Source organism: Pipistrellus kuhlii, unplaced genomic scaffold, assembly GCF_014108245.1.
Source record: "Pipistrellus kuhlii isolate mPipKuh1 unplaced genomic scaffold, mPipKuh1.p scaffold_m20_p_108, whole genome shotgun sequence".
NCBI lineage: Eukaryota > Metazoa > Chordata > Mammalia > Chiroptera > Vespertilionidae > Pipistrellus > Pipistrellus kuhlii.
In genome coordinates this window covers 509237-578484 of record NW_023425414.1, presented here as the reverse complement: position 1 = coordinate 578484, position 69248 = coordinate 509237, and the positions used below count along the sequence as shown (strand labels likewise).

Here is a 69248-nt window from a genome sequence, read left to right as displayed (position 1 = left end):
GGAGTCTTTACTCTGGATCCTGCAGTCTTTTTACAAATAATATATTTTATTGATTTTCCACAGAGAGAAAGAGAGAAGGATAGAGAGTTAGAAACATCGATGAGAGAGAAACATGGATCAGCTGCCTTCTGCACACTCCCCACTGGGTATATGCCTGCAACCAAGGCACATGCCCCTGACCGGAATCGAACCTGGGACCCTTGAGTCCCCAGGCCAACACTCTATCCACTGAGCCAAACAGGCCAGGGCATGGATCCTGCAGTCTTGATGCTGGTTCTGAGGCTTGAAATCTGGATTCTGCTCTCCGGAGGCTCGGAGATCATCCCTAAGATGACATTCCTCCCAATTTACATTCCTCCTGGAGGCCCCTTCCCATGCCTCAGGCCTCAAGAGGGCCCTGGGCCGTGGCTGGGTCTCTCCTGCCTTGTGTGAGGCACAGAGCGCCGAGGGAGGCCTGACCCCAGAGCACACCCTGACATTACAAGCACGGCCCCTCCCCGAGTCTGGAAAGCCACCCCCTTTATGGGAAGGGGATGCAATCCATCTGGGGGCTGGGTGTGTAGGAGGTCAGTGGCCAGTGTCTAGGGGGCCCTGACCCTCGACTTCCCCGCAGACCATATGGGAGATGGATGGCAGCTGGACCCCCATAAGCAGAGTCCAATGGCTGGCTCGCCGGGAGGGCACTCTGCCTGGCTCCCAGCATGGTGACGTCTGCATCCCCCCTCCCTCCCATCCTGGCCGGTCAGACCTGGGTGATGGGTGGCATTTACCCACATGTCCTTCACCTTAACCGCAGCCCGCGTCTCGCCCTGTACCCTGCTCCTCCTCCTCCTCGCCGGAGTCTCTCATCAACTCGTGGTTCAACCCCCAGCCACACAGGTCTCCTCCGTTTGACCCTGAATGCCTGCCCTGGGCGGCCACCTGGTCCTGGTTCTCTTTCCCCAAACCGGCCTCCTCCCACGCTCCCCATCTTAGGGGCAGCCCCACCGTCCCCCTAGCCAGGTGGTGATCTCTGCTCCCGTCCTTCCAGCCCAGATGTCCCCGGTCTGGCTCCTCCCTGTCCCTGCCTCTCTCTGCCTCCTTCTCTCCCCTCTGTCCCCCTGGGCTTGGCTGCAGCTCAAGGGTCCCCCTATGCTAAGGCGACCAGATTTTAACATTGGTAAAGCGGGACACCATTGATTAAAAATTTGGTCTCTATGGAGCAACAAAAATTTTCATAGAACACAAAAATGGTATTGTAATATATATATTTTTAAAAAATTTCAACATAAGTACAATTTACAAATATAATAGAAAAAAAAATTTACGTAGAGTCGTAAGTGTCACTTTCAAGGCCTGCACTAGACTTTATGCCGCCGCTATAAAATATAAATAATACGGGTACCGTCTACTAAATTCAAGAAAATTTACGTATTTATGAAATAAATAAATAAATTACCTAAATTATCTGAATAGCTGATTTGTAATGACATCACTTGTTTAACTAGCTCACTAGCACGCAGTACGACGTGTATTGTCTGAGAGACAGCTACACAATGTTTTCATCCTTGCCAACCTCCAAAGATGCCACTGTTCATTACGTCCAAACAATGGTGGCCGGATTCTAACACCTGATCAACAATGCGAACTTTGATAAGCAGTTCTCGGCAATCAGTTCTCAACAATGATTTGTTGTTATTCAAGTTTAACATTATAAAATTAACACAAACAATATAAAACTCATATCCTGGCTAAATAGCCACATGGCCGCCGAAAATCGTATATTCCCTTCCCATTCTCCCGCCGTTCCCTCGTGCATTCTTTCCAAAAATGGGGACTTTTTTTTTTTTTTTTAATGCCCTGGGACGGGGGACAAATTGTTAAAAATCAGCGGGATGTCTGGTCACCTTACCCAATGCCCTTGAACCCCCACCGCAGCCTCCTCCCGACCTCCCACCTTCCAGTGCATTCCCTCCCTCCGTCACCAGGTGGCCCCAGAGGGCTGTCTGCACCCAGACCTGCCCGGTCCCTCACCTGCTCACAGCCCCTCGGACTCCTCCCTGCATCGGACAGGTCATTTGAGGTCAGCCTGGCCTTTGAGGTCCTCTGAGGTCCCCCCCTGGAGGGGCCTGGGGGCCCGGACTCCCCGGGCAGGCAGAGGGAGGAGCGGTGAGGAACCTCTCCTGCCTGCTTCCCAGGCTGCTCTGGGGTCCCACCGCCTCTCTGAGGTGGGGACCTGGGACGCCTGCCCAGCACCGCGTGTGTCAGAACCGAGTTCCTAAAGAGCAAAGACCAAGGTTGCTGATGCTTGCTGTTTGCAGGCTGAGCTGAAGCAGCGCAGGGGGCTGAGCGGCCTGCTCGCGGGCTCCCTCTGGCGTCCGTGCGGCGCAGCTGCAGAGGCGAGGGGAGGCAGTGGGCTCCATCCGGGAGCCAGTCCATGGCAATGACCAGGTTGGTAGCAGGGAGGCAGGGAGAGGGGTCTCCTTCTCATTCCTTTGAAGTGAGCCAGCAGAGCCTGCTGACCCAGCACAGGCAGCAGCGAGGCGCCAAGGACAATCCTGTTTTGACCTGAGTAGCTGAGTAGTTACACTCTGCTCCCCAGCCTACCCCATCGCACTCATAGGGGTGACCCCCTCCCACCCATTCCCGCCAAGGCCACCGGAGCCGAGGATGTTCTCTGACCTGTTCCTCTTTCACCCCGGGGCTCCCTGTCCTCCAGTCCCTCAGCCTCCCTCCCTCTGCTGTCCCCAGTATAAACATCTGTATTAATTTCCCATGGCTGCTTTGTGAAAGGACCACACACCTACCAGCTTAAAAACAGCTCCTATCTATTCTCTCCTGGAAGCCAAAGTCCGAAGTGAGTCTCAAAAACAAAAAAGAAGTCAGTCTCGCTGGGCCTAGGCAATGTGGCTCCGCAGTTGAGTGTCGACCGGTGAACCAAGAGGTGACAAGCCCGGGTTTGCAGGCTCAGTCCTCGGTGGTGGGGGTGGGGGTGGGGGGTGTACAGGAAGTAGCAGGGATCGATGCTGATGTTTCTCCCTCATTGATATTTCTATCTCCCTCTCCCTCTCCCTCTATAAAAAACAAACAAAAAATAAATAAAAAAATCAATAAACACATCTTGGTTACTTAATGGAGTAGGTCCCAACACCTTGCTATTAAAAAAAAAAAAGTTACTTGTCCTAACCGGTTTGGCTCAGTGGATAGAGCGTCGGTCCTCAGACTGAAGGGTCCCAGGTTCGATTCCTGTCAAGGGCATGTACGTTGGTTGTGGGCACATCCCCAGTGGGGGGTGTGCAGGAGGCAGCTGATCGATGTTTCTCTCTCACTCACGTTTTAGCTCTCTATCCCTCTCCCCACCTCTCTGTAAAAAAAATAATAAAATATATTAAGAAAAGAAAAGCTAGTCTCACTGGGCTGTCCATCGGGAAGCTCTAGGGAGAATCCATTCTCTGAACGCACAATAATCCGGCCACTCAGTGTATGTCCTACATAATAAAAGGCTAATATGCAAATTGTCTCCTCGACCAGGAGTTTGACTAACAGGCGGGCTGGCCAACTGCCCATGTCCCCTCCCCCTGGCCAGGCTGGCCAGACCCCACCCATGCACAAATTAATGCACCAGGCCTCTAAAATACATATCTATATCTATATCTATATCTATATCTATATCCACATCCACATCCATATCTATATCTATATCTATATCTATATCTATATCTATATCTATATCTATATCTATATCTATATCTATAATATCTATATCTATATCTATATCTATATCTATATCTATATCTATATCTATCTATATCTATATCTATAATATATCTATATCTATATCTATATCTATATATCTATATCTACATCTACATCTACATCTATATCTATATCTATATCTATATCTATATCTATATCTATATCATATCTATATCTATATCTATATCTATAATATATCTATATCTATATCTATATATCTATATCTATATCTATATCTACATCTATATCTATATCTATATCTATATCTATATCTATAATATATCTATATCTATATCTATATCTATAATATATCTATATCTATATCTATAATATATCTATAATATATCTATATCTATATCTATATCTATATCTATATCTATATCTATATCTATAATATATCTATATCTATATATATATCTATAATATATCTATATCTATATCTATATCTATATATCTATATCTATATCTATATCTACATCTATATCTATATCTATATCTATATCTATATCTATATCTATATCTATAATATATCTATATCTATATATATATCTATAATATATCTATATCTATATCTATATCTACATCTACATCTACATCTATATCTATATCTATATCTACATCTATATCTATATCTACATCTATATCTATATCTATATCTATATCTATATCTATATCTATATCTATATCTATATCTATCTATATCTATATCTACACACACACACACACTGAGTGGCCAGATTATTAGGCGTTCAGAGATCACAATAATCTGGCCACTCGTGTATGTAAGTAAGGTCACACCTGTCTGTAACAGTAACTCACTCGGAGCCCTTTGTAATCCCTGCAAACAAAGAGGCTCCAGAAGTATAAATACGAGACGCTTCCTCTATTTTGGGGCTCAGAGACTTCGAAGAGACACCCCCTTCTGGGCCTCGCACAACCAGCGGCTCCCGATTCATCGGCTCACGAAGGCGCCTTGTATCTCCTTCGAAGATTTACGATACAACAGTTTCAGGAGCTGTTGTGCGTTCCTCACGAATGCCAGCTTGCTTCACCTCCTCAGTGTCTGACGAAACAGAAACTGCTGTCCCTCCCACGTTACAGACGAAAGACGGAGGCACAGAGAGGCCACGGCCGTTCCCAAGGCCTCACAGCGAGGCTTGCATGAGCGTCTGTGGGCATTACATCAATCCTAGTTAATTAAAAAGTGTTAGAGCTTTTATTTATTGATTTTAGAGAGAGTGAGGGAGAGAGAGAGAGAGAGAGAGTTAGAGAGAGAGAGAGAGAGAGCGAGAGCGAGGGGAAGGGAGAGAAACATCCATTTTGTTTATTTAAAAAAATATATATATTTAAAAAATATATATTTAAATATATTTTATTGATTTTTTACAGAGAGGAAGGGAGAGATAGAGAGTTAGAAACATCAATGAGAGAGAGTCATCGATCAGCTGCCTCTTGCACACCCCCTACTGGGGATATGCCTGCAACCAAGGTACATGCCCTTGACCGGACTTGAACCCCAGGGCCCTTCAGTCCCCAAGCTGACACTCTATCCATTGAGCCAAACCGGTCCCGGCTTTTAAAATATATTTTATTGATTTTTTACAGAGAGGAAGAGAGAGAGATAGTTAGAAACATCGATGAGAGAGAATCATCGATCAGCTGCCTCCGGCATATACCCTCTGGGGATGTGCCTGCAACCAAGGTACATGCCCTTGACCGGAATCGAACCTGGGACCCTTGAGTCCACAGGCCGATGCTCTGTCCACTGAGCCAAACCAGTTAGGGTTCTAGTTTAATTTTTTGAATGGGTATTATTTCCACATGGTCCAAAAATAGGACATGTCACCCTGGCTGGTGTGGCTCAGCGGTTAGAGCGTCGGCCTGCACACGATAGGGTCGAGGGATTGATTCCAGGTCAAGGTCACAGAACTGGGTTGTAGGTCCCCCCCCCCCCAACCCCTGGGATGGAGTCCCTGGTTGGGGTTCATGCAGGAGGCAACCAATCCATGTGTCTCTCTCCTCCACTTTCTGGAAAACCAATGGGAAAACATATTTCTGGGTGAGGATTAACACACACAAATAGAATATGTGTGTGTGTGTGTGTGTGTGTGTGTGTGTGTGTGTGTCTGTGTGTCGGTGGTAAGACTCCGTTGTGACCTGGTCAGTTCTGTCGTTATCTCTTCTTAAAAGTATAGCAGCCGGCCGAAACCAGTGTGGCTCAGTGGATAGAGCGTCGGCCTGTGGACTGAAAGGTCCCGGGTTCGATCCTGGTCAAGGGCATGTACCTTGGTTGCGGCACATCCCCAGAAGGGGGTGTGCAGGAGGCAGCTGATTGATGTTTCTCTCTCATCGATGTTTCTAACTCTCTAACCCTCTCCCTTCCTCTCTGTAGAAAACCAATAAAATATATTAAAAAAAAATATAACAACTTGACTATGCGTCTCGGTCATCCGCAAGGGTTTTGTTGGATTAAAAAGCAGCTGCTGGGGTTCAGAACGCTAGGTTAACTCTCTAAGATCCTCTCTCCTGCGATAAGCACCGGAGGCCTGCAGTGCTGGCCCTTCCCGGTGTGAGAAACACGCTGGGATGATGACACACGTTATCAAACAATGGTTGGCGTGAACGGGACCGATGATTCATCTGGATGTTGATGGCTGCAAAGCTTGCTTCTGGGAAGTCTTTCAATCCGGGAGCACTCCGTGGGAGGATCCCCCACCTCCCCCAAACCCTGTCCCCAAACCCTGCCAGGGGGCATGTTACTCGTGCTGAGCTGGGGTTTGAACCCAGGCGGCCTGACTCCAGGGGAGAGGAGAGGAGAGGAGAGGGAGAGAAGAGGAGAGGAGGGGAGGGGAGGGGAGGGGAGAGGAGAGGATGGGGAGGGGAGGAGAGAAAGAGAAGGAGAGAGAGGAGAGGGAGGGAGGAGAGAGCGAGAGAAAGGGAGGGGGAAAGAAAGAGAGGGAGGGAGAGAAAGAGAGTGAGAGAGGGGGGAGAGAGAGAGAAGAGAGAGAAAGGGGAGGAGAAAGAGAAAGAGAGAGAAAGAGAGAGGGAAAGAGAGAGAGGGAGGGTGGGGGAGAGAAAGAGAGAAGAGACGAAAGAGAGCAAGGAGAAGAGGAAGAGAGAGAGGGGGAGAGGGAGGAGGGAGAGAGAGAAAGAGATGAGATGGAGGGGGAGGAGCGAAAAAGAGGGGGGGGCGGGAGAGGAGAGAGAGAGAAAGAGAGAGAGGAGGAGGATAGAGACGCGAGAGAGAGACAGCGGAGAGAGGAGAGAGAGAGAGAGAGAGAGAGAGAGAGAGGAGACCACACTTGGTACAATGAAACTTGGTGGCTTATTTCCCTTTTATGTATTTAAAGACCCCTGAGCCCCCTTCGGACGGACATGCATTGGGAGGGAGTGGGAGCGGGCTGGGGAGGGCTGTGTGCCCGCCGGCGGGCGGCCCTGCCAGTTACAGGGCCCGCGTCCCCCGTGGTGAGAGAGCCGGGCAGTGGGCGGGCAGGGTGGGTGCGTGTCTGGCCTCAGGAGGGAGGAGCTCTCTCCCGGCCCAGGTGAGGCCGGGCCTGGAAGGAAGGCAGCCCCGAAGGGCAGGTGCCCTGTGCGTCCCCCCGGGTGGTGCCCAGAGGTCAGATCGCCCTGGCCAGGCTTGTCCGTCCGTCCAGTGCACCCAGAGTGCCCGGTTCGATCCCCGAATGGGCATGTGTGGGAGGCAACCGATGGATGTTTCTCTCTCACACTGGTTTCCTCTCTCTCTCTGTCTCTCTCTGTCTCTCTGTCTCTCTCTCTGTCTCTCTCTCTCTCTCTGTCTCTCTCTCTCTCTCTCCCTCTCCCTCTCTCCACCATCTCTCTTTCCCCCCCTTTCTCTCTATAAAATCAATAAAAACAAAAGTTAGAAGGACGGTTGCCCGAGCCTGGGGGAGGGGAACAGGGATTTCATATTTTACAAGAACAAGAGGAGCAGAAACCGGTGTGGCTCAGTGGATAGAGCGTCCGCCTGGGGACTCAAGGGTCCCGGGTTCGATTCCTGTCAAGGGCACGTACCTGGGTTGCGGGGACATCCCCAGTAGGGGGTGTGCGGGAGGCAGCTGATCGATGTCTCTCTCTCATCGATGTTTCTAACTCTCTATCCCTCTCCCTTCCTCTCTGTAAAAAATCAATATAATATATTTAAAAAAAAAGAAAAAAAAGAGGAGAAAGTTCTGGGGTCCCACTGCAGAGCAGTGTGAGCATAGGTAATGCCACGGAACTGCACATTCCCAGGCAGATAGAAGACAACGTTGGTATCATATACAAACCAGAGGCCCCGTGCACCAAATCGCACCCTGGCAGGGTCCCCAGCGGCTGGCCAGGGCCTCCCTCCCTCCTCCCTCCCTCCTCCCTCCCTCCTCCCTCCCTCCTCCCTCCCTCCTCCTTCCCTCCCCCTGGCCAGCCCCGCCCTCTGGTCGAACTCCCGGAGGAACTGGCATTCGAGGAGACAATTTGCATCCTGTGCCTTTATTTTACAGGCCGTACACTGAGTGGCCAGATGATGATGATCTCTGAACGCCTAATCATCTGGCCACTCAGTGTCTATCCTATATAATAAAAGGCTCATATGCACATGGTCCCCTCAAACAGGAGTGCGACCAGCAGGCAGGCCGGCCGACCGCCCATGTCCCCTCACCCTGGCCAGGCTGGCCAGACCCTATACATGCACGAATTCATGCACTGGGCCTCTAAATACATACATACACACACCCACACACACACACCCACACAGAGTGGCTAGATCATTATGCGTTCAGAGATCATCATAATCTGGCCACTTGGTGTGTATACAGACAGTCCTCAGGTTGGTTACATTGTTTTGTGGTTACCTCACCATCTCCCATTTACTATATATTGTATATATTTTTGCGGGCACATCCCCAATAGGGGGCGCGCAGGAAGCAGCGGACGAGTGTTTCTCTCTCATCGATGTTTCTAACTCTTTATCCTTCTCTCTTCCTCTCTGTAAAAAAATCAATAAAATATACAGAGTTAAAAAAAAAAATACACACAAAAAAACAGATTCAGGATTAGAGAAGCATCGATCAGACCATCGATCAGCCTCAGAGGGAATGGGGTGACGGGGAGAGATCAACCAAAGGCCTTGTGTGCATGCATAGAAGCCTGACAATGGACACCGGCAACAGGGGGTGAGGGCATGAGTGTGGGGTAGGGTGTGGGGGGGATAATGAGGGAATAAGGACACCCAGGTAGCACCTTAATCAATCAATCAATCAAATAATAATAATAATAAAAAAGTAAAATGTTAAGAAGAAGGCTCCCTGGTGCTCGAGCTGTTGACACAGTTGGCGAAACACCCTTCGGTCCAGTTGTGTAAGCCGTGAAACAGTGACTAAGTGTGAAAACTGGCCGACGGCTGTCTCAATTATTATCGGCCGAGGCGGGAGACGGGACGCAGCCCCGAAGCTTTCTCTGGCTGACGGCCTGAGGAGCGTGTGTTAAAACCCTGCAAACACTCAGCACAAAGGAATCCTTGTGAAGGTGTGCGCGCGGTTTCAGTCTTCTGGGCCGGAGGTCCGGGCCTGGTGCTTGGGCAGAGTGGTTGTCTGAAACCCAAGTCCAGACACAGAGCTCCACTGGATGTGAGATGTCACCAGAGGCCCGGTGCACGGCATTCATGCACTGAGGGGGCGGCTGCACCCTCTAGCAGTCAGGGACCCCCAGGGGGATGTCCGCCTGCTGGCTTAGGCCCCATCCCAGTGGATATTCCCAGAGGGGTCCTTAGTGCTGCCTGGGAGCGGGGAGAGGCTTCTGCACTCGCCAGCCAGCCAGCCAGCCAGCTGAGCAGTGCTCCCCTGTGGGATCGCACTGACCACCATGGGGGGCGGCTTCTGTGCTGAGGGTCTGCCCCCTGGTGGCCAGTGTGCATCATAGCGAGTGGTCGACTTCCTGGTCAAGGGGACAATTTGCATATTAGGCTTTTATTATATAGGATATTGATTTCAGGTGTACAGTATAGTGGCCAGACAATCATATGCTTTATTACCCAGTGTCTCCTTCCCCCTCATCCCTCCCCTCCCCAGGCCCCACATTGCCAGCACCCACCGGTTGAAGATGGTACGCGCGTTTTGGACGCCGCTGGCGCCAAATGCCATCCGATGATTCTCTCCTCTCTGCCTTCCTGACTCAGGTGACATGCAGGGTCCCCGCCTCAGCCCCCTCCCACAATCCCCTGTCCTCCTCGCCCCTGCTGGGTTAGTGTGTGATCTGAGGACCTGCAGGAGTGTGAGAACATACGTGAGCCTGTGTGTGCGTGTGCGTGTGTGTGTGCGTGTGTGTGTGTGTGTGTGTGTGTGCGTGCATTGAAAAACCCACCTTCGCCCTGGCTGGTTTGGCTCAGTGGATAGTGCCTCGGCCTGCAGACGGAAGGATCCCGGGTTCGATTCCAGTCAAGGGCACCTGCCCAGGGTTGCAGGCTCGATCCCCAGGCGGGGGCGTGCAGCCGATCTATGATTCTCTCACCATTGATGTTTCTATTTTTCTCTCTCTCCCTCTCCCTTCCTCTCTGAAGTCAATAAAAGTACGTTAAAAAAACACACACACAAAAAACAAACAAACACACCCACTTTGTGGAAACCGGTTTGGCTCAGTGGATAGAGCGTCGGCCTGCGGACTGAAGGGTTCTGGGTTCGAATCTGGTCAAGGGCATGTGCCTTGGTTGTGGGCACATCCCCATTATGGGGTGTGCAAGAGGCAGCTGATGGATGTTTTTCTCTCATCGATGTTTTCTAACTATCTCTCTCTCTCTCTCTGTAAAAAAAAAAAAAAAAAATCAATAAAATATATATATTAAACCTCCCCCCCAAGCCCTCCCCCCACTCACACACACTTTCAGCAACATGGTCAGAGACCAATCCCAGCCTGGACAGTGAGCGGCCTCCGGTCCAGCACGAAGCCGCTCCTGCCACTCCCTCCTCTAAACGGACTAGTGGACTCAAACGCCCTGAAAGCATTTCTGAGAATAACGTGCCCCACCCGGATTGCACAGACTCCGGGCAGAGGCGCGGCCCCACACCCTCCCCCCCTGCGGGGCTGGGGACTCAGGCCCCGCCCACCTCCACCCACAGCCCTGTCCCTCCGTCCTCCAGTCCTCCCTTTCCTGGGACCCCCCACAGCTGCCGGGTGTGAAGTTCCCAACAAGAGTTAAAGCTCTGGCCGGTTTGGCTCAGTGGATAGGGCGTCGGCCTGCGGACTGGAGGGCTCCGGATTCGATTCCAGCCAAGGGCACAGGCCTGGGTTGTGGGCTCAGTTCCCAGTGGGGGGCGTGCAGGAGGCAGCGGATCAGTGATTCTCATCACTGATGTTTCTATCTCTCCCTCTCCCTTCCTCTCTGAAATCAGTAAATATATTATAAAAAAGTTAATGAAGGCATTAAAAAATACTATATATATATTTATTTTTATTTTTAAATATACTTTATTGATTTTTTTACGGAGAGGAAGGGAGAGGAATAGAGAGTTAGAAACATCGATGAGAGAGAAACATCCATCAGCCGCCTCCTACACACCCCCTACTGGGGATGTGCCTGCAACCAAGGTACATGCCCCTGACCGGAATCGAACCCAGGACCTTTCAGTCTGCAGGCCGACGCTCTATTCACTGAGCCAAACCGGTTAGGACAATATATATATTGCTGGTTGCAGGCACATCCCCAGTAGGGGGTGTGCAGGAGGCAGCTGATCGATGTTTCTCTCTCATCCATGTTTGTGGCTCTCTATCCCTCTCTCTTCCTCTCTGTAAGAAATCAATAAAACATATATTAAAAAAAATAAAAAACCCATCAGTCATGTTGGATTCAGGCCCCACCTTCCTCTCCAGTGTGACCTCTTTGTACCTGATTCCATCTGCAAGGACCCCATTCCAAGTAAGGTCCCACTCTGAGGTCCTATACCTTTTTGGGGGACACAGCCAGCCCCCTACATGATGCCCAGGCTCCTCCTGAAGGTGGTGGGACGCCTCTCAGCACCCACCGGGGACAGGTGCGGGGCGGGAGGTAGAGTCGGCCAGGCAGCTCGGCCCCAAGCGAGGTTGGGAGCCCCGCTGGGCCACTCCCCAAGGCTTTCCTTGCGCAATTCTTCCCCTGGCCACACGGGGGCGCCAGAGGAGCAGATGCTGGGTGTCAGTGCCTGGCTGTTAACATTGCTTCTGCCCCAGAGCGCATTGCAGTCAACGCTGAAGGTGCACAGGATCACACACACACACACACACACACACACACACACACACACACACAGAAAGTACACACACAAAGTGCACAGGAACCACAGGCGCCTCTTGTTAAAAATGCACCTCCTCACTCAGTGGGTCTGAGGAGGAGCCGAGAGTGCCGCTTTTATTTATGTACTTATTTATTTTATTGATTAAGGTATTACATATGTGTCCATATCTCCCCATCACCCCTCCACCCCACTCCTATACATGCCCTCACCCCCCCCCTGCTATCTCTGTACATTGATTATGCTTATATGCATGCATACAAGTTTTATGGTTGATCTCGATTTTTAGTTTTTTTTAAAGAAATTTTATTAATTTTTTACAGAGAGGAAGGGAGAGGGATAGAGAGTTAGAAACATCGATGAGAGAGAGACATCGACCAACTGCCTCCTGCACACCCCCTACTGGGGATGTGCCCACAACCAGCGTACGTGCCCTTGACCGGGATCGAACCTGGGACCCTCCAGTCGGCAGGCCAACGCTCTCTATCCACTGAGCCAAGCCGGTCAGGGCATCACTTCCTCTTTTTAAAGCGCCCCAGAGTGCAAGCTCTCTCTATCTCTCTCCTTTTAAATCCGAGTCTGCCTTCAAATCACTCCTAGTCTCTCTTTAAGGCTCTCAGTCTCTCTCTTCCCTCCTCCACCCCCCCATCCCTGCCCCCTCCCAGTCCTCCCTCCCTCCCTCCCACCAGCTCCCACCGCCCTCTCTCCATTCACCATAGGTCCCCGTTCTTCTGCTGGCTCCAGGGCATGGTGGTGCCCGGCGTAGGCTCAGACGCCTACTCATGTTTTTAAAAAAATATGTTTTTATTGATGTTTAGAGAGAGTGGAAGGGAGGGGGAGAAATAGAACCATCAATGAGAGAGAATCATTGATCTTCTCCCTCCTGCTCAGCCCCCATAGGGGGTCGAGCCCACAACCTGGGCTTGTACCGTGATCGGGAATCGAACCCGTGACCTACTGGTGCTTGGGACGCTGCTCAACCACTGAACAACACCGGCTGGGCAGGACTCCTCCTCTCTCTCTCTTTTCAAAAAATATATTTTTATGTATTTCAGAGAGAAAGGGAGGGAGGGAGAGAGAGAGAGAGATTAATGATGAGAGAGAACCATTGATGGGCTGCCTCCTGCACGCCCCCCACTGGGGATGGAGCCTACAGCCCGGGCATGTGCCCTGACCGGGAATCAAACTGTGACCTCCTGGTTCATAGGCTGACGCTCAACCACTGAAGGACACCAGCCAGACAGGACTTCTGCTCACTGGGTTCCCATCCCGGCTCTGCCCGGTGCTAGCTTTCATGCAGACATGGAGCCACATGCACCCCACCTGGCTGCCCCCCAGCCCCCCGGCCGGCTCAGAGACCCCCGGTTGAGAGCCGGAGGCTGGGGCAGGGCCGTGTGAGCTGCCCGGGCCTCGGTCACATGCTGTCCTCACTGTCATCGTGATTGCCAATAGCAGGCGGCCCGGAGCCCCTCCCCACAGCCAACAATGAGATGCTTATCTGGCGGGTGGAATGCACATGGGAATCTCGCCCACACGCAGAGCCGGCCGGCCCCTCCCTGACCTGGGTTTCTGGCCGAGCACCCCGGCCGCGAGGACACTGGGCGGAGGACACCCAGTTTTCTGAGTCACACCCCAGGCACGACACTCATCGCCCGCCCTCAGCGGCGGCCTCTCTCCGATCGGAGCCGACTCTGTGCCTTTCAGGGCGGCGGAGTGTGTGTGTGTGTGTGTGTGTGTGTGTGTGTGAGAGAGAGAGAGAGAGAGAGAGAGAGAGAGAGAAGGTTGGGGAGTGGGGTTTGAAATCAAGGGAGAACCTGCCACAGCTGGGTTAAAGGAAGTATTCATTTCATAAGACAGGGGTATAAAATGGTGTCAGAAGGTGGCAAGGCCCAGCACACACACGCGTGTGCACACGCATACACACACACACACACACACACACACGCACGCACGCACGCACAGCAGCTTCCCTAACGCTGCATGGGGGCCCGGCCCCAGGACACAACCCTTGCAAAGTGTGGCTTGACAATTTTACAATCTTATAGATTTTTTACAGAGAGGAAGGGAGAAGGAAAGAATGTTAGAAACATCCATCAGCTGCCTCCTGTACACCTCCAACCGGGGATGTGCCTGCAACCAAGATGCATGCCCTTGACCGGAATCGAACCCGGGACCTTCAGTTCCAAGGCTTATGCTCTATCCACGGAGCCAAACCAGTCAGAGCTTCAGAGCTGGATTTAAAAAAAAATATTTTGTATTGATTTTAGAGAGGGAGGAAGGGAGAGAGGGAGAGAGCCAGATGTGAGAGATACATCGAATGGTTACCTCCTGCCTGCACCGACTGGGAATAGAACCCAGACCCAGCTATGTGCTCTGACCAGGAAGTGAACCCACGACCTTCTGGGGCACGGGAGGACGCTCCAGCCGCCTGAACCACACTGGCCAGGGCGACAAGCTTATGTTTTCTCTCCCTTTAGACTTAGGAGCAGAGCCTGCACATCAAATGGATCATTATCATTACTGGCTTGTGTTGAAGCTTTCTTTCCTCCCTCCCTCATTCCCTCCCTCCCTTCCTCCTTCTTTCCTTCTTCAAACCCTCCCTCAGCCTCACAGAATGCGTACTGTGGTTCTTATAGGCCTGTAATTTTAATCGGAATTAGATTATACCAGTGGCCGGCAAACCTCGGATGGCAAGCCACACACGGCTCTTTGGCCCCTTGAGTGTGGCTCTACCACAAAATACCACGGCCTGAGCGTGTCTGTGTTGAAGAAGTGACGTTAGAAGAAGTTTACGCTAAAAAAAATCTGGTTCTGTAAAGAAACTTCAATCATTGTCCTGTTGGTATTTGGCTCTGTGGACTCATGAGTTTGCCGACCACTGGATTACACTAATCTCTTATTCTATTTTCTTTTTTTTAAAATCCATAATCTTTTTCTTTTTTTCAATATATTTCTATTGATTTTTTACAGAGAGGAAGAGAGAGGGGCAGAGAGTTAGAAACACTGATGAGAGAGAAACCTCGATCATCTGCCTCCTGCTCACCCCCTACTGGGAATGTGCCCACAACCAAGGTACATGCCTTTGACCAGAATCGAACCCGGGACCTTTAAGTCCACAGGCCGACGCTCTATCCACTGAGCCAAACCGGTTTCTGCCTATTTTCTTTCTTTCTTTTTTTTTTTTTTAAAATATATTTTTATTGATTTCAGAGAGGTAGGAAGAGGGAGACAGAGATAGGAACCTCATTGCTCGGCTGCCTCCTGCACACCCGCTACTGGGGACTGAGCCTGCAACAAGAGCTCAGATCCTTGACCTGGGAATCGAACCCGGGACCCTTCAGTCTGAAGGCTGATGCTCTATCCACTGAGCCATACCATCAGGGACTAAGTCTCTTCCCACACAGTGCTGTGTGTTGAAGACCCATCCACGTTGCTATGACCATGCACCTGCCCCCGGCACCGAACCCCACAAGGACGCCCACACACGTACCCAGCATTCCCCGCGGGACGGAGCGGATGGGCCACCAGCTCCCAGCCTCCACCAAGCACCGGGCCAGGCACCTCCTCCAGCGTGCTTCCCGGTGGGTGTGGAGGACATTCCCTGGGATGGGGAGCCGGGAGAGAGACTGCTGAGTCACAGGGTGTGAGTCACGCTGATGAAATGGAGCCAGATCCTTCCTCAGAATGGGTGGCAGCACAGAAACATTCTTTAAAAAAAAAAAAAAAATTTTATTGATATTTTACAGAGAGGAAGGGAGAGGATAGAGAGCTAGAAACATCAATGAGAGAGAAACATCCACCAGTTGCCTCCTGCACACCCCCCACCGGGGACGTGCCTGCAACCAAGGCACATGCCCTTGACTGGAATCCAACCTGGGACCTTTCAGTCCGCAGACCAACGCTCTACCACTGAGCCAAACCGGTTTCGGTGGCAGAAACATTCTTAAACACTAGAGGCCTGCTGAATTCAGTGGGGTCCCTCGGCCTGGCCTGTGGGATCAGGCCGAAACTGGCTCTCCAACATCCCCCGAGGGGGGTCCCAGATTGCAAGAGGGTGCAGGCCAGGCCGAGGGACCCCACTGGTGCATGATTGGTGCTGGGGAGGGATGTGGGAGATTGGCCAGCGGGGAGGGACTGTGGGAGGGTTCCAGGGCCTGTCTGGGCCTAAATGGGCCGTCAGACATCCCTCTCACAATCCAGGACTGATCACCCCCTAACCACTCCACTGCCAGCCTGATTGATGCCTAACTGCTCCCCTGCCAGCCTGTTTGCCCCTAACTGCCCTCCCCTGCAGGCTGAGTCCCCCCAACTTCCCTCATCTGCCAGCCTGGTCACCCCTAACTGCCCTCCCTTGCAGGCCTGGTCCCTCTCACCTGCCCTCCCCTGCTGGCCATCTGGTGGTGGCCATCTTGTGTCCACATGGGGGCAGCCATCTTGTGTGTTGGAGTGACGATCAATTTGCATATTACTCTTTTATTAGACAGGATAAGTTAGTTTCAGGTGTACAGTATAGTAGTTGGGTATTTATATAATTTACAAAATGTTCACCCCCCACACCTAAGTTTAATCTCCGCCTGGAACCATACGTAACTAGAGGCCCAATGCATGGAATCCTTGCAAAAGTAGGCCTTTGCAGCCGCTGCTGCTTGATCCCTCCCTCACAGCCCTGGGCGGCCGCTTGATCCCTCCCTCACAGCCCTGGGCGGCCGCTCGATCTCTCCCTCACAGCCCTGGGCGGCCGCCTGGACCCCTTCGTCCCAGGAAGGACATCTGGAAGGTCATCTGGAAGGACATATGGTCTGATGAGCTTATTACGCTTTTATTATTATAGATTATTACAATATTATCGACTCTATTTCCCAGGCCTATTTTTCTTTACACCGTGAGCCAGCTTTCCCTAAATCATTTGCTAAGCCTATGGTCTCGACTCCATTGTTCACAGCAGCACAATTTACAACCGCTAAATTTAAATATGCTATTCTATCTATTTTATGTGTGTTGTATAATAGTATATTGAGTTCTCATGGGTCTCTTTCTGAGCTCCTTTTTTTAGAAAAAGAAAAAAAAATCCTCCTCAGAGGATGTGTTTTTATGGACTTTTAGAGAGAGAGAAAGAGAGAGAGAGACACATCGATCGGATGCCTCCCATATGCTCCCTAACAGGGGTCGAACCCGCAACCGGAGTAGGTGTCCTGACCGGGGAATCGAACCTGCCACCCTTTTTCCGGTGCACACACAGGATGATGCTCCAACCAGTGGCACCACACGGCCAGGGCCTGCTCCCCTTTGTATCACCGATCCAGCTGTCCACCCTTTTATTTTTTTAGATCCGTGAGTCGTGCTCTGTAGCACGTCTTCCTATCTCATGAGCAAGAAGCTCCTGTCTTGCACCACCGCAGCCCTGTGTTCTACCAGCTGCCTCGCCCGTGCAGGAAACGCACAGATCTTCTCCGCCCTTCACAGACTCTGTTCCCAGGCCCCCGTCCCCGCTGGCACCCGGGGCCGGCCTCCATCCCGGAGAGACACACACACACAGGAGGAGGAAGTCAAGCCTCCCCGGAAACGCTCTGCACGGGGCCTCCGCTCCGCGTGTCCTCCCGAGAGACTCAGTTTACCCGCCGCCTTCTCCTTCTACAACCAGCGGCCGTAGCCAGATCCCGTGTCCAGCCAGAGGCTGGCAGCCCAAGCCGAGAGCAGGCGCTGAAAGCTGTCGTATCGTAAGCGGGCGAGATACAAGACGCCTTCATGAGCCAATTAATCAGGAGGCGTTTGCTGGGCGTAGCCCCGAAATAGAGGAAGTGTCTCATATTTAGACTTCTCGAGTCTCTTTGTTTGCAGGGATTACAAAGGGCTCGGTGTGAGTTATTGCTGCAGACAGGAGCGACCTTGAGTACGTAATGAGTTAGTGCTTGGCGTAAGAATATGGGGATTATTATCAGTATTGGCTCATATTAGTCTATTACATTGGGTGGTGAGCTTGGAAAGTCAGACAGTTAAGTTTATCTTTCTTTTTAAAAAAAAAATAGATTTTATTGATTTTTTTTTTTTTTTTTTTTTTTTTTTTTTTTTTTTTTTTACAGAGAGAAAGAGAGAGGGATAGAGAGTTAGAAACATCGATGAGAGAAAATCATCAATCAGCTGCCTCTTAAACACCCCCCACTGGGGATGTGCCCACAACCAAGGTATCGATACATGCCCTTGACCAGAATCGAACCTGGGACCTTTCACTCTGTTCACTGAGCCAAACTGGTTTCGGCTATCTTTTTTCTTTTTCTTTTCTTTTTTTAAATATATATTTTATAGATTTTTTTTTTTTACAGAGAGGAAGGGAAAGGGATAGAGAGTTAGAAATATCAGAGAGAGAAACATCCATCAGCTGCCTCCTGCACACCCCCTAATGGGGATGTGCCCACAACCAAGGTACATGCCCTTGACTGGAATTGAACCTGGGACCCTTAATTTCGCTGGCCGACACTCTATTCACTGATCCAAACCGATCTTGGCTTAAGTTTATCTTTTTCTATTTTTTGAACTAAAAACAAAGTCATCCTATATAATAAAAGCCTCATATGCTAAGTCCAGTTTGTCCGGTCATCTGTTCAACCAATCAGAGCGTAATATGCTAATGATATGCGAAGGCCACTCAGCTGCTTGCTATGGCATGCCCTGACCACCGGGAGCAGACACTCAGACAGGTAGATTGGCTTGCTGCTGGGGTCCAGCCGATAGGGACTGAGTGAGATGGGCTGGACCCGCCTTGGAGCCCTTCCGTGGTCTCTCCCCGGCTGGCCAACCTCCCACATCCCTCCCCAGTCCCGAAGGTGCCCTGGTGGGGTCCCTTGGCCTGGCCTGTGCTCTCTCAAAACCCGTGACCCCTAGAGGGATGTCAGAGAGCCAGTTTCGGCCCAATCCTACAGGCCAGGCCGAGGGACCCCACTGGGGCATGGATTCGTGTAGACCCTCCCGCTTCTCAGCAAAACAAAAACTTCCCAGGAAAACCCAGCCACCAGGTTCCAGCTTATAGCTTGCGGCTGAGAACCAGATCATGTGACAGCCCAGGTATATATGTGTGTGTGTGTGTGTGTGTGTGTGTTTGTGTGTGTCTTTAGCTGGGTCATAGGCCCCCTGGAGGGTCATTGGCCTCAGAGGGTAATGCATGAGGAACAGAATGACAACTGCAACTCAAATTTTTAAAAAAATTTCTTTATTGATTATGGCAGGCGTCTTCAAACTACGGCCCGCGGGCCACATGCGGCCCGCAGAGGAGTCTGATCCGGCCTGCCAGGTTTTTTGGGCAGTGAGCGCAGCCGAGGTGTTACAGTAGGAATTAGTAGTTCATATAGTCTGGCCCTCCAGCTCTCTGAGGGACCGTGATCTGGCCCCCACTTTAAAAAGTTTGAAGATGCCTGGATTATGGTATCACATAATTATTGTCCTCACCCCCTCCCCCCCCAATCATTCCCATCCCAAACCCCTCCCCACGCATGCCCATGTTGTCCATGACCACTGGTTAGGCTCATCTGCATGCACACAAGTCCTTTGGTTGATCTCTCCCCCTTGCCCCCTACCTTCCCTCTGGGGTTTGGCGGTCTGATTGCTGCTTCTCTGTCTCCGGGTCTGTTTCTGTTCATCAATGTACGTATGTTGTTCGCCATTTCCCCTAAGATGCGCGAGGTCACGTGACCCAAGGAATTCCCTTATTCTTACAGCGGGCCAGCGCAGCGCAGCGCAGTGGTGGTGGGGGGAGCCCAAGGGCTCCCAGACTGCGAGAGGGTGCAGGCGGGGCTGAGGGACCCTGCCCCCACCCAGTGCACGGATTTTGTGCACCAGGCCTCTAATCTAATATAGACAGCCTCCCTCTCCTTTCTTGTGCCCCATTCTCATTTGATTGGGGTCATCCACACGTTTGCAATTAATACTGAATGTGTTTGTCCGTCTCCTTATGCTCTGTCTTCTCTGCCTGGCGCGTGAGCTCCAAGGGGCAGGAATATTTGCTGTGCTTTGCCCGCTGAGGTGCCCCCAGCCCTTGGGACAGTTCCCGGCACCTGACAGTCAGACACTCGCTCCACATTGGGACAAACGTGGGCAGCAGCCGGAGAGGACCTGGGTCTTGCCTTGGAAATAGCCTCCCAGAGCCAGCCCCGCAGCAGGGAGCGGCTGCCCTGCCCGGGGTCCAGGGAGTTGTGAGAGGCGGGGAGGGTGTGCGGTGGGGGGAAGAAGACCACACACAGAGTCCACTTCTCCTTGGACGCTTTATTTCTGGCCTTTGCAGGCCCCCCCCTGGGAGCCAGCTGCAGAGCTGGGGTCAGTCCCTGGTTGGGGAAGGGAGGCCCTGGAGACTTGGGGGGCTGGAGGTCACATCCTCTACGTCCTCGGGGAAGGATGGGGGAGGGGTTGGGGGGTCTGGAAGGAGCGTGAGGTCGTGCCGGGGGCCTGGGCGGCCTCAGGAGTTGGCGCGGATGGTGTCCCGGATCCACTTGGTGAACATGCAGAGGTTGGTGTAGACGCCGGGCTTGTCGGGCTGCGCGCAGGGGAAGTCGCCCCAGGACACCAGGCCCTGCAGGGTGCCGTTGCAGACCACGGGGCCCCCGGAGTCACCCTGCGGGAGAAGCGCGGAGAAAAGGGGGTGCAGAGAGAAGCAGAGACGTGGGGAGGTGGAGAGAGGGAGACGTAGGCAGAAGGGACAGAGAGAGACAGGGAGGGACAGAGAGGGAGGATGTTAACAGTCCACCCTGCACCCATCTTCTGTCCCTTCCCCCCTCCCCCCCACGGTCTGTCTCTCTCCCATGCATCTCTCGCTGTTTCTCTCACACTCTCCTCCTGCCGCAGAGTACCGTGTTTCTCCCTCTGGACACGCCTTTCTCTCTCCCTTCCTCGCTCCTTACCCTCCCCCGACAGCAATTCTGCTCTTACTGAGGCCTCCTCACTTTATTTATTTATTTTTTAAAATACATTTTTTTTTTTTTTTTTTTTTTTTTTTACAGAGAGGAAGGGAGAGGGAATAGAGAGTTAGAAACATTGATGAGAAAGAAACATGGATCAGCTGCCTCCTGTACATCCTCCCCCCGCCCCCCACACACACCCTGGGGATGTGCCCGTAACCAAGGTACATGCCCTTGACCGGAACCGAACCCTGGACCTTTCAGTCCGCAGGCTGACACCCTTTCCACTGAGCCAAAGGGGTTTCAGCGAGACCTCCTCACTTTTGCCGAGAGGCAGATCTCAGTCCCTGAAAGAGACAGTCTCAGCTTGTTGGCATTGGGGCCGGGCAATTCCTCGCAAGGGGAGGCTGTTCTGTGTGCTGTCAGAGGTCCAGCAGCCCTAGCCGGTTTGGCTCGGTGGATAGAGCATCAGCCTGCGGACTGAAAGGTCCCAGGTTGGATTCCTTCCGGTCAAGGGCATGTACCTTGGTTGCAGGCACATCCCCAGGAGGGGGCGTGCAGGAGGCAGCTGATGTATATTTCTCTCTCATCGATGTTTCTAACTCTCTATCCCTACCCCTTCCTCTCTGTAAAAAAATCAATAAAAAGATATAAAAATAAATAAATAGAAAAGTCCTCATCGAGTGGGTTGTTGCAGGACGTCATATCCTATGGGACCGGTTTCACCTCGGCCTTGAGCCAGCCCCCGTCCATGGGTTTTGTGCTTCTAGAATAACAACAACCTGAACTATCCCAGGAGCTCCTCTCCAAGGCTGCAGGATAAATGCCTGGATACCGGGAGGAGGGGACCCCAACATTCCTCACTGTTACCTTTCCCCCACAGAGCTGGGTAACCATGCATTTTCCCGGTTAACGATCCCGCATCCACATGCAAAAGAAAGATACATCTCCCCATGTTACTCCATATCCAATCCCAGAGAGCCTCACCCCACCCCGATTTCTCCCACCTCCTTCACCCACCACCCATGGGTATCATGCAACCTTCCCTATCTCTTCTGCAATGATGCTAATCTCTCTATATAAAAGCCTAATATGCTAATTGTCCCTCTGACCATTCGACCGGTTGCTATAACGTGCACTGATCACTAGGGGGCAGATGCTCCAACCGATAGGATCGGGACTGGGCGAGACGGGCCAGACACACTCTGGAGCCCTCCCACGGTCCCTTCCTGGCCCCAATCGTGCACTGGTGGGGTCCCTCGGCCTGGCCTGCGCCCTCTTGCAATCCGGGACCCCTCAGGGGATGTCAGAGAGCCAGTTTTGGCCTGATCCCTGCCGGCCAGGCCAAGGGACCCCACGGGTGCACGAATCTGTGTACTGGGCCTCTAGTCATAAAATAACCCCCCAGCCTGCCATCCCCTGGACCATGGTCTCCGTCTTTTGAGATTTTGCTTTGGGTCGGGCTGCTGAGGCTGGATTCTCCATCGCTCCCCGTAATTACCCTCCTATCGTGATACTCGCCACTCTTTCCTGCCTCTCCTTATTTATGTCTTTACGAGTTACGAATGACTTCACGGGGCCTGGCGTCCGTGAAGAGGAAGCCGAAGGCCTGGCCTCTTTCCCTACCAGCTGACACCGTTTCCGGGCAAAGGGCCTTCGCTCCCCACGCCTCTCCATGTCACCTCTCCTGTGGGCTAATTTGTCTCATTTGGCTTTTGGTTTAATATCTCCTGTAGGGTTTCTTTGGATAAATGTGCTGAGCCGTGGCTCCTGGCCTGTTAGGCAGAGCCAGTAACAACAACCCTCCAAGGAGCGAATGGGCTGACTGAGCTAACCACTTCAGCAATTAGCCGCTCTCATTACTGCATTACTCACATTAATAGTGTTGCTATTATTTCTTGCTTTTGGTGGCCAAGCCCACACACACTGGTATGAAAAACAGACTTGTAGTCTGCCAAAACCCCAACAAAACAACCAAACCAAACTATGCAACCCCCCCCCCCCCAAACAAAACAACGAACAGAAGGTGCCAAGCTAAATGGGTTAAAAGGCGGGCATTCAAACCAGATGGGTTTTTCTCTGATACCCACCCCCACCCCCACCCTCTATCCAGGTGTGCTCCTACGGTTCAGGGGGAACAGCACTGAAGCGGGGAGACCCGGGAAGCCGTTGCCATGGTGAGGTTTGTAAAATTTGAGGGAGAGGAGGGGCGGTGAAGAGTTTGATCATGTACATCCTGCTAGGGCCCTGCGTACAGGGAAGGATTCCTGATCGCGGTGTCAGCTACATTTTAGTTTCTGTCACCCTCCATAGACGTAGCTTCCATGAGAACGCAGAGAAACTCTGTTGAGGATCAAGAAATATGGTTGAGCCGAAACCGGTTTGGCTCAATGGATAGAGCATCGGCTTGGGGACTGAAAGGTTCCGGGTTCGGTTCTGGTCAAGGGCATGTACCTTGGTTGCGGGCATATCCCCGGTAGGAGGTGTGCAAGAGGCAGCTGATCGATGACTCTCTCTCATCGATGTTTCTAACTCTCTATCTCTTTCCCTTCCTCTCTGTACAAAATCAATAAAATATATTAAAAAAAAAAGAAAAAAAGAAATATGGTTGAACACTGACCCCACCCACCTCTCCAGCCTCAACTCCTACGGGTCCCCAAACCTCTCCCCCAGACACTGTCCCCAAACACACTGGCTTCTTTCTGTTCTCTGAGTCAGCTGAACTCCTCGCTGCCTCAGGACCTTCGCCCTTTAACCTTCACCAGGCTGGCTCTCCTTTGTGTCACTCAGTCCCTGCTCCTATGCCACCTCTTCCAGGAGGCCCTCCCAAGCCCCCAAGCCCCCCATCCCTTGCTATCATAGAACCATGTTTTATTTTCTGCACAGGCCTTATCAGCCTCTGAAATGACTCTATTTATGCGGTTTCTTGGCCATTTAAAAAAATTTGTTTTTTCTCCTCTAGACCTTTCAACAACTTTGGTATCAATCTTATAAATGATATATAATGTTATATTATATATAATATATATCTTATATACAATATATAACCTTATATATAATATATAACATATATCTTATATATCATATATATTAAACATTCTTTTTTAAAAAAGATTTTTACTGCTGAAACCAGTTTGGCTCAGTGGACAGAGCGTCGGCCTGCGGACTGAAAGGTCCCAGATTCGATTCCGGTCAAGGGCATGTACCTTGGTTGTGAGCACATCCCCAGTAGGGTGTGTGCAAGAGGCAGATGATGGATGTCTCTCTCTCATCGATGTTTCTAACTCTCTATCCCTCTTTCCTTCCTCTCTGTAAAAAATCAATGAAATATATTAAAAAAGATTTTTACTGACTTTTTTCTTTTTTTAGAGAGAGGATGAGAGAAGGAAAGAGAGATGGGGCCGGACATGCCCTGAACCAACCTCCCTCGGTCCCTCCCCGGAGTATTCAGCGTGAGCGGGGTCCCTCCAGCAGGTAGGGTGCCCCAGCCTGGCCTGCAGGGACCGGGTCAAAACCGGCTCTCCGACATCCCCTGAGGGGTCCTGGAGTGGAGAGGGCACTCTGCAAAGTTACTGTCGTACAGAGTGTGAACTGCAAACGCAAGTGTGCAGTACACCAGACGCAGGGCCCACACTGCCCCAGCAACAACATAACCCATGGCCGAAGGTGGAGTCGGGCTCCCTCCTCTCTGGTTTCCGGGGGTGGCACCCAAGAACCGTCGCTTCCAAGTCACTGCAGCTCGGCAGCCCCTGCGCTGAGCGTCTGCCCCCTGGTGGTCAGTGCGCATCATAGTGGCCCGTCGGACAGTCAGACACTGAACCTAGTAGCCTTTTATATCTATAGATGGACAGCGCGGCCCACGGCATGGGCATGGTGGGAGCCGGGGTCCTGGCGGGTTTGGCTGTGGTCGGTTCTCAGCGCTGAGCCAGGCCCCGGGTCTCACAGGCAGCGGCACTCGGACGCCCCAGCTCTCACCTGGCAGGAGTCTCTGCCCGCCTCGTCGCCGGCACAGAACATGGTGTTGTCGATCTGGTTCGGGTAGGCCTGCTTGCACCTCTCGTGGTTCAGCACGGTGATGTTCAGGCACTGGAGGGTCTTGGGGAAGTTCACTGCCGAGCAGAGACGGGCAGGGTGAGTGGTGGGGAGAGGCGGGGAGGGAGGGGGGGGCAGAGTGCTCAGACAGAGACAGGGAGAAGGCGGGCATGCCTGAGCATCGGGAGGGACCTGGAGCCCTGGCTGGTGTGGCCCAGTGGTTGGAGCGGCAACCTGTGCACTGAAGAGTGGTGGGTTGGGTTCCAGGTCAAAGGGCATGTGCCTGGGTTGCAGGTTCGCTCCCAACCCCCAGTTGAGGCAACCAATTGATCTCTCTCTCTCTCTCTCCCTCCCCTCTTCCTTCCTCTCTCTCTCTTCCCCTTCTCCCCCCCCCTCTTTCATCCACGAATGCCGGAAACCAATCACTGTCTCACTGATAGAAAGATGTGGACAGGAAGCCGGGAAGGCTGGTCAACAACCTTAATTGCTCTGACCACTCACGGTTTAGTGGAAACATTGTCAGCTGAAGCAGCCTCCACCTCTGTTTGTCCCATGTTAAGTGTCTGTTATTTCCTGCCTAAGGGCTGTGGGTGTTTCCCACAGCCTCAATAAAAGGAGAGCAAGGCCAGAGCGGGGTGTAGTCCTCCTAGCAGAGGGAGGGCTCCTGCCTGGACCCCAATATTCCCAGACGAAAGCTTTTCTAGTCTCTTTTCATTTGTGTGTGGCCTTCTCCAGAACCTGAACGCTGAACCGCGTGGGACGTGAAAGGGGTTCCCACACGTGAAGAGCGTATACTCAGATGTTACAGTAATCGTAATAAGGACAAAATACAATACAGAATAAGGATTAAAGTGTGGAATTGAAGTGTGATATCTGGAAGTATGGAATGTCACGTAACCAAACTGATAAGCACCCTTGAGTGGCCTGTATGTAGAAAATAGGTAACGTGATCTGTACCCCAAATGTAAGACCGGATAGCAGGGCTCCTGGGACCCGCTGATAAGACACACTGAGGACACATCTGAGCACTGAAGACTCATAAAAAGAGCAAGCTCCACAGAAGATCAGAGATGTTCCTCCTGCTCCTCCACAGAGGGTTGCTCTCCACTTCCCCTGCCTGCACCAGTCAAAGCTCTGCCCGAGCCATGAGCCATCGCAAGAGGCCTTAACTGAAGCCCAGCCACAGCTGCAATGTTCTCCGTGAACCGTGTGTGTGTGTGTGTGTGTGTGTGTGTGTGTGTGTGTGAGTGCGGATCCCCGGGTGGCCTGCCTAGGCTTCTAGAATCCACCGGGACTCTGGCAAATAAACCGTGAGTGATTCATGCACTGTCTGTTTGTCTCCTGTGTAATTTATGCTCGGTGGAATTATTAATTAAGTACCTAGGGTCGTACGTGTCAGATTTCTGGCTGAGGCACCCTACGCCACCTGTGCATATGTCCCTTATGGAATTATTGGGACAATAGATGAGGAGTAACACACACACGCACGCACACGCACGCACACGCACGCACACACAAGGACCTGGACGCTCACCTTGGGGGCTGCTGGTTGTCCCCCAGCCAGACACCAAGCAGCTGGTGCCCACGGCCGGGCAGTGGGAGGAGATGTTGATGGGCCTGACGTTCGGCGACTCCATGATTTTCCGGTTCAGCTTGATGAGCATCAGGTCGTTGGTGTGGCCGGGGCGGGAGAAGCCGGGGTGGGGGATGGACTTGACCCCTCGGAACAGCTGCTGCCCTTGCTCATACACCGGCGACATGGAGCGGTGGCCCAGGCGGATTCGGAAAATCCTGAGGAAGACGGTGCGGGTTGCCACCAACCCCGACCCTTAGCCCCCTCGCCGAGGCCAACCGCAGCTGCAGACATGGTCCCAACCCCAACCCACCAGCCCGACACCATCTTTACCTCCGACCCCATGCCTGTCCCCACCCCAGCCACATCGCCAACTCATCCCCACCCCATCCCCAACTCCCACCCGAATCCTTTCCCCACACAGAAACCCCAAACCTAACCATCCCCAACCGCCAAGCCAACCGTCTCCACCCCCCACCCATAGCTCTAATCCCCACCCCATCCTCAATCCCGCATCTATCCCCAACTTTATCCAACGCCCTCCCAACGGCCACCCGTTCCGACTCTAGAGCCAACCACCATGCCGTGCCCACCCCAAACCATCAGCAGATACGTGCCCGTCCCCATTCCCAACCCTCGATCACCCCATTCCTAATCCCTTACCCACCTCCAAACCATCAACCTGTTTTGCAGGTTCGCTTCCCATCCCTGTTTGAGGCAACCAATCGATGGTCTCTCTCTCTCTCTCTGTCTCTCTCTGTCTCTCTGTCTCTCTCTGTCTCTCTCTGTCTCTCTCTCTCTCTCTCTCTCTCTCTCCTTCCCTCTGTCTCTCATCCATGAATGCCGGAAACCAATCACTGTCTCACTAATAGAAAGATGTGGACAGGAAACCCCCAAGGCAGGTCAACCTTCCAAATCCACCCCATCCCTAACTCCATCCCCACCCACAACCCTCTCCCCAACTTAACCCTGTCCCTACCCCACTCTTTCCCCCAACTCCATCATACACACACACACACACACACACACACACTGAGTGGCCAGATTATTATGATCTCTGAACGCCTCATAATCTGGCCACTCAGTGTATAGCCTATATAATAAAAGGCTGATATGCAAATTGTTCCCTTGACCAGGAGTTCGACCAGCAGGCAGGTGGGCCAACTTCCCATGTCCCCTCCCCCTGGCCAGGCTGGCTGGACCCCACCCATGCACGAATTCATGCACCGGGCCTCTAAAATATATTATATATTCAGGCCCGGTGCATGAATATATATATATATATTCTGAGTGGCCAGATTATTATGCATTCAGAGATCATAATAATCTGGCCACTCAGTGTATATATATGTATTTATTGATGCCCTGATGGTGAGGATCAGTGGTTGAGTGTCAACCTATAACAGGAGGTCACTGTTAGGATTCCCCGTTAGGGTGCATGACCAGGTTGTGGTCTCAGTCCCCAGTAGGGGCCCTGCCAATAAAAATCAATAAAAATTATATATTTAAAAATTTATTATTATTACTTTTTATTGATTTCCGAGAGGAAGGGAGAGGGAGACAGAGCTAGAAACATCAAGGATGAGAGAGAATCGTGGATCAGCTGCCTCCTGCATGCCACCAGCTGGAACCCAGGCATGTGCCCGTGACCGGAATTGAACCTGGGACCCTTCAGACCTGAGGCCCAGGCTCTCCCCACTGAGCCAACCCGGCTAGGGCTCCGACTCCACCCTTAATCCCATCCCCAACTCTACCTCCTCTTGCTCCCTCAGCCCCCACCCGTCTCCCCAGCCCTTGGCCTCCAGGCCGCCCCCCCAGCCCCGTTGGGGGAGGCCCCACTCACTTCTTGTGGCAGTGGGCGGCCGTGAGGAGCCACTGCGGGGCCACCAGCACCGCCCCGCAGTAGAGCTGGTTGGGTCTCAGCAGCAGCGCGGCCTGCCACGGCTGGGCGTGCTCCTCGCAGTCTGTCCCGTTGACGATGCGGTCGCTGTTTTCCCGGCTGCCCTCCCTGGTCCCGGGTCCGAGGTCCCGGCTGCCCTCCCTGGTCCCAGCTGCCAGGTCCCGGCTGCCCTCCCTGGTCCCGGCTGCCAGGTCCCGGCTGCCCCCAGATGCCCCGGAGGCAGGGGCGTTGCTGCAGGAGGCACCATCATTTGCAAGAACAGGCTCTGGGGGGCAGGAAACAGGAGGGAAGGGGCTCAGAGGTGGAGCTGGGGAAGGGCGCTCACATTGCACGGAGGGGGGGGGGGGGGAGTGGGGCCAGGACTTTAGGGGCGGGACCAGGGAGGGAGGGGGTCCAGGAGTTTAGGGGAGGGGCCAGTGGAGGGCGTGGGACCAGGGTGGGTTTAGGGGCGGGGCCAGGAGTTTAGAGGCGGGGCCAGGAGTTTAGGGTCAGGGTGGGGGGGGAAGGGGGGGGAGGGAGTGGGGCCAGGAGTTTAGGGGCGGGGCCAGGGGGGAGGGAGCGGGGCCAGGAGTTTAGGGTCAGGGCCAGGGGGGAGGGAGAGGGTCCAAGAGTTTAGGGGCGGGGCCAGGGGGGAGGGAGCGAGGCCAGGAGTTTAGGGTCAGGGCCAGGGGGGAGGGAGAGGGTCCAAGAGTTTAGGGGCGGGGCCAGGGGGGAGGGAGCGGGGCCAGGAGTTTAGGGGCGTGGTTAGGGGGAGGGAGGTGGAGCTTGGAGGTCCCTGAGCTGCAGGGAGGGAGCGAGGCTTAGAGTTCAAGGGCAGGGTCCAGGCTCAGGTTGGGAGAGTGGACTTAGGCGAGATCTCGGGATCGCTAGGACTGGTCAGAGGTTTAGTGGGTGGGCAAAACTGGACAATCTCGGGGGTGAGGTCAAGGGTCAGGAGGTGGAGCCCGGGGTGCTCAGGGGGGCGGGGCCTGGGGCTTAGGGTGGGGCCTGGTTTCAAGGAGTGTGGCCAGGCCTCAGGGAATGGGGTCAGGGCTGGAGGCGGCAGAGCCTGGGCGTGGGAAGGGCTTGGCACCGGCCTGGGTGGGGCCAAGGCCAGGGTCACGGGGCAGCTAGACTGCGAAGAGCCGAAGAGCGGGGGAGCAGAGGTGGGGTCGGGCTCTAGGAACTGAGGGCGGAGGTGAAGCGGGAGGAGCTAGGGGCTGAGGGGTGGGCACCACCCAGGGCCCTGACCGTGGGTGTGGCCTGCACGGAGGTGTGGCTGAAGTCAGGGTCAGGGTCAGGGTCAAGGTCAGGGTCAGGGTCAGGGCGCACAGGTGGGCCCCACAGAACCGGGGAGCAAGCTCAGCCTGGGAGCCCCGCGGAGGGGAGAGCAGAGCTGGTTCCAACATAAGGCGCCCCTGAATGCTCCGCCCCCCACAAATCCACAGACACGACACCTCACTCCATCAGCCCCCCAAGCTTTTCCGTTCATGCTGTTGCTGACGACCCAGAGCAGAGAAGCTTCATGCATCCCCCCCCCCAGGAAACTCGCACATACCCCCGAAACACGCACATACCCCCGAAACAACGCACCCCCCCAGGAAACACGCACATACCCCCGAAACACGCACCCCCCCAGGAAACACGCACATACCCCCGAAACACGCACCCCCCCGGGAAACACGCACATACCCCTGAAACACGCACCCCCCCCCCCAGGAAACACGCACCCCCCCCAGGAAACACGCACATACCCCTGAAACACGCACCCCCCCCCGAAACACTCACATACCCCCTCCAGGAAACACGCACCCCCCCCCCCAGGAAACACACACATACCCCCGAAACTCGCACACCCCCTCCAGGAAACACACACATACCCCCGAAACACACACATACCCCCGAAACTCGCACATACCCCCGAAACACGCACCCCCCCCAGGAAATACACATATACCCCCGAAACTCGCACACCCCCTCCAGGAAACACACACATACCCCCGAAACACGCACACTCCCCCAGGAAACACACACATACCCCCGAAACACGCACATACCCCAGAAACACGCACCCCCCCCGGGAAACACGCACATACCCCTGAAACACGCACCCCCCCAGGAAACACGCACATACCCCCGAAACACGCACCCCCCCCCGGAAACACAGACATATCCCCAAAACACGCACCCCCCCCCAGGAAACACAGACATACCCCCGAAACACGCACATACCCCCCGAAACACGCACATACCCCCGAAACACACCCCCCCCCCCAGGAAACATGCACATATCCCCGAAACACGCACATACCCCTGAAACACGCACACCCCCCCCCCCAGGAAACACGCACATACCCCCGAAACACGCACCCCCCCCAGGAAACACACAAATACCCCTGAAACACGCCCCCCCCCCCCCAGGAAACACGCACACAACAGCTGTCACAGACAAGCGCACAGCGTCGCCTCCCGGGACAGCTGCACACACCGCTGCCTCACGGTGCACATGGCCCGGACATACACACTGGGGGGGGCCTCACCTGCTCTCACACCCACGTGTCTCAGTGACACGCCTGCATGTCTCCTATGTGTGCCATGACACCCCGGGCACCATCCGCCTTCACACAGCCACTGTCTCAGAGGGAGGGCAACTCCACACAGAGCTGCACTGGCGCACATACAGCCCGCACACACAGTCACCTGCACAAACACGCAGTCACATACAATCCCCCGCACAAGCACGCAGTAACCTTCAATCACAACACACACACACACAGACATACAGTCACATACAATCATCAGCGCATAGGGCTTTACGCCGTCCAACGGGCCTAAGGGGAGCCACACAAAACCTTGCACCGCCACAGCCACTGCCACTGCCACTGCCACAGCCACAGCCACAGCCACTGCCACAGCCACTGCACTCACACAGGCCGGGCCTGGCGCCAGTCCCTGCAGCCCCCCCCCCCCCCAGGCGCCCCGGGGCCACAGAGTGCCTCCCCCCAGCACCCCTCCGCTCACCTGTCACCCGCAGGAGGAGGGCGGTGAGCAGGGCGCCGACCATCCACGTCCAGGGCGGTCCTGTCCTCGCCATGGTCACTGCGCCTGCCGGGGGGCGGGGAGCGGGGGCCCAGTGAGGAGGGAACCCCATTCTCCTCAGGAATTGGGGGAATCCACCCTGCAGTCTCCCTTGCTGCCCCCTCCCGGCCTCACCTGCACACACAGGATCCTCCTCCCCGCCTCACCTGCACGGGGGTCCCCCTCCCCGCCTCACCTGCACGGGGTCCCCCTCCCCGCCTCCCCTGCACGGGGTCCCCCTCCAAGGCCTCACCTGCGCGCCCCCAGGTCGGAGGGGGTGCGGAGCGGCTCCGGGCTCAGCGCAGAGTCGGGGCCCCGCACCGTCCGCCGCCGCCGCCGCCGCCTCCCCGCTCCCGGTTCCCCGTCTGGTTATAACCACCCACGGCCGCCCGGGGCGCATTCCCGGGCAGTGAGGCGCCCTGGCGGGTCTCAGCAATCACTCCTCCTGCCTCCCCCCCATTCCGCCCCCTAGCACCCCCACCCCACCCAGTCCCCAAGCCACTCCCTGCCTCCCGGCCCGGGGATGGGAATGGGGATGGGGAGGGGTCTGCGCTCCGGGCCAGGCTTCTCTGTCCCGAGCGCCCTCTCTCACCTCCCGGCACCCTTCCAGCCTCCTCTCCGCGCTGCCAACTCTCCTATCGCCCGAATCTCCCTCTCTGCTCCCCTCCCAGTCTCCCCGAGTCTCCTTCGGTGTAAGGTGTCCACAGAGTATTCCTCTTTGCTTCTCTCCCCGCTTCCCCTCCACCTCCTTCCACCCCCACCCGTTGGAAGGATCCAGGTCTCTCTGTGTCTCAACGTGTCTGCTCCTCTGTCCCTCCCCCTCTGCCTGTCTTTCTGTGTCTCTGCATCTTGCTCTTTGTGGCTCCGTGATATCCTCTCTCTCTCTCTCTCTCTCTCTCTCTCTCTCTCTCTCTCTCTCTCTCTCTCTCTCTCTCTCTTTCTCTCTCTCTCTCTCAATGAAATGTCACTTATTAAACAGGCAACAGTTTTTAAAGAATATATATATTTTATTTATTTTGACAGAGAGGAAGGGAGAGGAATAGAGAGTTAGAAACACACCGATCAGCTGCCTCCTGCACACTCCCCACCGGGGATGTGCCCACAACCAAGGTACAAGCCCTTGACCTGAACCGAACCTGAGACCCTCCAGTCTGCAGGCCGGCGCTCTATCCACTGAGCCAAACGGGCTGGGTGGATCCTCTTTCTTTTGAATGCTTTTGAGTACTTGGCTTGTCAAACACCCCTTGGAATTGTCCAGTCTGCTTTTATTTTCCTTTAAAAACGGCTTCCTTGAGGCATACCTGGGGCACCAGAAGCCTTGTGCACGCCCGTGGACAGCGTCCTGACTGCGGGACACACACAAGCCCTATCATCGCCATCGCCAACGCCATCCTGTTCACGGCCCTCTCACGTGTCTGTCTGTGATTCCTGTCTGCCTCTCTCCACCGCTGGGTCTCTGTACCTGTCCTCCCCTGTTCCTCCCCTCTGTGACTCAATCCTCCCTCTCTTTCTCTCTCTCTCTCTGTCTTTCTGTCCCTCAGTCTCCCCAACCCTGCATTTTGGGTCCAGCAGACTCAGGCCACTTTGCCAAGACACCCCTCAACCCCGTCTCCTGCCCTTCACCCTGGTGCCGGGGCTATGGGCAATCCCTCCCTCCGCCCCTCCCTGGCAGGTGAGGTGGCCCAGCTGCTCAGCCAGGCGTGGGTGAGAAAGTTGGGCTGGGCCACCTGAGGCTGAGGGGGCGGGTGGCTCCTGGCCCGTTGGGAAATGGGGCACACTGGGTGGGGAGCCCAAAAGGTGCCTTCTCCCTCCCTGGTCCCTGGTCCCGGGCCATCTGGGGCCGCCTCTGCTGACCTCTCCCTCCATCCGGTCTTTCTGGGTGCCCCCGACTGTGTGCAAGCATCTCTCAGGGTGACGGCGAGGCTCTGTCACCACGAGGAAGGAAGAGCTACGCGCTCACTCATTCAGCACATACATACGTGCTGAGCACCTACTGTGCGTCACACCCATCCGTCCGAGAACCGATGGGCACAGATGCTGGCCTGGCGAAGGTCACCTGCCTTGAAGGGAGACCGTAGCTATCTCCCTCCCTCTGTCTCCAGGCGGGTGTGAGAGCTCTGAGTCTGGCTTAGTACACAGGGGGTAAAATAGGAAAAATAAAATTCTGCCCTGGCCGGTGTGCTCAGTGGATAGAGCGTCAGCCTGCGGCCTGAGGGGCCCCAGGTTCGATTCCGGTCAAGGGCATGTACCTTGGTTGTGGGCACATCCCCAATGGAGCAGGGGTGGTGGTGGTGGTGGTGGTGCAGGAGGCAGCTGATCCATGTTTCTCTCTCATCGATGTTTCTGGCTCTCTATCCCTCTGCCTTCCTTTCTGTAAAAAAAAGTAAAAATAAAATATATTAAAAAAAATAAAATGCTGCCGAAACCGGTTTGGCTCAGTGGATAAAGCATCGGCCTGGGGACTGAAGGGTCCCGGGTTAGATTCCGGTCAAGGGCATGTACATTGGTTGCGAGCACATCCCCGGTGGGGAGTGTGCAGGAGGCAGCTGGTCGATGATTCTCTCTCATCGATGTTTCTGGCTCTCTATCCCTCTCCCTTTCTCTCTGTGAAAAATTAATAAAATATATAAAAAAATAAAAATAAAAATAAAAAAATAAAATGCTGAGGTTTATTTTGATTATTACATGCGTTAAAGTGACACATTCACAACCTAGTCTTTTCTTAGTTTCTTAAGTTGAGCCTGCAAATTAAAAAAAAAAAAATATATATATGGATTTCAGAAGGGAGAGATAGAAACATCAATGATGAGAGAGAATCATTGATTGGCTGCCTTCTGTGCACCCCACACTGAGGATTGAGCCCACAGCCCCTACGTGTGCCCTGACCAGGAATGGAACTGTGATTTCCTGGTTCATAGGTCGACGCTCAACCACTGAGCCACACCAGCTGGGCTCATCCTATATATGTTTTAACACGTTTTTAAAAAGCGTCACCTGAGGATATGTTTTTCATTGATTTTTTTAATCTTTCACTTAAATTTATTTATTTATTTTTTGATTAAGGTATTACATATGTGTCTATATCCCCCCATCGCCCCTCCACCCCACTCCTGTACGTGCCCTCACCCCCCTGCTGTCTCTGTCCATTGGTTATGCTTATTTGCATGCATACAAGTCTTTTGGTTGATCTCGATTTTTATTTTTTTTTAAAGAAATTTTATTAATTTTTTACAGAGAGGAAGGGAGAGGGATAGAGAGTTAGAAACATCGATGAGAGAGAATCATCGATCAGCTACCTCCAGCACACCCGCTACTGGGGATGTGCCCACAGCCAAGGTGCATCCCCTTGACCAGAATCGAACCTGGGATCCTTCAATCCGCAGGCCAATGCTCCATCCACAGAGCCAAATCAGATAGGGCATCAATTTTTACTTTTTAATATATTTTTATAATATATATTTTTTTTGATTAAGAGAGGAAGGGAGAGGTAAAGACTTAGAAACATCAATGATGTGAGAGAATCATTGATCGGCTGCCTCCAGCATGCCCCCCCCCCCCCCCCCCCCCACTGGGATGGAGCCTGCAACTCAAGCATGTGCCCTTCACTGGAATCAAACCTGGGACCTTTCAGTCAACAGGCTGATGCTCTAACCACTGAGAACACCAGCCAGGGCAATGTGGCCACCCATCTATACTAATTTTGATTATTACATGCGTTAAAGTGACACATCCACAACCTAGTCCTTTCTTAGTTTCTTAAGTTGAGCCTGCAAATTAAAAAAAAAAAAAAAAAAAAAAAAAAAAATATATATATATATATATATATATATACACACATATATATATATATACTAATAAAAGGGTACTATACTAATAAAAGGGTAATATGCTAATTAGACTGGGTCAACCAGACATCTTCTAGATATCAGACTTCCTTCTGGACAGGGGGTGACCAGGCCGGCAGGGGGGCAGTTAGGGGGTGACCAGGCCAGGAGGGAGGGGCAGTTAGGGGGTAACCAGGACAGCAGGGGGGGCAGTTAGGGGGTAAGCAGGACAGCAGGGGGTGCAGTTAGAGGGTGGCCAGGCCAGCAGGGAGTCAGTTAGGAGGTGATTAGTCTGGCAGGGAGGCAAGTTAGGGGTGATCAGGCAGGCAGGCGAGTGTTTATGAGTGATCAGGCAGGCAGGCAGGCAGGCAGGCAAGTGGTTAGAAGCCAGCAGTCCTGGATTGCGAGAGAGATGTCCAACTGCTGGTTTAGGCCCCACCCCGAAGGGGTCCCGGATTGGAGAGGGTGCAGGCTGGGCTGAGAGACCCCGTCCCCCATGCACCAATTTCGTGTGCTGGGCCTCTAGTTATCTGTAAGCCTTTGGGCTATCCCTGGAGCCTCTCTAAGCCTCAGCTTCCCTCTCTGTAATTAGGGAACATAATGCTTGCTGTGAGGATTACATGAGTCAGTAGATACGGTCCTTTAGAACAGCATACTGCATGTGCCCAGTGTTTATTGCTATTGTGGCCTGGACATTAATTGGGTTCCTCCTGGTGACCCCTTTATAACTTGCAGAAGGGGTTGGTTAAAGCAGGCCCAGTCCCTTCCCAGGACTCAATATTTCCCTGTCCTCACCTTGTAAAAGTCAACCACCAGCTGAAACTGGTTTGGCTCAGTAAATAGAGCGTTGGTCTGCAGATTGAAAGGCCCTGGGTTTGATTCCGGTCAAGGGCATGTACCTTGGTTGCGGGCACATTCCCAGTGGGGGGTGTGCAGGAGGCAGCTGATGGATGTTTCTCTCTCATCGATGTTTCTAACTCTCTATTCCTCTCCCTTCCTCTCTGTAAAAAAAAAAAAAAAAAAAAAGCCAACAACCACTTCCTATTGCACCCCTTTGAAAACATTTCACATTCTCGCCCTCACGGGTTTGGCTCAGTGAATAGAGCGTCGGCCTGCGGACTGAAGGGTCCCAGGTTCGATTCCGGTCATGGGCATGTACCTTGGTTGCAGGCACATCCTCCGTCGGGGGTGTGCTAGGGGGGCAACTGATCGATGTTTCTCTCTCATCGATGTTTCTAACTCTATCCCTCTCTCTTCCTCTCTGTAAAAGAATCAATAAAATGTATTTTTTTAAAATTTCACATTTCCTTGGCTCTTAAGACGTGTAATGTTTGTTTCTCCAACTCTAAAGCTCTTTGGAGCTGAGGGACTCTGTTCTTCTTATACAGCCCCTCTGTCTTGGGACCACATCTCTCTTCTAGCGAGAATGACATGGGGTTGCCCCAGCTGGTGGCTCAGGGAGTTGAAGAGCCCTCCTGTACCTTGGGAAGGTCGCAGGTTCCATTCCTGGTCAGGGCAGATACCCAGTTGGGGTGTGTACGAGAGGCAACCAACCGATGTTTCTGTCTCACATAGATGATTCTCTCTCTCTCTCTCTCACTTTCTCTCTCTCTCTCTCTCTAAATAAAAATATATCCTTGGGTGAGAATTAAAAAAAAAAAAATATATATATATAGAGAGAGAGATAGAATTGATTTTGAATGTCCCCTATGGTTCAGTCACTTAGTTTAATAACTTCCAATCTCATTCCACTCTGGGCAAAATAGGGTTGTCTTCAATATGTGTAAAACAAATGGATTATCATTTCTTTTTTTTTTTTTAAATTTCTTTATTGATTTAGGTATCACATATTTGTCCTCATCCCCCCATTCCCATCCCAAACCCCTCCCCACGCATGCCCCCACTCCCCTGTTGTCCGTGACCACTGGTTAGGCTCATATGTATGCACATAAGTCCTTTAGCTGATCTCTCCCTCTTACCCCACCCTTCCCTCTGAGGTTTGGCAGTCTCATTGATGCTTACCTGCCTCTGAGTCTGGTTTTTTTTTTTTTCCGCTCTATCCACTGAGCCAAACTGGTCCCAGCTCTGAGTCTGTTTTTGTTCATCTGTTTATGCTGGTCATTATTTCCCCTAGATGAGTGAGATCATGTGATACTAAAAATACACTTATAGGAATAAAAAATGAGACAAGCGATAACCACCATTTGTCCACCATCCAGAACTGAAATACCATGGCTGACATGTACACACAAGGAACTGTTTGACATTGAAATTGGGCCTCAAAAGAACCGGTGGCCCAGAAAGAAACTCACTACAGACTGATGCATTTGCCTCTCAGCATAACCAGTATGGCTTGTCTCATTTTGGGTTCTTTTAAGTGTATTTCTAGTATCACTTGAATTATCGTTTCTTTTTTTTAAAATATGTTTTATTGATTTTTTTACAGAGTGGAAGGGAGAGAAATAGAGAGCTAGAAACATCGATGGGAGAGAAACATCGATCAGCTGCTTCCTGCACACCCCCCACTGGGGATGTGCCCTTGACCGGAATCAAACCCGGGACCTTTCAGTCCGCAGGCCGACGCTCTATCTACTGAGCCAAACCGGTTAGGGCAATGAATTATCATTTCTCATACTCTCTTTGTTCCTGAGTATTTCTCCGCTCCTCACCCCAGCCCCATGCAGGGACTATTTCAACATAAAATTATATTTGTCTATTGATTTCCAAGAGGAAGGGGGAGGGAGATAGACATCAATGATGAGAGAGGGTCATTGATTGGCCGCCTCCAGTGCCTCTCTCTGGGGTGCTACCACCTGTCCCACTCATATCCTGGGAGGACATGTGACATACGTGTTGGTTTGTCTTCCTCAGAGATGCGGCCGCGGAGGGTGTAAGAGAAGGACGCTTCCCTGAGGACAGGTCTGGGCCTGGGGTTGGGGACAGAGGGGTGTACACCGATGGGGTCATGCATGGTGGGGGTTGATGGATTCCCCAGAGAGCATGGGAAGCCTGGGCCCTCACTCAGCTCTGTTTGTCTGCTCCCCTCATTTTTAAAAAAATACATTTTATTGCTGAAACCAGTTTGGCTCAGTGGATAGAGCGTCGGCCTGCGGACTGAAGGGTCCCATTTCGATCCCGGTCAGGGGCATGTACCATGGTTTCGGGCTCATCCCCAGTGGGGGGTATGTGGGGGTGGGGGGTTACAGCTGATCGATGTTTCTAACTCTCTATCCCTCTCCCTTCCTCTCTGTAAAAAAAATCAATTATATATATATATATATATATATATATATATATATATATATATATATATATATATATTTACAGAGAGGAAGAGAGAGAGGGGGACAGAGAGTTAGAAACATCAATCAGCTGCTTCCTCCATGCCCCTCCCTGGGGATGTGCCCACAACCAAGGTACATGCCCTTGACCAGGATCGAACCTGGGACCGTTCAGTCCGCATGCCGACTCTCTATTCACGGAGCCACACTGGTTTCGGCTCCCCTCATATTTTTGAGGGCCTCCTCCTCCCTGCCCGTTCCCCCCACCTCAAAAGCACCCCCGTGAGATTGTTCCAATACCCAGATCTGACCCCGTCCTTCCTCCTCTCAGGGCCCTCAGGGCCAAGGCCCACGTCTTCCGCTGGGCATTCAAGGCCTGGCACCGTCTCTCATGGACCCTGGAGGATGACCCGCCCAATTCCGTGAGGCTGCTTAAAAGAACTGAGCATAGCTGGGTCCCGGGGCAGCAGAAAAGCAAAACGTGTCACCAGCAATGACACATACTCTTTTTTTTTTTTTAAAATATATTTTATTGCTTTTTTACAGAGAGGAAGGGAGAGGGATAGAAAGTTAGAAACATTGATGAGAGAGAAACATCGACCAGCTGCCTCTTGCACACCCTCTACTGGGGATGTGCCCACAACCAATATACATGCTCTTGATCGGAATCGAACCCAGAAGCCTTCAGTCTGCAAGTGGACGCTCTATCCACTGAGCCACACCGGTTTCAGCAACATTTACTCTTTATTCAGCAGGCAGGCCCCGGTGCCCGCGTTTCCCGAGTTCGAGACCTTGAACCCTCCCAGCTGCGGCCCCTGAGTTACGTGGAGCGTACTGTTATCATCCTGTTTCTGTAAGGGTAGCAAGAGAAAGAGCTGGGATTCCACTTGGGATCGGGTTTCTCCAGGCGTGTGACTACCCCTCTTCCGGGAGACAACATGCCCCTGGGATGATCCGGAGGGACGGATGCTCAGAAGCGGGGTTCCTTTTTTCTCTTAGTGGTGGGGGCAAGACCTCAGCCTGGGTCACCCCCAGCCCCAGGGACGGGGTTGGGGTCAAACCAGGCAGAAGGAAGCGTTAAGGATTGACTCTGGACAGGAGCGGGAGGAGGAGGTGTGGTCTTGATCAGAGATATTTTAGAGGCGGTGAGTAGGGGCTGAGGTCAAGGGTTGGATGCCACCTTTGAGAAGGCGTTGGCCCAAATGGTTCTCCGGACCCACTGGTTATATCTGCAGACGTTGGTGTAGACCCCCGGCTTCTCCTTGGATCCGCAGGGGACGTTGCCCCAGGATACCAGGCCTCGGAGATGGTCTCCACACACCAGGGGGCCCCCGGAATCGCCCTTCGGGGGGGGAAAAAGGGAGAGTCAGTAATACAGGGAGAGAAAGACAGGGAAACGGGAGTGGACTCGGACATGTAGAAAGGGAGAGACACCCAGAGATGGAGAGAAATACTCGGGGACAGACATACACACACACACACACACACACACACACACACAGTCACACACAGGGAAATAGAGACACCGAGGGAAACTCAGGAGCACGGAGAAACAGACACAGAGAGAAAGAGAAAGAAAAAGAAATAACCCTTGCTAGTTTGGCTCAGTGGATAGAGCATTGGTTGGCCTGTGGACTGAAGGGTCCCGGGTTCGATTCCAGACAAGGGTGCATGCCTGGGTTGTGGGCTTGATCCCCAGTGTGTCGCATGCAGGAGGCAGCCAATCAATGATTCTCTCTCATCATTGATGTTTCTCTCTCTCTCTCCCTTTCTCTTCCTCTCTGATATCAATAATATATTCTATATACTAAAACCCTAATATGCAAAAATGACCAAACGGTGGAAAGACCGATTGCTATGACTCACCATGACCACCAGGGGGCAGATGCTCAGTGCAGGAGCTGCCCTCATTGCTCACACCTGGTGAGCGCAGAGCGGGTGGTGGGAGCCACTCCTGCCTCTGCTGCAGGCCACCAGTAAGGGGTGAGCAGTCCTGCTATGTGGGAGCCCTGGACCACGAGAGGGATGTCTGACTGCTGGCAGGGATCGGGCCTAAGCCTGGAGTCAGACATCCCTGAGGGGTCCCAGACTGTGAGAGGGTGCAGTCTAGGCTGAGGAACCCATGCATCGTTCAGTGCATGAATCTTATGCACTGGGCCTCTAGTGTATATACACACTGAGTGGCCAGATTATTATGACCTCTGAAAGCATAATAATCTCACCCCTCACTATATATATATATATAGTGAGGGGTGAGATTATATATATATATATATATATATATATATATATATATATATATATATATATGTAAACACCCAGTGCATAAATTCATGCATGGGTGGGGTCTGGCCAGCCTGTCCAAAGGGAGGGGACATGGGCAATTGGCCTGCCTGCTGTTTGAACTCCTGGTCAAGGGGTTTTATTTGCATATTAACTTTTTATTATATAGGATATACAATTTGCATATTAGCCTTTTATTATATAGGATATATGATTTGCATATTAGCCTTTTATTATATAGAATACACACTGAATGGCCAGATTATTACGTGTTCAGAGCTCATCATAGTCTGGATACTCAGTGTATATACAGTATATATATATATGTGTGTGTGTGTGCGTGTGTGTGTGTGTGTGTGTGTGTATGAAAAAGAATAAAGGTTAAGAACAGAACAGAATCCAACAGGTGGAGGGACAGAGGAAGGCAGAGAGAGATGTCCTTTCTCTTCACTGTGTCACCCAATTCACTGTGTATTATTCATCTTCTCCTTGGCTGGCTCAGGTCCTTCAAAGCTAAGTTTTGGAATAAGGTGGAGAGACTCAGTGGACCACAGTGGAGGAAACCCAAGTGAAAGGTATTTGGGGATGGAGCCCCTTCTCTCCCCAGCTAGGGTCCCCCTCCAGCGTGGCCGTGTCTGAGCAGGACCTGTGGGCTCTGTTTGAGGAAGGACATGCCCTCATGCCATCTGCCTCTTTATGGTGTCTCTCTGGTTCTTGCTCTCTCCCTCTCCATCTCCATCCCTGGTGGCATTTCCCGTCTTTGCTGGATGTGTCTCTGAGTGTGAATTACGTCTCTCACCCTTTTCTTTTATATATATATATATATATATATATATATATATATATATATATATATATATAAAAATAATTTTTTGCCCTAACCAGTTTGGCTCAATGGATAGAGCGTCGGCCTGCGGACTGAAGGGTCCCAGGTTCGATTCCGGTCAAGGGCATGCATCTTGGTTGCAGGCACATCCCCAGTGGAGAGTGTGCAGGAGGCAGCTGATCAATGTTTCTCTCTCATTCATGTTTCTGACTCTATCCCTCTCTCTTCTACTTTGTAAAAATGCAATAAAAAATATTTTTTATTGATTTCAGAAAGGAAGGGAGAGAGAGATAGAAACATCAATGATGAGAGAGAATCATTGATTGGTTGCCTCCTGCACGCCTCCACCAGGGGACCGAGCCCACAACCCGGGCATGTGCCCTTGACCGGAATCAAACCTGGGACCCTTCAGTCTGCAGGCCGGCGCTCTATCCACTGAGCCAAACCAGCCAGGGCTCTCTCACCCTTTTCATGCCTCAACGTCTCTGTAAAGCCCAGTTAAGGTCTCTGTGTGTGTCTCTCCCTTCCTGTCTCTGTCTGTGTTTTCGTGTCTCTGTCCTTTGCTGTGTAACTGGCGGGTCCCGCCATGGGCCTCACCTGGCAGGAATCCTTCCCGTACTTCTCGTCCCCGGCACACACCATGTTCTCGGTGATCTGGCCGGGGTAGGCCCGCTCACAGTCCTCACGAGGTACCAGGTGGACATCTGCACACTGGATGGTGTTAGGAAACACACCTGATGAGAGAGAGAGAGAGAGAGAGAGAGAGACAGTGGCTCACTTCAGGAGCCATCCTTCCCACATCTTCCCCAGCTACCATCCGAGCCCTATCAGCCCTACCATTCCTCCCTCCTCTGCTGGCCCCCATCCCGCACTGGTTCCCTTCTCCCCATTTGTCTCTTGTTCTTAAAACCCATCGCCATTGGCCTTGACTCTTGATAGGTCCCTCATTATGCCACTCTTCCCTCCCGTTGGCTTGTCTTCCTCATCAGTCCCTCCCTTTTCCAGGAGTCCTCATTTCCTGTCGACTTTTCCTTTCTTTCTAGGTCCTGCCTCCGCTTCTCTCTCCTCCACGGGTCCCACCTTCTCCAGTAGTTCCAGCTGACCTCCAGAAGCTTCCTCTATGAGTGACTGCCCCTGTCACACTCCTTTGTCCTTCACTGGACCATTCTTGCTCATTGGTTCATCCTGGTTGGTCATCACTGGACCATTAGACATTTCCTAACTGGACCCTTCTTTGCCCATTGGCTCTCCCTTCCTATTGGCCCTTCATCCAATGGTCCACCCACCTCCCTCATTGGTCCTTTCCTACATGGCTCTCCCTTCCTATTGGCCCTACATCCAATGGTCCATCTCCCTCATTGGTCCTTTCCTAAATGGCTCTACCTTTCCGTTGGCCCTTCATCCAATAGGGGACCTTCTTTTTTGGCCCTTCACTTACAGGTCAATGGTTCCCGCTGATTTACTGGACTTCTTTTTTCTTCTAGTGACTCTGTTAGACTATTCACTCTTCCCCCATGGTCCCGCCCCCATTAGCTCTCTCTGGCCATCCACTCTGTCAATTCACACCCTTCAGCTGGCTCTCCTGCCTTATTCATCTCTTTTCTTCCATTAGTCCCTCCTCCACTTACCCCTTCTTGATCATCAGTGCAGCCTGATTGGTCCCTTTAGACAACTGGACTCTTTTCCGATTGGCGTCTCCCCATTGGTCCTCCTCCTCCTCACTGACCCATCACCTTATGGCCCACCCAGCCATTACCATTCACCCACTGGTCTACTTTCTCCCACTGGCTATTCACTCATTTAGCCCAACTTCCATATTTGTCTTCCCTCCGCTTTGACCTTTCACCCAGCGACACACTGCCCCATGGGTCCTCACCATGGGACCACCTTCACCTTTGACCCTCCCCCCTTTGGCCCACTGGCCCGCCTCCCCATTGTCCCTGTCTTACTGACCACTGGCAGTCTTGCCCCAGCCCAGGATCTGGCAGCTGGTGCGGTTGGCCGAGCAGTCCCTCTCCAGGGCCAGGGGCCGGATGCGGTCCGAGATGTTGGCCGGGTGCTTCAGGCGTAGTAGCATGATGTCCTGGTCGTGTGTGCCGGCGTTGAAGCCAGGGTGGACCACGGTCTGGACCACCGAGCTCTGCTCCTGGAAGCTCTCTCGCTCGTAAATGTTGTGCTTCCCCAGGTAGACCTGTAGGTTCCTGGGAAAGAGGAGAAGGGCGGGGTTGCACCTGGAACCTCTGGGCAGAGGCTGAGACTCCAGATGGGGTGGTGATGGGACGGGGGGCAGCCTGGTGCCCCAGGAACTATCTGGCCTGTTTCCTTCCATCTTCCCAGCTCAGCAAAGGAGGATGCTATCCTTCCAGCATAAATTTGGAGACTTCTTCTTCTTCTTCTTCTTCTTCTTCTTCTTCTTCTTCTTTTTTTTTTTTAATATATTTTTTACAGAGAGGAAGGGAGAGGGATAGAGAGCCAGAAACATTGATGAGAGAGAAACATCGATCAGCTGCCTCCTGCACACCCCCTACTGGGGATGTGCCTGCAACCAAGGTATGTGCCCTTGACCGGAATCAAACCTGGGACCCTTGAGTCCGCAGGCTGACGCTCTATCCACTGAGCCAAATGGGTTAGGGCAGCCATAGGTGTTTTAACAACATACGTTGGTCCTGTCCTTGGCCTGCTGAGAATTCTCCGATGACTCCCCACTCACTCTGAGGAGAGACCAAAGTCCTCACCAGGGCCAACATGGTCCTCCCTGTCACCTCACAGGGATCTCCTCCCTTTCCCTCCCCCCGCCCCCTCTCTCTTTCTTCTCTGGCCACACTGGTCTCCCTGCCTTTCCTTGAACACAACAGCCATCCTCCCGTCCCAGGGCCTGTGCCCTGGCTGCTCCCTCAGCCAGCAACTATTTCCCCCCCCCCCCCCCCCGCCCCCCAGATGTCTGCATGGTTCTTCCCTCCCTCACTTACTTCACAGGTGACCTCCTCAATCGGAGGCCTTCCCTGCAACCCAATTAAGATGTAAATATCCACCCCAACAGGTAGTCCTTATCTCCCGCTCCTGTTTTCTTCTCCGCCAGAAAGACCTATCATTATTCTTCTGTGGATAATGTAGGTGCTGTTACGTATCTACCTGTCTTACTGTCCCTCCTCCCAAAACTGCCTCAGTGCCCGACAGACAGAACCGTCTGCGAGGATGAGGACGTATCTGTGCGACGTGACCCGGGGGCCACTGGCCACAGGCAACCACGGAGCGCCTGGAGCATGCCCCGTGGATTTGGGGTTTCATCCAGTCTTCATTCACGTGGTTTTAGGGAGCCACCGTTGGCGGATGTCGAGGTGCTAACCAGGGGTCGGCAAACCATCAACAGGACAACGATTGAAATTTCTCTGGAGAGCCACGTTTTTAAAACTTAAACTTCTTCTAATGCCACTTTTTCAACATAGACTCGCCCAGGCCATGGTATTTTGTGGGAAGAGCCACACACTCAAGGGGCCAAAGAACTGCATGTGGCTCGGGAGCCGCGGTTTGCCGCCCACGGCTCTAGACCAGTTGTCGGCAAACTCATTAGTCAACAGAGCAGCCAAAATGGGGCCTACAGGCCCTTCCTGTGGACATGGAATGTCCCTGCCTCACTGGGCACCTGGCCAGTCGTCAGCGCTCAACAGCTGTTTGTTCATCGAACGCAGTGGTTCTCAACCTTCCTAAGGCCACAACCCTTTATTTATTATTTATTTATTAACATATTTTATTGACTTTTTACAGAGAGGAAGGGAGAGGGAGAGAGAGTTAGAAACATCGATGAGAGAGAAACATTAATCAGCGGACACCTGCACACCTCCTACTGGGGATGTGCCAGCAACCAAGGTACATGCCCTTGACCGGAATCGAACTTGGGACTGTTCAGTCTGCAGGCCGACGCTCTATCCACTGAGCCAAACCGGTTAGGGCATGCCTAGACACTTTAATACAGTTCCTCATGTTGTGGTGACCCCCAACCATAAAGTTATTTTCCTTGCTACTTCATAACTGTAATTATGAATCATAATGTAAATAATCTGTGTTTTCCGATGGTCTTAGGCGACCCTGCTAGTTACCACACGTTGAGAACCGCTGCTGTAGAGCTTAAGACCATCGGAAAACACAGATAATTACATTATGATTCATAATTACAGTTATGAAGTAGCAATGAAAATAATTGTATGTTTGGGGGTCACCACAGCAGGAGGAACTGTATTAAAGGGCTGTGGCATTAGGAAGATGGAGAACCACTGCTCTAACACGTGGCTTTTTGCACCCTGGGGATGTGTCCCAGGCCCTCTCCGCTCCTCTATCCGGCCCACTTTCTGGGTGATCTCATCAGGTGCCGTGCCTTTAAATGCTACCTGTCTGCCGGCAGACGCCACCTGCATCTGTACCTTCCGCTCTGACCTGGCATCTGTCCTGGGCATGTCCCCGGTCTCCCAGACTCACCTTGGCAAAAGCAAAAGAGCTTGGTGCTCCCCTCCCCCCATCCAAGCTGCTTCTCAATCCCTCTTCTCTGACTACGACGACGCAGCCAAAGACACAACTGCCCCGCAGTCCAGGCCAAATCCTTGGAGCCAGCCTGGCTGGCTCTCTTCCCCTCCCATCCCACACCACCAAGTCCTGCCGGCTTCGTCTCAAAATGACCCCAAGGTTTCTAATCCCAGAGAGGAAGGGAGAGGGATAGAGAGTTAGAAACATGGATGGGAGAGAAACATCGATCAGCTGCCTCCTGCACACTCCCCACTGGGGGTGTGCCTGCAACCAGGGTACATGCCCTTGACCAGAATTGAACCTGAGACTCTTCAGTCCGCAGGCTGATGCTCTATCTACTGAGTCAAACCGGTTAGGGCTTGCATCAACCCCCCCCCACCAGCCAGCATCCTGGCCCCAGCCAGCATCTTATGGCGCCAAACCTAACCCTAACCCTAACAGTAACCATAACCGTAACCATAACTGTAACCTAACCCTAACCCCAACCCCAACACCAATCCTAACCTTAACCCCTACACCTACCCTAACCTCTAACCCTAATGCCTAACCCTAACCCTAACCCAAAACCCCTAACCCCTAACCCTTAACCCTAACCGCTAATCCTAACCCTACCCCTAACCCCTTACCTCTAACCCTAATCCCTAACTCTAACCCTAACCCAAACCCTAACCCTAACCTCAACCCTAACCTTAACCCTAACACCTAACTCTAACCTCTAACCCCGAACCCTAACCCTAAACCCTCACCCTAACTCTAACCCCTAACCCTAACCCCTAACCCTAACCCCACCCTAACCCCTAACCCCTAACCTTAACCTCTAGCCCTAACCCTAACTCTAGCCCCTAACCTTAACCCTAACCCCTAACCCTAACACTAACCCTATCCCTAAACCCTAACCTTAACCCTAAACCCTAACCCTAGCCCTAAACCGAACCCTAACCCCTAACCCTAACAATCCTAACCTAACCCCTAACCCTAACCCTAAACCCTAACCCTAACCCTAACTCTAACCCTAACCCTAACCCTAAACCCTAACCCTAAACCCTAACCCTAACCCTAACCCTAACCCTAGCCCTAACCCTAATACCTAAGGGACGGTGGCCCGGGCCTCCTCATGCACCCCTTCACCTCCTCTTGCCCAGTGCACGTCCCACAAGGCAGCCAGATTGCTTTGGACCATGAAAGCACATCTTGCTGCTTCCCGGATTCAAACCCTCCGGTGCAGGTTTCACTTCTCCCTGCACTGAGAACTAACCCTCCCTGCCTCCCCGCCCTCCCCCCCCCCATCTCTCCCTCCCTGCACGCTGGGCCCTCCCTGCACGCTGCCTCCCCCGGGGAGACGGCCAGCTCTTCGGAGCGGCGGTTCTGCTGGTTTGCTTCGCGGCTCAGCTCGGTCCCCGGGGCCCCACAGGGCCGCCTGGCCCACATTTACTGCTCAATTAACGATTGGCCAAATGAGACTGGTTATCAGATGGCCTGGCGCTGGGCCGGGGAGGGGAGGGGGATAAGTGCGTGCCAGCCCGTGCCTGAAGCCTGCAAGACCTCTAATTGCCACCACTCCCTGACCCTCCGTCCGTCCGTCCGTCCGCCCGCCCGCCCGCCCGCCCGCGGTGTGGCAACTTACGGTTTCTGGCAGTGCGCGGCCGTGAGCACCCAGGACGGGTGGACGAGGACCCCGCCGCAGAGCAGGCGGCCGGCGTTGTAGAGGGCGGCCTGGTAGGGGTGCGACATCCGCTCGCAGGGCCCGCCAGACAGCACCTTGTCCTTCCTCGCGGCCTGGACTGCGGGAGGGACAAGGGGAGGGGGGCCGGCGTCAGGGAGAGCAGGTGTGCACCCGGTCCTGCCCTGATCCTCCAGATGGTCTCCATCCCCACGCCCAGCTGTGGCCAGCACCACCCCCAAAGCCAGCCCCGTCCTCCCTCTCTCTCCCCCATCTTGGCCGCCCGCCACCTCCCACCCCCTTCTCCCCGTCTGCATCCCCCGTCTCTCACCTAGAATCCCGCTTCTGCCTCGTTCCAAACTCACGTGCCCCTCCACACCTGTGTGGCTCCCATTTTCCAGTTCCAGTCTCTGCCCTATCAGCAACCCTCACTCCCCACCACCACCCTGTCCCCAGACTTCCCCATCCCCCACCGCCCCTTTCCCACCTGCTGCTGCCGTGAGGACCAGAGCTGCCATCAGCATCTTCATGGCCGGTCCTGGGAGGGGAAGCCAAGTGCTCCATCAGGCCCCTGCTCAGGCCCCACGCAGGCCCCTCCCCCTCCTCCCTCCTCCGCCCCCGCCGCCTCCCCTCGGCCTGGCCTGCCCCAGGCCTCCCTGACCCCTGACTGCTGATCTTTATCTAGCCTCCGGATTTCTCATCTCCTACACCCCCGCCCCCAGCTGAGGATCCCTGGAAGATGGGTGCCTGGGAGACCCCAGCGTGGCCCCTGCAGGTCCCAGGGGCCCCCTGTTCAGTCTTTCTCTGCCCCTCCTCTCGGTGGCGTCTGTCTGCCTGCCTAGGCACAGAGAGGGAGGCCAGGCCCCAGGGGCCCCTGACATCCTTCCTCCCCAAGCATCTTGCTCTGCACCTCGGCTCTGGGCTCGCCTGGGGCCCAGGGCCAGCACGTTTAGATTCTGGGGTGCGGTGCCGTGGTCTTACCTGCTGGGGGCCGCTGCCTCCCGGCCCAGGGGCAGTGCATGTCAGGGGCAGGCGGAGGCGGAGACACGGGGAGCTGAAGGGGGTAAAGGAACTGGCAAAGCAGCAAGGATGCCTGGGAACGGGAGAGAGAGAGAGAGAGACAGACAGACAGACGGACAGGAGGAGGAAGAGGAAGAGGCAGGCGGGACAGAGCAGACAAGGTAGGGGCTGTGGGGCCGGGGCGTCAAGGGCTGCTGGCTTCGGGCCTCCCTGCAAGAGGCTGGCCTTCCCCCCACCAGCCCGGGTGCTTCCTTTTAACCCACATCTCCCAGGTCCCCGAGGCTGCAGGCTGCCCCTCCCTCTTCCTCCTCACCTGCCGTCCCACACACATTCTTCCACCCCCCACAGCCTGCCCCTGGTGACCCCTGACCCCAGCTTCCAGGAAGGAGCACCTTGTCCCTACGTGCACCTGGGAGCCCGGACTCCTGGGTCTGAGGGAGGAGGGGCCTGGACCCCTGGGTCTAAGGGAGGAGGGACTGGGGGCCTGGACCCCTGGGTCTGAGGGAGGAGGGGCTGGGGGCCTGGACCCCTGGGTCTGAGGGAGGAGGGGCCTGGACCCCTGGGTCTGAGGGAGGAGGGACTGGGGGCTTGGACCCCTGGGTCTGAGGGAGGAGGGGCTGGGGGCCTGGACCCCTGGGTCTGAGGGAGCAGGGGCTGGGGGCCTGGACTCTGGGTCTGAGGGAGGAGGGGCTGGGAGCCTGGACCCCTGGGTCTGAGGGAGGAGGGGCTAGGGGCCCGGACCCCTGGGTCTGAGGGAGGAGGGGCTGGGGGCCTGGACTCTGGGTCTGAGGGAGGAGGGGCTGGGGGCCTGGACCCCTGGGTCTGAGGGAGGAGGGGCTGGGAGCCCGGACCCCTGGGTCTGAGGGAGGAGGGGCTGGGGGCCTGGACCCCTGGGTCTGAGGGAGGAGGGGCTGGGACCCCTGGGTCTGAGGGAGCAGGGGCTGGGGGCCTGGACCCCTGGGTCTGAGGGAGCAGGGGCTGGGGGCCTGGACCCTGGGTCTGAGGGAGGAGGGGCTGGGGGCCCGGACCCCTGGGTCCGAGGGAGGAGGGGCTGGGGGCCTGGACTCTGGGTCTGAGGGAGGAGGGACTGGGGGCCTGGACCCCTGGGTCTGAGGGAGGAGGGGCTGGGAGCCCGGACCCCTGGGTCTGAGGGAGGAGGGGCTGGGGGCCTGGACTCTGGGTCTGAGGGAGGAGGGGCTGGGACCCCTGGGTCCGAGGGAGGAGGGGCTGGGGGCCTGGACTCTGGGTCTGAGGGAGGAGGGGCTGGGACCCCTGGGTCCGAGGGAGGAGGGGCTGGGAGCCTGGACCCCTGGGTCTGAGGGAGGAGGGGCTGGGAGCCCGGACCCCTGGGTCTGAGGGAGGAGGGGCTGGGGGCTGACCCCTGGGTGTGGGAGAGGGAAAGGTGGGACCTGGCCCTCCTCATCCCCTGGACTTCTCGGTCTGCCTCTGCCCGTCCTCCGCCCTGCCCGCGAGCCGGGTGGCGCGGGGTCAGCGGGGAGGGGTGACTCACCCACCTGCCGTCCGGTCCCTCTGCGCTGGGAAGAGAGTGAGCCAGCGGTGAGAAAGCGTGTGTCACCGGGCTGGGACTCGACCCTGCCCGGGGCCGGGGTGCAGGCCGGGTGCAGGCCAGGGCGCTGCGGGGAGAGGCCCGGAACAATCCGGCTTTGTCCGCCCCCAGTGCCCCGTGCCATGCCCCCGGCAGCTCCTTTTCCAACCTCGCTTCCAGGAAGGCGGGCGGGCGGCCCTCAATGGCTCTCTTGTCCTTGCCGGACAGTCCCCCGGCCCGCCCCTGGCTGTCCCCCCACCTCTGCCCCCTGCCCCGTATCAGGGCCCTGGACCTGCCCTGCGGACCCTCTTCCAAGTCTGCCCACCTCCGGGGTGTGGGTCCCTTTCCCTCCCTGGCCCTGGTGGGCCAACCGAGTCTGCCTGCCTGCCTGCCTGCCTGCCTGTCTCTGTGTTTCTCTGCGTCCCCCTCGGTCTCCCTGTCTCTTTGTTCCTCTGCTTCTTTCTCCATCCTCTTCTCTGCGTCTGTCTTTCCCCTACATCTCAGAGCCTCTCCACCTCTCTGCTTCCCTGCCCCCAGGCTCCCCCTGCTCTGAGGAGAGAGTGTGTGTGGGGAGGGCCCTGCCAGGGGGCGTCAGGTTCCCGGCCCCCCAGTGGGGGAGACCGGGATGGAGGGGGGCGTGGGGAAGCTGGGGGGGCGGGGCGCAGGAGGGTTTGGGGACCGGGGTGGGGGGATAACTGAACGCACACAGGGAGAGACAATGCAAGGGGCTGCGAGGAGGGAAATGCGTGTAGGTGCTGTGATCACCGGGACGGGGAGGGGGGGTGGTGGGATGGGGATGGGGATGGGGGGCAGTGAGAAGGAAAACGAGAGTTGGGGCGGGTGCTTTCAGGATGGTCCTTGGGCAGTGAGGTCAGCGGATGGCAGTAACGAACGTCTGTCTCTGCACAGCTGGGGCCTGGCGCTGCCTTTTTTTTTCTTTCTTTTTTTCTTTTTCTTGAACGAAACCGTATTGTCCAGAGCCCCGGCCGGTTTGCTCAGTGGTTAGGGCGTACCCTCCCCAACCCCCCACCCCACACCCCACGAAGGTTGCGGTTGGAGCCCAGGGGTCAGGGCACATCCAAGAATGAACCAGTGAATGCATCGATAAGGGGAACAGCAAAGGGATGTCTCTGTGTCTCTCCCTGCCTCTCTCTCTTTCTCTAAAATCAATTAAAAAAAAAAAAAGGTTGTTGGGCCCCGGCCCGGCGCCTCGGTGGTTAGAGTGCCCACCTGCACATCAAAGGGTCGTGGGTTCGACTCCTGGTCAAGGGCACGCATGTACTTACCTGAATTGCAGGTTCGATCCCCCGCCCAGGTGGGGGTGTGCTCAGAAAGCAACCAATCCGATGTGTCTCCCATTGACGTTTCTCTCTCTCTCTCTCTCTTTCTCCCCTTCCCTCCTTCCCTTCCACTCCCTCTAAAAATCATTAGGAATTGGCTCAGTTAGTAGAGCGTCGGCCTGCGGAACGAAAGGTCCCAGGTTCGATCGGGTCAAGGGCATGCACCCTGGTTGTGGGCACATCTCCAGTGGGGGGGAGGGTGCAGGAGGCAGGTGATGGATGTTTCTCTCTCATTATTGATGTTTCTAACTCTCTGTCCCTCTCCTTTCCTCTCTGTAAAAAAAAAAAAAAAATAAAAAAAAATAAAAAAAATCAATAAAATATTAAAAAAGTAAAAAGAAGCAAGAGTTACTATCCAGCTGTACTTCTCAATCCCTTCACCTTTTAAAAAAATATATATATATTTTTTATTGATTTCAAAGAGAAAGGGAGGGAGAGATAGAAACATCAATGATGAGTTATTGACCGGCTGCCTCCCGCATGCCCCCTACTGGGGATCAAGCCTGCCACCTGGGCATCATAGTAGGTCCTTGATCGGAATGGAACCTGGGACCCTTCAGTCCGCAGGCTGACGCCCTATCCACTGAGCCACACCGGCCAGGGCCCTTCACCTTTTTCACCTCGTCCTCCTCATGGGGATGTAAAAGAACAGCATAACAAAGTATCCTATCTAATAAAGTGGGAATATGCTAATTGACCCTCCTGCTGTCACAAAGATGGCGGTGCTCACAGCCAATAAGGAGGGAATATGCTAATTGACCGTCACACCCTCAAAGACGGTGGCACTCACAGCCACAAGATGGTGACATTCGCTGAGGTGGGCAGGCTCAAGGCTCACTGGGTCAGCCCCCAGGTGGGCCTGGTCGCTCCATGCACCTGCCTCTGGAGTCCTCTAGTCCTCTCATCCCTCCAGTAACCCAGGGCTGCCCAAGGCTCAGGTAACCAGGGCTGGCTGATGCTTGTGCTGCCGGCAGTGGCAGCAGCAGAGGTGTGATGGGGCATCACCTTTCCCTGATCACCAGGTTGCCATCCTGCAGAGGACCCCTGGACTGTGAGAGGGGGCAGGCAGAGCTGATGGGCCCCCACCCCCCTCCAGTGCATGCATTTTCCGGCACCGGGCCTCTAGAATTGTAATGACTATGGATGATTCCAGCTGGGAACTGGAAATATCAGGAGGGTGGGGGGGGGAGGGGGGGTCACGGCATTAAGCACACGATTGTCTAACCACTATGTCGTACATCTAAAATGAATGCAAGATGACATTGAAGGCAAACTGCAACTGAAAGGTTCAAGTTAAGAAAATAAAAAAATAAATGAAAATCTCAAAAAAAAAAGTTTATTTTTAACATTTCATTAACTCATTCCATGCAAAATCAAAACAGGAAAAAACTTAATCCATTTAAAAATATCTATAATAATAATAAAAGCATAATATGCTAATTAGACCTGACAGCCGAACAGTGGGACGAATGCCCAGATGACCTTCCGATGACCTTCTGGATAAAGCTGGGCCAAGCCTTTTGCACAAATATATGTGTGTGTATAAATAAATATATAAATATATATATTATATATATTTATTGATTTCAGAGAGGAAGAGAGAGAAAAACATCAATGATGAGCCATTGACTGGCTGCCTCCTGCACGCCCCCTACTGGGGATCCAGCCCACAATTTGGGCACGTGCCCTTGACGGGATTCAACCCTGGGACCTTTCAGTCTGCAGGCTGACTGACACTCTATCCACGGAGCCAAACTGGCTGAGGAAAAATGGGAAACATGGGAAGCGATCGTTTGCTTCCTTACTTTTTTGCACAATTCGCTTTTGGGACCCGGTGTGCCCTTTTCTCATCAACAGCACGCCTCAGTTGGATCTCGCCACCTTTCTTTCTTTCCGTTCTTTTTTTTTTTTTAATTGATTTTTTACAGAGAGGAAGAGAGAGGGAGAGAGAGCTAGAAATATCGATGAGAGAGAATCATCGATCAGACGCCTCCTGCACACCCCCTACTGGGGATGTGCCCGCCACCAAGGCACATTCCCTTGACCAGAATGGAACCTGGGACCCTTCCGTCCGCAGGCCGATGCTCCATCCACTGAGCCACACCGGTTTCGGCTCTCGCCACCTTTCGGGCGAGCAGCCGAGAGCCACAGCCATGGCCATGGCGAGCGGCCGCCACGTGCCCCCGGTTCTGGCTCTGCCCGCTTCTCCGGCTGGGCTCCGGCCGTGGAGATGAGTCAACGGCTGCCCTGAACCCTGCCGTGCCCTCTGACCTCTAGGCCTTCACCCGTGCTGCCCTCTCTTCCCAGAAGGCTCTGCTCGCAGCTGGTCCTGCAAGTCTGCTCGGGGACCGCCTCCTCCGGGAAGCCCTCCCTGAACACCACCCAGTTCCCAGCCGCGGCCGGTGGCCGGGTTAGTCACTCTCCCTCTGGGTTCCCACAGCGGGTGCCTCCCTCGGGTCACCCTGCACCCTGACCAGGTGGTGGGTTCACTTCCGTCTCCCCCGTTGGACTGCCAGCTCCTGACGGGCAGGCGGGGGGGGGCTGACTCAGCCTGTGTCCCAAGCGCTGCTGCTGGGACGTGGCCCAGAGGAAGCCTTAGGAAATGTTGACACACCGACTAAGTGACTCTATTATGCCCACTCCTGGTTTGCAGATAAGAAAACCGAGGCTCAACCCTGGCCGGTGGCTCTGTTGGCTGGGCGTCGCCCCGGGCCCTGGGAGGTCGTGGGTTCGATGGGAGGTCTGTCCCTGGTAGGGGACGTGCAGGAGGCGGCCGATCAGTGTTCCCCTCTCCCATCGATGTTTCTCTCCCCTCCTCCCCTCCTTTCTCTCTGAAGAGATCAGTGAAAATATATATATAAAAAAGGAGAGGAATCGGAGGCCCAGAGAGACAAAGGTAATTGCTCAACGCGAAGCACCCAGGAAATGATGGAGCCTGAACCGAAACTCGGCTTCCAGCCTGGGGACGGCCATGACGCATCTCTCGGCACCCCCGCTCGCTCCGTCTTGCTACACTGTGGGCTGTGGATTGAGGAGGAATAGCTGAGAGCCGTGCAGGGACGGAGGGAGGTGGGTAGGCCGAGGGGAGGGGAGGAAACTAAGAGAGAGAATTAAGTCCCCAATGCCAGGCGTGTGCCAGTGGCCTTTTGGGCTCTGTCATCCTCACGTGTCACACACACACACACACACACACACACACACACACACACACTTAATTATGGCGTGTTGTTCTCCTATTGACATGCTCCATTTTATACATTTAAAAAAATATATATTTTATTGATTTTTTTACAGAGAGGAAGATAGAGGGACAGAGAGTCAGAAACATCAACGAGAGAGAAACATCGATCAGCTGCCTCCTGCACACTTCCCAATGGGGATGTGCCCGCAACCAAGGTACATGCCTGTGACAGGAATCGAACCCTGGACCTTTCAGTCTGCAGGCCGATGTTCTATCCACTGAGTCAAACCGGTTTTGGCATGTTCCATAAGAAAAAGTCATGGCCCTCACCGGTTTGGCTCAGTGGATGGAGCGTCAGTCTGAGGGGTTCCGGGTTCGATTCTGGTCAAGGGCACACACCTCGGTTGCAGGCTCAATCTCCGGGAGGCAACCGATGGACATGTCTCTCTCCCATCGCTGTTTGTCTCTCTCTGACCTTCCCCCTCCTTTCTACTCTCTCTAAAAACCCATGGGGAACTATCTTGGGTGAGGGTTAACAAACAAAAATAAAAAGTGATGAGAAATAAATACAGAACCCTAGATAGCGATGCAGGTACCGGCCCTGGCTGGTGTGGCCCCGTTGGTTGAGCATCATCCCAAACATTGAAAGGTGGTGGGTTTGATTCTGGTCAAGGCACCTGCCCGGGTTGCAGCTTGACCCCCTGTGTGGGGTGTGAGGGAGGCAGCCGATAGATGTACCTCTCTCTCTCTTCCCCTCTCTTCCTCTCCTTCTAAATAATTTCTAAAAAGGATATGCATGCTGAAGTATTTAGAAGGTAGTGTGCCAATGTCTATACTTTATTTTGAAATATATTTAAAAATCAGTTATTTTATTTTATTGTTTAAAGTATTACAAGTAGTAGTACTTATATCTCCCCTTTCCCCCCATCAACCTACCCCCGGTCTCCCCTAATTTTTAACAGTTTTTTTTTTTAAACTAAAAGAGTAATACAAGTTCATCGATGAAAATAAAGTAAAAAAGAAAAGAAAAAGAAATCAGATTAATGAACGACTAGATCAGTGGTCGGCAAACTCATCAGTCCACAGAGCCAAATATCAACAGTACAACGAGTGAAATTTCTTTTGAGAGCCAATTTAATTTATTTTTTACAGAGGGGGATAGATAGTTAGAAACATCGATGAGAGAGAACCATCAATCAGCTGCCTCTTACACACAACCTACCAGGGATGTGCCCGCAACCAAGGTACATGACCTTGACCGGAATCAAACCCGGCACCTTTCAGTCTGCAGGCCGACGCTCTATCCACTGAGCCAAACCGGTTTTAGCAAGAGAGAATGCCAAATTTTTTAAGCTTAAACTATATAGGTAGGTACATGGTTATTAACTTAATCAGGTTACTCCTCAGCTGGCCTTTGCTAAAAACTCAAGGGGCCAAAGAGCCGCATGTGGCTTGAGGGCCGCAGGTTGCCGACCATGGGACTAGAGCAAACAGGTGGATACGAGAAACAGGAAATACAGTAAAATGCTAATGGTACGATCTCCGTGGTAGATGGGTGGGTGTCTATTGTAAATTGTCCATCGCATGTTAGAAACATTTCGTGGTAAGATGCTGAAGAATGCGCCTGAAGGAACTTGAGGAGATGTAACCAGGAAAAAGGGGGACAAGTCACAGCCGAGGAGAAACCACACCCACTGGAGGCTTAGTCTGTGGCCCATAACTTGCCAGCACCTTCTGACTGCATCAGTATCTCCCCCCCCCCCCCCAGGGGGAAGTAGGAGCTACTTCTCAGATTTCAAAGACGAAGGAGCAGGGAGTTAATGTGCTCAAAGGCAAATGGCTTACAGGAGCCAGACCTGGGGTGAGTGCCTTTCACTGCTCTGCTATCCTGCATACCCCAAGGGGAGGGGGAAAAAAAAAGAAGCTGTTTTTAAGAAATTCCACAAGAGGACTAGGTGAGGTCACTGCAAGGAGGCTCACCTGCAGACTCGTGCACAGGAGCAGAGGCTGGACGGGGAGCTCCAGCCGAACTCAGGGCCATGGCCATGTTTTGTCACTTTTAAAGATTTTGGACTGAATATTGATTTGGGCTGGCATGCTGGACAGAGGGGACGTTGATGGAGCTTCATGGGGTGGATGTCTCAAAACCCTAGACATCTCATCAACGGGACACGGATCCAGAGGAAGGACAAGGCCAAAGGCCTGGACCCCTGGGTCTGAGGGAGGAGGGGCTGGGGGCCTGGACCCCTGGGTCTGAGCGGGGAGGGGCTGGGGGCCTGGACTTCTGGGTCTGAGGGAGGAAGGGATGGGGGCCTGGACCCCTGGGTCTGAGGGAGGAGGGGCTTAGGGTCTGGACCCCTGGGTCTGAGGGGGCAGGGGATGGGGGCCTGGACCCCTGGGTCTGAGGGAGGAGGGTCTGAGGGCCTTGATTCCTGGGTCTGAGGGAGGAGGGGCTGGGGGCCTGGTCCCCTGGGTCTGAGGGAGGAAGGGCTGGGGGCCTGGACTACTGGGTCTGAGGGAGGAGGGTCTGAGGGCCTTGACTCCTGGGTCTGAGGGAGGAGGGTCTGAGGGCCTTGACTCCTGGGTCTGAGGGAGGAGGGACAGGGGGCCTGGACTCCTATGCTTTGTGGGAGGAGGGGTCTTGGTTTACCCTAATGCAGACTATTGGTGGAGAGCGGGGTCCAAGGGAGACTCAAGAGAGAGATGAGATGAAGAGAGTAAAGATCTGGAGAATGTTGGCCAGAGGGAATTCTGGGAGAAAAACCGGAAAGACAGGTGAGAGGACTGAGTCCGGGCTGGAGAAGATTCCTCTGTCAACTGAGTCTGAGATGTGATGGCCCAGGGAGAGCCTCTGACAGCTGGAGGCCCAGGGTGTGGCCGGGCCCTGAGTCACAGGGACTCCTCCCTCCTCCCGCCTCTCTTCCCTGCATTCTTTGAGAACAGGAGCCCACCTACACAGGCATCCAGCCCCATCCCTCTCTCCCACCTGGAACACCGGGTGCTCACGTGTGGACGGCCCTTGTGGAACCTCCTCCCTCTGACCTAGTTTGCCACCTGTGAGAGGCTCAGAACCACTTTCACATCCATTTCAACCCTCCATTTCTCTTCTCTCTGACTGTCTGTCTCCCACTTAATGTTTGGGGAAAACGGAGACCTGGGAACACCTACCCCTGGCCCATTGGGGGGCAGGAGACACTGAAGCTCAGCATCAGATGCATTTGCCCCTCCCGTGTCCCTCCCTCTCTCTCTCTCTCTCTCTCTAATATTTTTTAAAAAATTTTTTTTTACAGAGAGGAAGAGAGAGGGATAGAGAGTTAGAAACATCCATGAGAGAGAAACATCGATCAGCTGCCTCCTGCACACCCCTCCCCGCCCACTGGGGATGTGCCCACAACCAAGGTACATGCCCTTGACCAGAACCGAACCTGGGACCCTTCAGCCCGCAGGCTGACGCTCTATCCACTGAGACAAACCAATTAGGGCCTGTCTCCCTCTCATAAAGTCTCTCACCAACCTTGGGCCTTCAGAGGTCCCCACCCATATTTCTCAGGTTGTAGAAAGGGAAAGGGAAGGTGGGAGGCACTCCTGACTCCGTCCATAGGCAGTTTGGTACACGCTCTTTATTCCGTGAATATTTCAAGTTACATGTTGACGATTGCATGCATTCATCATTTTTTTTTCCCTTTTAACATCAGAGAGCATACACATTCTTGCATGACACGGAACCAGCTCTGCATAATCATTATCCTGAGCAGCTTCGTTCATAGCCTCGTCCCAGAAGTATGTATTGTTTACCTAAAGCATCCACTAATTCTAACCTTGCTCCAGATTCTACCAGAATTCCCAGGCCCCAGGGGAGAAGTAAGGGTCTCGCTCTCCCTTGCCCAAGTGCCTTCCGAATATATTCGACCGATTTACAATTCCAGTGGCGGAGGCTCCTGGCTTTATGGCATCTCTGCCCGCATGGAGGTGCTGTTGTTGTTGTTGTTGTTGTTGTTGTTGTTTTAATCTTAATTGTTGTTTTTTGCTTGGTTTCCATTGGTTTACACACGTATCCTATTGTTGGGGTTTTACTATGACTTTGAGCAAAGGTGAAGTCAAATATGACCGCGGGTCCTGCATGTCCTGGTTTCCTGTCAGTTTACCGGTTCAAGGCACAGAGCTGGAGAGCCGGCTGGGAGCTTGGCGAGGTTAGCTGTTGTTTTTTATGGTCTCGTTGATCCAGTCGGTGAACTTGCAGACTTGGGTGTAAACACCGGGGTTGTTGGGTTGGCCACACGGGAATGCGCCCCAGGACACCAGGCCCTGCAGGGTGCCTTGGCAGATCAGCGGTCCCCCTGAGTCACCCTGGAGGGGAGAGAGCAGATTAGTTTTGGCTTTGCAGCAATCAGCACCGAGGTCTTAATATTAACACCCCCTTCCCCCAACACACACACACACACACACACACACACACACACACACACAAATAGATAGTTATCCAGTCTTTGTCCTGCCAGACCACTTGCCTTCCACCCTACCCAATGGGAAGAGACTCATGGTCTCCGCGAACCAATGGGAGAGCAGGAATGAAGGCGATCTTGCCAGAGGACATTGGCTTGAGCCCCCAGCCAATGGGACCCATCATGGGAAGGGGCGGGGCTTCCATGGTGAAGGACTCTTCCCCCAGCCACTAAAAGAAGGCGGATTGTCCCCAGGGAATCCACTCCCCAGGCCCTTGCCTGGAACATGGGACAAAATACTCCTGGGAACCAGGCACAGAACCAAGGACCTAATGCACAGGGTCAAGTGCAAAGTTAAAATGAAGACCACCTGGAGCAAAGAGATGCGTTTCAAAACAGCAACAAGAGTTGAAAGCAGGGGTGGGCTTGTCCCTGAGTGTGGGGCTCTGTTATCTCCCACACACCTTGCACATTCTTGAATCAGGTCGGGGGTGAAAGAGGACCCCCAGTCTTTAGGACACAGTCCTAGCCTAACACACATATCACCTCTTTCTCTGAAAGCAAATGTGAGCAAAGATAGTGGAGGTACTAAGAGGCAAAGAGACAAAGAGAAATGAGAGAGAGAGAGAGGAGAGAGGAGAGAGAAGAAAGAGAGCGATCCCAACACAGAAGGAACACAAACGTAAACAAGAAAATGAAATGAGGTGTGAGGAGAGGTGATCCTCAGAGACAGCGATGAGGTTACAGAGAGGGAGAAGAGGGGACAAAGAGGAGGGAGGGGCTCCTTCTTTCCCCAGGCAGGACCCTGTGAGGTGAATGAGACCTAAGCTCTGGCAGGAAATCTCAGTGATGGCCCTTAACTGCTTGATTGCCTTACTGATTGCCCCTAACCGCTTCTGCTGCCAGCCTCATCATCTCCTAATCACTCCCCTGCTAGCCTGATTGATGCCTAGTTGATCCCCTGCCAGCCTGTTTGCCCCTAACTGCCCTCCCTTGCAGGCCTGGTCATCCTTAACTGCCCACCCTTGCAGGCCTGGTCATCCTTAACTGCCCTCTCCTGCAGGCCTGATCACCCCCAACTGCCCTTCCCTGTAGACCTGGGTACCCCCCCACCCCCCCCTTGCAAATGCCCTTCCCTGCAGGCCCAATCCTCCCCAACTTCCCTCCTCTGCTGGCCTGGTCACCGCTAACTGTCCTCCCCTGCAGACTTGATCGCTCCCAACTGCCCTCCCTTGCAGGCCTGGTCCCTCTCAACTGCCCTCCCCTGCTGGCCATCTTGTGTCCACATGGGGGCAGCCATCTTGTGTGTTGGAGTGTTGGTCAATTTGCATATTACTCTTTTATTAGATAGGATTCTGACATTTTTTGCCCATCAAGGACTTTTGCAATGAATATATATATTGGATATATATATCCGAAACCGGTTTGGCTCAGTGGTAGAGCGTCGGTCTGCGGACTGAAAGGTCCCGGGTTCGATTCTGGTCAAGGGCATGCACCTTGGTTGCGGGCACATCCCCGGATGTGCAAGAGGCAGCTGGTCGATGTTTCTCTCTCATCGACGTTTCTAGCTCTCTGTCTCTCTATCTCTCTCCCTTCCTCTCTGTAAAATATCAATAACATACATTTAAAAAAAAAATATATATATCGCATTAGAATAGGATTGATCTTGGCCACTGTGTGTGTGGTGCTTGAAGCCAGTGCCTCCCTCCCCTTCTCCACATCCCACCCCCATGTCCTCACTGTCGTCAGTCCGTTCCCTTCCACTCTGTGACCGGCCCCGGGGCCACACCAGCCCCCACGGGCCCCCACTCAAGCCCTACGCAGAGGACTGGGTAGAGAGAGCCAGGAAAGCAGGGCCAGGGAGGGGGTGGGGGTGGTCCTCACGTTGCAGGCATTGGTCCTCGAGTTGGGCTCGCCGGCACACACCATGGACTTCCCCAGCAGGTCCTTGTAGATCTTCTTGCAGTTCTGGGGGGAGATCAGCCTGATGTTCGTGCACATGAGCTGCGACGGGAAGGTCACTGTGGAGGGGGCGGGCAGAGCAGGCCGGTCAGAGGTGTGGGCCTGGAGAGCCTCGGGTGCTCCTGGGAGAAGAGGCGGGCCCCTGGACCTCTGGACCTGAAACGGGGCTGTGGGGCTCAGTACGACAGACGTGGAAAGGGGCCATGCCTCCCCGGAACCGGTGTGGCTCAGTGGATAGAGCGTCGGCCTGAGGACTTGAAGGGTCCCAGGTTCGATTCCGGTCAAGGGCATGTACCGTGGTTGAGGGGAACATCCCCAGTGGAGGGTGTGCAGGAGGCAGCTGATCGATGATTCTCTCTCATGGATGTTTCTAACTCTCTATCCCTCTCTCTTTCTCTCTGTAAAAACAAACAAAAAAAATCAATAAAATCTATATGTTAAAGAAAGAAAGAAAGAAAGAAAGGAAGGAAGGAAGAAAGGAAGGAAGAAAGAAAGGGGCCATGACTTATGGTCTCCTGGGTGGAGGGGGTGGGAGTGGGGTGGGGCAACAAGGACCTAGGACCTAAACTCCTGGGTCCGAGGGGAGAGGGGCCGATGGCCAGTGCTCTGAGGTCCCCGGGCAGCCTCACCGTCGGGGCTGGTGATGGTGCCCCAGCCGGAAACGGTACAGGGGGTCCCGGCCGGGTCGCACTGGGTGGGCAGGTTGACCTTCTTCACGGCCGAGGTCAGCTGGGCGGGCTCGCTCAGCTTCACCAGCATGATGTCGTTCTCGTGGGTCTGGGTGGAGTAGGCGGGGTGGACGAATGACTCCGTGGCCTTGATCTTCTGGCCTCTCCTGCTGTTCAGCCGAAAGCTGCCCATGTACACATTGTAGTCACTGGGGGAAGGGAGACATTCAGAGAGAGGCCCGGGCCCAGAGAGAGGGGGCACAAAATGGCCGCCACAAGAGGGCCAGCAGGGGAGGGCAGTTGGGAGGGACCAGGCCTGCAAGGGCGGGCAGTTGGGAGGGACCAGGCCTGCAAGGGAGGGCAGTTGGGGGCGATCAACTCTGCAGGGGAGGCCAGTTAGGGGTGACCAGGCCCTCAGGGGAGGGCAGTTAGAGGTGACCAGGCCAGCAGAGGAGGGAAGTTGGGGGGGACCAGGCCTTCAGGGGAGGGCAGTTGGGAGGGACCAGGCCTGCAAGGGAGAGCAGTTGGGGAGGACTAGGCCTGCAGAGGAGGGCAGTTAGGGGGGACCAGGCCTTCAGGGGAGGGCAGTTAGAGGTGACCAGGCCAGCAGAGGAGGGAAGTTGGGGGGGATCAGGCCTTCAGGGGAGGGCAGTTGGGAGGGACCAGGCCCTCAGGGGAGGGCAGTTGGGAGGGACCAGGCCTGCAGGGGAGGGAAGTTAGGGGCAAACAGGCTGGCAGGGGAGGGCAGTTGGGGGTGACCAGGCCCTCAGGGGAGGGCAGTTAGGGGGATCAGGCCTGCAGGGGAGGGCAGTTAGGGGCAAACAAGCTGGCAGGGGATCAACTAGGAACCCAGAGGCAGCGCTGGAGACGCTCGGGGTCCCGGCCACGGACCTCATCTGGCAGTGGGCGGCGGTGACCACCCACTCCTCGTTGACCAGCACGCCCCCACAGTGCAGCTGGTTGCCTTTGAGCAGGGCCACCTGCCAGGGGTGGGACCGTCTTGGACATGGAACGCCTTCGATGATCCGATCCCCCGAGTTCTTTCCTGGACAGAGAGACACAGAGAACCACGGGGTAGCACGCCTCCAGGCCAACTGAGGAGTCCCTGAGGGATGTGCCGAGACAGACAGACAGACAGGCAGACAGAGCGGCGTGGAGAAGGGCAGAGGCAGGCACAGGGCACAGGGCAGAGACAGCTGCATACGGACATGGAGGGAGACAGGGAGGGGAGCCTGCTCAGAAACCCAGGACAGCCGCTGGTCTGGAGGCAACCCCAGCTTCTGATGAGAGAGACACGGAGGGCGGGAGCAGCCTGGAGGGCACCCAGAGCCCAGGAGTCAGGAGGGAGCAGGATGGAAGGGGCCACAGCCCAGGGGGTGAGTCTCCATGGAATGAGGCTGCTGCAGGGGAGGGTCCTGACTTGGGTGCTCCTTGGAGAGAGGGGTATCTGGAGAGGGAAGTGGGGAGCTGTGAGGCCCTGGGGCAAGGTCAGGACTCCCAGGCCGGTCCTCACCTGCTTGTCCATCAGATCCCAGGGCGAAGGACAGCAGTAGGAGCAGCAGGGGCTGGAGCAGGGCACCTGCCATGTGTCCTGTCTGAGCCTCTGTGGCTGTCACAGTGGAAGGGCCTCTTCTGCTGGGGCTGGAAAGACAGAGAGTTCCGGAAGCAGGACTCCTGGTCTCAGGGTCCCTTCTCTTCACTCAGACCCAGGAGTTCCCACCTCTCCCTGCAGACCCAGGAGTTCCCACCTCTCCCCTCAGACCCCGGAGCCCTAATCTCCACCCATTTCCCCCCTCAGACCCAGGATCCCCAGTCTCCACCCACCCAGGAGCCCCAGTCTGCACCCATCTCCTCCCTCAGACCCAGGAGCCTCAGTCTGCACCCACCTCCTCCCTCAGACTCAGGAGCCCTAATTTTCACCCACCTCCCCCCTCAGACCCAGGACACCCAGCCTCCCTCCTCTCCCCCACCTCCTCCCTCAGACCAAGAAGCCTCAGTCTGCACCCACCTCCTCCCTCAGACCCAGGAACCCTGTCCCTCAGCCTCCTTTCCCTCTTAGACCTCCAAACCTTGCTCTCCTTCGCATCTTCCCTCCAGCTCAGGTTTTAGGCCCCCAGAATCCCTTCCTCTGGGGACCTAGGAATCTGGCCTCCCACTCTTCCCCACTCCTCAGTCTGTGCCCCAGTTCCTTTTCTCTAAGGGACTCGAAAGTCCACCTCCAGCTTTTCATCTCTCAGAACCAGGACTCCAGACCCCCCGCGCCCCTCCCCTCAGGAGTGGGAGTCAGCTGTCCCCCCTGCCTCCAACCCCCCCCAAAGGCCCCTCCTCACCTGCCGGTGGATCTGATCTGGGCTCTGGACTAGGTCCGGAGCCAAGCCTGCTCAGCCCTGTGCAGGGCGGCCCTCTTATAGCACCGCCGCCCCCGCCCGGCGCCCAGGATCCCGGGGTGCAGGTGGAGCCAGCTCCGAGACGCCCCCTTCCTGGCTCTGCGGTTATCTGGAACCCCTGAGGCAGCTAGAGCAATAGGCCTGCACGGCCTCCACCCTCCCGCCCTCCCTCCCCAGGCTGTGCGGGGGCGGCACCCAGCCGGTTCACCCCCGCACATTCTGGCCCCGGTGGCAACTCCCCAGGGAGGGACCAGGTGCCAGGCAGGAGCTGCAGGAGCTCAGGAATGGACTGCGTCCTGGGTCCTTCAATGCGCCCATTGTCCCTGCCCTCGCCCCCTCGCGGCAGTGGCCTAGACCCCACACCCTCACGCCGCTGCTGCTCTGCCTGGGGGAACTGGTCTAGGCAAAATCCCCGACGTGCCTTTGGGGCTGGACCCAGCGCCAGCCCTAATAGAAGCGTATGGATGGGACAGGGCGGGCTCTCGCGGCTTCACCCCAATAAACGCTCACTGCTATTGCTTGGTCTGCGCCTGATAGCACACACTGATTTCGATACCTACTGTGCATCGGTTAACAGAAATACCTGTGCTGAGTACGGTCTCATGTAAACTTTTTTTTTTTGAATATATTTTTTATTGACTTTTTACATAGAGGAAGAGAGAGAGGGATAGAGAGTTAGAAACATCAATGAGAGAGAATCATCGATCAGCTGTCTCTTGCACACCCCCTACTGGGGATGTGCCCACAACCAAGTACATGCCCTTGACGGGAATTGAACCTGGGATCCTTCAGTCCGCAGGCTGTTGCTTTATCCACTGAGCCAAACCGGTTTCGGCTCAGGTAAACTTTTATTTTACTCTATAAAATATCCTGAACATGTCCTCTCTTACTGCATTTGTTTCTGCTTTCTTTATACAGTTGCATAATTTTGCACCCTGCAGAATTATTCTGATGCATGTTGAAGTACATTTGAATAGCTTTCATTATAATAAAGGGGGATGAATTTCTTTGTATAATCTTATCTTTGCTCATTGCATTCATTAAAAAAATACAAATATCTATATCTATATCTATATCTATATCTATATCTATATCTATATCTATATCTATATCTAAATCAATCTATCTATCTATCTATCTATCTATCTATCTATCTATCTATCTGTCGTCTTCACCGTGCGTTTACTCTGAGCCAGAAACTACCCTGGCCTCTGAGGACGACACAGCATCCTCAAAACAGAGAAATTCCTTCACAGGGCCTCGTGTCCCACTGGGCGGAGACCTTTGACTAGCAAAATAAAAGCTTGAAATACGTAGTTTGTTTTTTTGTTTTTCTTTTTATTAAGTTTATTGGGGTGACATTGGCCAATACGTTTATTCGGCAAGGGACAAAAGCAGGCTTACAATTGTTTGTATGGGAAAAATTGTACAATAGTGAATAAACGGTAATACAAGAACAAGTTGTGTTTCGCGTGCTCACAACTATAAACTGGCGTTTGCTCCACCCTGGATAGGTTTCAAGTGTACGTTTCTATGATACATGAGCTGTATGTTGCGTTGTGTGCCCACCACCCGAAGTCAAATAGTCTCCCATCACCATATATTTGACCCTCTTTATCCTTTAAAAAAAAATATTTTTTTTCATTGATTTTTTTACAGAGAGGAAAGGGAGAGGAATAGAGAGTTAGAAACATCGATGAGAGAGAAACATCCATCACTGCCTCCTGCACACCCCCTACTGGGGATGTGCCTGCAACCAAGGTACATGCCCTTGACCGGAATCAAACCCTTGAGTCCACAGGCAAGCGCTCTATCCACTGAGCCAAACCAGCTAGGGCGACCCTTTTTACCCTTTGCTTCCCCTTAGCCCCCTTCCCAATGGTACCCACCATACTGTTGTCCTTGTCTATGAGTTTTTGCTTGTTTGTTTTTCTTGTTTGTTCATTTGTTGTTTTCAGTTTTATATTCCACCTATAAGTGAAATCACATGGTTCTTGACTTATTTTGCTTAGCATGAGATTCCATGTGGCCATAAATGACAGCATTTCATCTTTTCTTATGGCTGAATACTATTACATCTATAATAATAAAAGCATACTATGCTAATTAGACCAGACAGCTGAACAACCTTCCAGATGTCCATTAGGGCGATCAGGCAAGCAGGCAGAGTGGTTAGGGGCGATCAGGCAGGCAGGCAGGTGAGCACTTAGGAGCCAGTGGTTCTGGATTGCAAGAGGGATGTGGGATCAGGCCTAAACCAGCAGTAGGACATCCTCCAAAGAGTCTTGGATTGCAAGATGGTGCAGGCCTGGCTGAGGGGGACCCCTTGGTGCATGAATTTTGTGCACTGGGCCTCTAGTTATATGTAAGGACCACATCTTCTTTATCCAATAACCTATGGAAGGACACTTCAGTTGTTTCCATGTCTTCACCACCATGAATTATGCTGGAAGGAACATAGGGGTGCATATTTGTCTTTGCAAATAAATATTTTCAAAAAATTTAATAGATACCTAGAAGAGGGATTGATGGATCATATGGTAACTCTATTCTTACATTTTCCAGAAACCTCCATCCTGTTTCAGAGTGGCTGTGCCAGTTCACATCCCCACCAACAGTGAATGAGGGTTCTTTTCTCTCCAGAATCTCACCGACACCTATTACTACCTGTCTTGTTGATAATAGCCATTCCAACAGGTGTGAGGTGGTATCTCCTGGTAGTTGTGATTTGCATTTCTGTAAAAGCTAGTGATGTTGAGTATCTTTTCATATATCTGTTGGCCATTTGTATGTCTTACTGGGAGAAGGGCTTGTTCAGGTCCTCTGACTTTTTTTTTGTTAAATATATTTTTATTGATTTTTTACAGAGAGGAAGGGAGAGAGATAGAGAGCCAGAAACGTCTATGAGAGAGAAACACCGACCAGCTGCCTCCTGCACACCCCCTACCGGGGATGTGCCTGCAACCAACGTACATGCCCCTGACTGGAATCGAACCTGGGACCCTTCAGTCCACAGACCAATGCTCCACCACTGAGCCAAACTGGTTTCGGCCTTCTGACATTTTTTAAAATATATTTTATTTCTTTTCAGAGAGGAAGAGAAAGGGAGAGAGATAGAAACATCAATGACGAGAGAGAATCACTGATGAGCTGCCTCCTGCACATCCAGGGGACAGAGCCCCCAACCCAGGCATATGCCCTTGGCAAAAATCGAACCTGGGACCCTTCAGTCCACAGGCTGACGCTCTATTCATTGAGCAAAACCGGGCAGGGCTGACATTTTTAATTAGATCGTTTGTTTGTTTGGTGTTGAGTTGTATGAGTTCTTTGTTAGTTTAGATATTAACCCCTTGTTGGACCTGTCATTTTCAAATATCTTCTCCCATTTGGTTGGTCACCTTTTCTTGTTGTTGGTGTTGGTTTCTATGCTGTGCAAAAAGAAGCTTTTTAATTTGATATAGACCCATTCACTTATTTTTGCTTTTACTTTCCTCAACTGTGTGGTCAAATTAATATAAACTTATCTAATACCTAGGTTCATAAGTTTATTACCTATGTTTCCTTCTATGTAATGTATTGTTTCAGCTATTCTATTTAGGTCTTTGATCCATTTTTTAAAAAAAATATATTTTATTGATTTTGTACAGAGAGGAAGGGAGAGAGATACAGAGCCAGAAACATCGATGAGAGAGAGTCATGGACCAGCTGTCTCTTGCACACCCTCTACTGGGGATATGCCCACAACCAAGATACATGCCCTTGATGGGAATCGAACCCAGGACCCTTCAGTCCCCAAACCGACACTCTATCCATTGAGCCAAACCGGTTTCGGCCTTTGATCCATTTTGAGAGAATGTTTGCATATGGGCACTGGTGGCAGTAAGTGCTATGAAGAAAATACACTGAGTGGCCAGATTATTATGATCTCTGAATGCCTAACAATCTGACCACTCAGTCTATATATATATGAGGCCCGGTGCATGAATTGGTGCATGGGTAGGTCTGGCCAGCCTGGCCAGGAGGAGGGGACATGGGCGGTTGGCTGTCCTGCCTGCTGGTCGAACTCTTGGTTGAGGGGATGATTTGCATATTAGCCTTTTATTATATAGGATATATACTGAGTGGCCAGATTATTATACGTTCAGAGATCATCATAATCTGGCCACTCATTGGATAAAACCATCAGAAAGATCCCAGGTGAAGAGGACCTTTGGACAAAACCTTGAAGGAGGTGGTGGATGAATCATGTAGCTACTTGGGAGATGAGCCATCTCCAGGCAGAGCGAGCAGTCAGGTGAGAAGGGAAGGGGTGGCCTAGAATGTTCTAGCTGATATATTTGTTTGTTTGTTTTTCTGTATCTGAGTGAGTCAAAGGGAGAAGGGTGGGCCATGAGGTCAGAGCCGTCACAGGACTTGGACATCATAGGGATTGAGGATAAGGTGACCAGATTTTAACATTGGTAAAGCGGGACACCATTGATGGAGGGCAAGGGGGAGGGGTTCTTGATTAAAAATTTGGTCTCTATGGAGCAACAAAAATTTTCATAGAATACAAAAATAGTATTGTAATATATTTTAAAAAATTTCAACATAAGTACAATTTACAAATATAATAAATAAAAAAATTAAGTATAGTATTATTTTACACTTTGGCATACTTCTCATTTGAGTGAATTCTAACAGCTGATCAACAATGTGAACTTTGATAAGCAGTTCTCGATAATCAGTTCTCAACAATTATTTGTTATTATTAAAGTTTAACATTATAAAATTAACAAAAATAATATAAAATTCATATCCTGGCTAAATAGCCACAGGGCCGCCGAAAACCGTATATTCCCTTCCCGTTCTCCCGCCATTCCCTAGCTTGTCGTGC

General features: G+C 53.2%; 3 protein-coding genes and 1 long non-coding RNA gene across 8 annotated transcripts in view; all 4 read right to left on the bottom strand.

The window, feature by feature from the left end:
• Positions 1-20228: 20228 nt before the first annotated feature.
• Positions 20229-32047, bottom strand: KLK5 (kallikrein related peptidase 5). Of its 4 annotated transcripts, none has more exons than XM_036430399.2 (7): positions 31688-31861; positions 31378-31455; positions 28552-28642; positions 28321-28518; positions 26439-26695; positions 24848-24981; positions 20229-20589 (listed from the first exon to the last, which is right to left on the bottom strand). In XM_036430399.2, the coding sequence occupies exons 2-7, from the start codon at positions 31448-31450 to the stop codon at positions 20434-20436; spliced, it is 909 nt and encodes a 302-aa protein (XP_036286292.1). In that variant the 5' UTR covers positions 31451-31455; positions 31688-31861; the 3' UTR covers positions 20229-20433. The 4 variants fall into 4 exon arrangements, with proteins under 4 accessions (XP_036286292.1, XP_036286293.1, XP_036286291.1 ...); XM_036430400.2 differs by having other exon boundaries at positions 28321-28500; positions 28561-28642; XM_036430398.1 differs by lacking the exon at positions 31688-31861 and adding an exon at positions 32027-32047 and having other exon boundaries at positions 28321-28642.
• A 7331-nt stretch (positions 32048-39378) lies between these two features.
• Positions 39379-48866, bottom strand: KLK6 (kallikrein related peptidase 6). Its single transcript, XM_045578890.1, has 6 exons — positions 48808-48866; positions 48323-48364; positions 47791-47953; positions 43602-43849; positions 42246-42382; positions 39379-39881 (listed from the first exon to the last, which is right to left on the bottom strand). The coding sequence occupies exons 1-6, from the start codon at positions 48845-48847 to the stop codon at positions 39702-39704; spliced, it is 810 nt and encodes a 269-aa protein (XP_045434846.1). The 5' UTR covers positions 48848-48866; the 3' UTR covers positions 39379-39701.
• LOC118714923 lies at positions 46537-47437 on the bottom strand. Its single transcript, XR_004986719.1, has 2 exons — positions 47263-47437; positions 46537-46588 (listed from the first exon to the last, which is right to left on the bottom strand). It is a non-coding gene; the product is annotated as an uncharacterized LOC118714923 (long non-coding RNA).
• Positions 48867-58919: 10053 nt separating the features above from the next.
• LOC118714919 (kallikrein-7) overlaps positions 58920-69248 on the bottom strand; it is a 75178-nt gene continuing 64849 nt past the window's right edge. The window contains exons 1-6 of one of the 2 annotated variants that reach the window (XM_036430395.2): positions 64316-64466; positions 63499-63626; positions 62877-63030; positions 61947-62194; positions 61240-61376; positions 58920-59260 (exon numbers count right to left, since the gene is read on the bottom strand). In XM_036430395.2, the coding sequence (XP_036286288.1) occupies positions 59105-59260; positions 61240-61376; positions 61947-62194; positions 62877-63030; positions 63499-63571 (768 nt within the window). In that variant the 5' untranslated portion in view covers positions 63572-63626; positions 64316-64466 and the 3' untranslated portion in view covers positions 58920-59104. Of the gene's footprint in view, positions 59261-61239; positions 61377-61946; positions 62195-62876; positions 63031-63498; positions 63627-64315; positions 64467-69248 lie in introns of those variants that run through there. The other variant, XM_045578888.1, reaches the window with a different exon arrangement.

What these genes read in the sequence shown, in the direction of transcription:
- KLK5 (XM_036430398.1), bottom strand. Translation starts at nt 31,450, where the DNA reads ATGGCGAGGACAGGACCGCCCTGGACGTGGATGGTCGGCGCCCTGCTC. An exon ending in GACAACCAGCAGCCCCCAAG is followed by an intron (nt 24,982 to 26,438) that starts GTGAGCGTCCAG and finishes TCTGCTCGGCAG; the next exon opens with TGAACTTCCCCAAGACCCTC. An exon ending in CGGGCAGAGACTCCTGCCAG is followed by an intron (nt 20,590 to 24,847) that starts GTGAGAGCTGGG and finishes CTTCTCCCGCAG; the next exon opens with GGTGACTCCGGGGGCCCCGT.
- KLK6 (XM_045578890.1), bottom strand. Translation starts at nt 48,847, where the DNA reads ATGCACTGCCCCTGGGCCGGGAGGCAGCGGCCCCCAGCAG. An exon ending in GAGGCAGCGGCCCCCAGCAG is followed by an intron (nt 48,365 to 48,807) that starts GTAAGACCACGG and finishes TTCCCCTCCCAG; the next exon opens with GACCGGCCATGAAGATGCTG. An exon ending in GGCAGCTCTGGTCCTCACGG is followed by an intron (nt 47,954 to 48,322) that starts CAGCAGCAGGTG and finishes CCCTTGTCCCTC; the next exon opens with CCGCAGTCCAGGCCGCGAGG.